The 72,089-nt window shown below is 40.0% G+C and overlaps 4 protein-coding genes and 1 long non-coding RNA gene across 5 annotated transcripts in view; 1 reads left to right on the forward strand and 4 right to left on the reverse strand.

Moving 5' to 3' along the window:
* Positions 1-13,603: 13,603 nt before the first annotated feature.
* On the reverse strand, positions 13,604-21,793 carry LOC133137538 (uncharacterized). Its single transcript, XM_061255868.1, has 8 exons — positions 21,705-21,793; positions 20,444-20,752; positions 19,846-20,145; positions 18,441-18,539; positions 17,932-17,962; positions 17,788-17,831; positions 16,507-16,547; positions 13,604-15,234 (listed from the first exon to the last, which is right to left on the reverse strand). The coding sequence occupies exons 1-8, from the start codon at positions 21,748-21,750 to the stop codon at positions 15,163-15,165; spliced, it is 942 nt and encodes a 313-aa protein (XP_061111852.1). The 5' UTR covers positions 21,751-21,793; the 3' UTR covers positions 13,604-15,162.
* A 6,451-nt stretch (positions 21,794-28,244) lies between these two features.
* On the reverse strand, positions 28,245-32,808 carry LOC133136281 (uncharacterized). Its single transcript, XR_009709502.1, has 4 exons — positions 32,716-32,808; positions 32,572-32,615; positions 31,343-31,383; positions 28,245-28,426 (listed from the first exon to the last, which is right to left on the reverse strand). It is a non-coding gene; the product is annotated as an uncharacterized LOC133136281 (long non-coding RNA).
* An 11,559-nt stretch (positions 32,809-44,367) lies between these two features.
* On the reverse strand, positions 44,368-52,602 carry LOC133137530 (uncharacterized). Its single transcript, XM_061255856.1, has 8 exons — positions 52,521-52,602; positions 51,430-51,732; positions 50,764-51,063; positions 48,344-48,442; positions 47,822-47,852; positions 47,689-47,732; positions 46,722-46,762; positions 44,368-45,547 (listed from the first exon to the last, which is right to left on the reverse strand). The coding sequence occupies exons 1-8, from the start codon at positions 52,597-52,599 to the stop codon at positions 45,476-45,478; spliced, it is 969 nt and encodes a 322-aa protein (XP_061111840.1). The 5' UTR covers positions 52,600-52,602; the 3' UTR covers positions 44,368-45,475.
* A 3,172-nt stretch (positions 52,603-55,774) lies between these two features.
* LOC133136237 (immunoglobulin kappa light chain-like) lies at positions 55,775-64,766 on the reverse strand. Its single transcript, XM_061253544.1, has 9 exons — positions 64,727-64,766; positions 62,855-62,920; positions 61,779-62,081; positions 60,280-60,579; positions 58,265-58,363; positions 57,999-58,029; positions 57,864-57,907; positions 57,311-57,351; positions 55,775-57,081 (listed from the first exon to the last, which is right to left on the reverse strand). Exons 1-9 carry the CDS (start codon positions 64,764-64,766, stop codon positions 57,031-57,033), a joined length of 975 nt encoding a protein of 324 aa, XP_061109528.1. The 3' UTR covers positions 55,775-57,030.
* A 3,504-nt stretch (positions 64,767-68,270) lies between these two features.
* Positions 68,271-72,089, forward strand: part of LOC133137656 (semaphorin-4A-like) — a 41,236-nt gene continuing 37,417 nt past the window's right edge. The window contains exon 1 of the mRNA XM_061255995.1: positions 68,271-68,533. The gene's annotated coding sequence lies outside the window, so the exon portion shown is untranslated. The remainder of the gene's footprint in view (positions 68,534-72,089) is intronic.

A 72,089-nucleotide genomic window follows, 5' to 3' on the forward strand; every position in this document is an offset into this window, starting at 1 on the left:
ATCTTATAAGCAAGGTCTTAAGGCTTTCCTGACCAAATTTGAAGTGGATCAGATGAACCTCCTTAAAAAAGGAGGTAAAAGTGTAAAACCTTTAACTTCCTGTTACCAGTAGGTGGCACTATGACTGTCAAAATCAACATGTAGATGTGTTCTGGGCAGGGCTGTTATCAAGCATGAGAAATTTCATGTTGATTGGACAATGCATGTTGAAGTTATAACAACTTCCTGTTTCATGGCGAATCGTCGAAATTCGCCGCCACCTGACGTGTACACGATATGGTGAAAACTCACGATTTTGATCATTTCTAATTTGCAAGGTCATACGATGACACTGACCAAATTTGAAGTCGGTGGCATGAATCGTCTAGGAGTTCGTTGAAATACGACCCCCGGATGTGACAATTTTGAAGCCAAAATCGCAAATTCAAGTCAAAATGGCCGAAGTCCTGTTGAGTTCTGGGTATGGGTCCAAGATGTGTTTTTTGTGCCACCAAGTTTCATGCACGTAGGTGAAACCATATGAAGGGGCTGAATTGTAGCCATTTTCTAGGGGGCGCTGTGGAGCCATTTAGCCACGCCCATTTTGGAGCACCATGAAAGACGTAAATTTTCGCCAGTACTGATGTGGGTGCAAAGTTTCATGAGTTTTCGGGGATGTGACGCAGGTGAAAAGTGCGATTCATTTTGAAAAAAAAGAAAGAAAAATAAAAACTCCTTCAGATACAATACGGTCCTTGCACGCCTTCATGCTCAGGCCCTAATAATTAAAGCATCTGCCTGCATCTGATTTTAGTAATGTTATTAGCCAACTACAACTGTAGCATTATTACTGTACATATTGCTTAACAGACTGAGATGTAACTAAGAGCAACAGCTGATTTCAGAGGCTTGCGTTCATAACACTGGCGGCCACGAGCGGAGTGAGCTGACAACATGGCTAAGGTATAGCGAAGGGTGGTCCAGACCAACCTTACGAAAGTACGACGTACAGAAGGTATACTTAGCTAAGAGTGTTTTGAGAAACACACTGAAATGTTATGGTAGCGCTTAAGGTACAACTTACAAACGACGTAGCGTTAAGAAGGCTTCGGGAAATGCTCCCCAGGTGCTTTCCGTCCTCTGGCACAGGATAGTGAAAATATATTGCTCCTTGATAATTCCAGACAGTAACGTCTCTCCCATCGTTTTATAACTTCGCCTCCAGTTTTTTTTTTTTTTTTCATTATTTCCATTGTAAAAAATCTCATATTTGTGTGTGCGCTTTTTGTTTACGATTGATTGCGATTTATCAAAATATACTCCTGGATACGAAAAGCTGCGTCTACTCCTGTTTCATAAATCTGGCACAAATTTATTGGGTTGTTTCCGATCACACATACATTTTCACACATTTCCGAGATCACAGTATCCGTTTTGGAAGAGTACTCGTAACGATTAACTTTTTTCCAAATACGAATGTTATATGAGTAATTGGATTCAATTCTGCCGACAGGGAAGACGTGACCCGTTGTAAAAACACAGCTATGTGCTTTAAACAAGCTACGGTATGAGCTGATTTTAGACATAAATGACCCAGGATTAAACATGTCTAAATTAACTAAGGACGTAGGATGCGGTCATGATTTTGTGGAAATTATTTTAGTTAGAGGTAAGGTAGTTTGTCAATTTAGCTTTTTTCTGGTGGTGATTCTTATTTAGTTATTCACTTTTATCTATGTTCTAGGATTGTGCTGTGACACGTGGGGGCGATTGCCACTGGCTTGATGTGTTTGTTGAAGGTGTTCGCGGTGATATTGTGGTGGATTTTTTAGATTGCTGTAATGTTAATGCAGGTAGCTAGCTAGTGAGTTAGCATTAACGGTCTGAGGATCTGGACGGGAGTATGGTCACTGGTCATACAAGTGTTTGTGATTCATGGTATGTTATTAGAGCGATTTTTATCTGCACTATTTTATTTATGTAACAAACTGTGATGGATGTGTTGCTTAAGTGTATAGTTCTTTAGGATAACGTGGGCGAGTATTTAAAGGGCGAGTGTAATGGCAACGCGATAGCCAAAAGTGTTGCTTGTAAAATTGTTCACGCACACACATCATTTTATATAGACAGTTTTGGTTTTTAATTTATGCTAAGAATAACCAGATAAAGATTTAATGGAGATTTTCCTGCATAATCTCCTGCAAATAGGGATGTGACAAATCAACAGTTTTTGTAACCATTACATTACATTACATTATTGGCATTTGGCAGACGCTCTTATCCAGAGCGACGTACAACAAAGTGCATATCCATAACCAGGGATAAGTTCGCTGAAAGACCCTAGAGGGAAGTACAATTTCAACTGCTACCTGTACAACAAAGATAAGGACGAGGGGCAATTTTTTTAAACAAGAAACAAACAAACAGAGCAAAAGTGACCAAAGTTAACTATCAAAACACTGCTTACCTAGCCAACTAAAAAATACCGATACACAAAGCAAGTCAGAGACAACAATTAAGGTTCACAGGGAGGTAGGGAGGGACTGGCTCAAGCCCTAATATACGCTGGCGTCGCTCTGAAGACGCCTATTTAAAGCACCTACAAATCGCTCACAAGCAGTATCAAATCAGCGCTAATCTCCTGACAAACTCAGCAATTTCAAACAAACGTTCAATCACTCATACTGGTTGCATACCTGTAGAGTGATTAACAATACAACAGACAGCAATACAACAAACAGACTGGCTCAAGCCCTAACCTCAGATTGTTCAAATGAGCAATAACGAAATTACACTTTACCGTATCTAGTGGACGGTCCGCAGCAATACCACACACCTGGTTACAATGATGCACTAATGACGAAGGACTACTACCGCAGGCTAATATACGCTGGCGTCGCTCTGAAGACGCCTATTTAAAGCACCTACAAATCGCTCACAAGCAGTATCAAATCAGTGCTAATCTCCTGACAAACTCAGCAATTTCAAACAAACGTTCAATCACTCATACTGGTTGCATACCTGTAGAGTGATTAACAATACAACAGACAGCAATACAACAAACAGACTGGCTCAAGCCCTAACCTCAGATTGTTCAAATGAGCAATAACGAAATTACACTTTACCGTATCTAGTGGACGGTCCGCAGCAATACCACACACCTGGTTACAATGATGCACTAATGACGAAGGACTACTACCGCGAGGCTAATATACGCTGGCGTCGCTCTGAAGACGCCTATTTAAAGCACCTACAAATCGCTCACAAGCAGTATCAAATCAGCGCTAATCTCCTGACAAACTCAGCAATTTCAAACAAACGTTCAATCACTCTACAGGTATGCAACCAGTATGAGTGATTAACAATACAACAGACAGCAATACAACAAACAGACTGGCTCAAGCCCTAACCTCAGATTGTTCAAATGAGCAATAACGAAATTACACTTTACCGTATCTAGTGGACGGTCCGCAGCAATACCACACACCTGGTTACAATGATGCACTAATGACGAAGGACTACTACCGCAGGCTAATATACGCTGGCGTCGCTCTGAAGACGCCTATTTAAAGCACCTACAAATCGCTCACAAGCAGTATCAAATCAGTGCTAATCTCCTGACATATAGTGCTGTAGCTTTCAATTCCATGCAGTTTTTGCATTCTTAACCCTCTGAAATGGCCCCCGATTGCTTGTGGACAGCGTATTGTAATATTTAGTGCAACATTTGTCCAATAATGTATTGCTTTGTTTATTTGTAGATACATTTGAATTCACGTGTCAATGAATAAACGCAGATCCTCTGTGAACCTTAAGAAAGGACTTAGCGTTACAATAAGCCATACAATAAGTCAACCAACAGCTACAGAAATTATTTGATAACTCTAATACTGCAGTATTAATTTCCCTGTGGTGTTTGCATTTTAAATCCTGAAATGGCCAGATTGCTTGCTCAAACTACTGAATCTTGCTGATTGCCAGTTAGAATAGTTTAGAACCACAATAATATGCAGGTTAACCGGTTAACCGTTGAGACCCCTAGTACAAAATGCTTGCCAGAGGGAAACAGACATTTGAATCATGGTTATGTTTTGTGTGTATTTATACACAACTCAAATAAAAAGGTTTTAAACATGGAATTATTAATAAGGGGTGCAATTTCTGTCTCTTTTTCTTAGAATGCGGACGACCCTGGTGGAAAATCCAGCTATGACCAGATTTAAATAATAAACTATTATATATAACAGTTATAAAACAGTTTAAAAATATACCTTGAGCTGGTGCTTGCAACCGTGCACTTTCATTTCCACGCACAATATGAACGGCTGAGAAAATGATTTGATACAGACATATTTATGGAACCAAATATCCTACCTGGTTATGATGCTATGACTGTTTCTGACTAACGTTGAAGTTTATTTCGTAATCCGTTCAGCCATTTTCGAGAACTGTGTTTTTGCCAGGACTATATCTAAGCAAATGCCGTCTTGAACTACTAGTCATCTAAATGCATTGCTGGGTAATTTCGATACTGAACCAATGTAAAACATGGCACGCTTCTTGTAGGGGGTTTCCTACCTTTTCCGACAAGGTATATTATATGCTATTCTGCCTCCAGAGTATAGCAGAATGAATATACAGACATGCGCAATTACAGGATTTGGACTTACTATACATGTAAACCTGTAACTCTACTGGTTAATGGGGCTAACGAGGCTCTAGTTAACCTAATTTTGAAAAAAAGTTACATTTTAAATGTTATGCAGATTGGTGAGCTTTATAAAAACATACTCTCACATACAGTCAGGTCCAGAATTATTGATGAAAATGAGCAGAAAAGGCTGTATAAAATAAACAACACAGATAATGAGCTATATTTTATGTCCAAACATATGGGAAAACTATATACTTTTATCGTAATACAATTATTCTAATTTTTCTTTTCTTTTTATTGAGTAATACTATTTTTTATGAAATATGTAGGTGTCAACATTATTGGCACTCTTAAAGATCCAAACAAAGTAAAATCTGCAGTAAACTTCTACTTATTTAAGTTAGGAAGGAATTTAAGAAATTTGTAATTTTGGTAGATTCCATTGAATCATTTTATTATTACATATTATTATGTAATAATAATATTATATTATTATTTGTTTTCTACAGTCTTTTTTGCTAATTTTCATCAAGGGGGTCAATAATTCTGGACCTGACTGGATGTGAATAAAACACAAAATGTAAAGAAAATTTACCTTCATGTGTATCAAAAAATCTGTTTTCATAGAAAAAACCTTAAAGGCTTTTCTGATCATTCATAAACCTGTTTTGGATAAATTTGTGGACACTTGAGAACATGTGGGAGAAGTTTTAGAGTACCTTTTGTGTACACTGTATGTACATGCTCTGATATAAATTTGCTCTGATGTAAATTCATTTTTTGTGTACAAACATTGCTTTTTTTTTTTTTTACTATGCTCTCTGGACATTCCCCGAATAAAGCCCTGATGGGAACTGGGCATTTTGGGTCGAACTCCCTCACACAACTCCTCTCACATTCTGCATTTTCTAACACATGGAAAGTAAATGATATTAGTCTTATGAGGTGTAAAATATAGCATTTTGCTCACTAAACTGAATAAGACTATATATATATACTGACCCAAACTCAGTATAAGTATGGGTCAGTATACTCTCCAACTGCATTACAAGTACTGGTCATTTTTGCAAGAGCCGATACAAGAGGTAGATAATAGCATTTCTATTGACAGGTACTTTTGTAGAAGTATACAACGCCAAAACGGACATCAATGATAATTGCTCCATAGAAATTCTAAGTAAACAGTGGACAGCGCTGTGAATGAAAGTAATGAATGCAAAAAACCCCTCTCTGGCCCATGCCTTAAGAGGGTAAATTGTCCTGCAATAGATGGTAAAATGGTCTCATTAAGAACAATTAGTATCTCACTATGGTTGGAACAAAACTCAGTATGATCCTCAGCACCAGGTTTGAGGGTTTTATACTTTATAAAGACGTATTTCTATGGCTAATGACATTTATAGCATGGAGATTTGTATTTTAAACAATTCAGGATAATTTGATGCTTATCATATCAAATGATCTTGTTGAGTAAATTCAGGCATACTCCATTTTAGGAACAACAGTTATGATTTGATGAGTTGATCTAGCATTGAATCATTTAAGATAACTGCAGACACCCACTCTGCTATAAAGGGCAGATGACAGGATCTCAGTCTCAGTCTGATCTCAAAGGGTATGCCCTTTTTAGGATCACAGGATTTTAAATGAACATTTTTATAACTTATAACCTAACCTACATTATTTTTGTTTTTTTTCAGGTTGTAGATAACTTGTTACTGATCATGTAAATATGGCCATTATGAAACCTTATTGTAAATGACAGCCTGTCAAATTTACCTGCGACTGCAAAGAAACCATCCTGAATAATATTCATTCATGTGTCACAGGTGAAGAAATTGCCTGAGTCCGAGATGGGATTTGAACCCCGTCCTCTTACTTATTTGTTGAACGAACGCGTTACCAGTCAGCTAAAGACGAACTCGCCACTAGCCTAGGGCAACAACGTTCTTTTGAATTTGAGGGTTACGTCATCGGGGAGTGTTGTCGCGATAACCTGCTACCAGCCCGCGCCGGCCAGCCGTGTGTAGGTGTAGAGCCATATGATGGTCACCACGGCTCGAATCTGCCCTTTGGCAAACCATGACATAAATAATGGAATCTATTTCCTTGTAGAATTGTCCCATAATCATGTTTGTTGTGTCATTACATCTCCAGCTCCATTTCACTATGGATAGGAAATCCTTTCTGCCATCATTCTACTTAATAGTTATCTCAAATACAATTAAATGTGAATTTTTTAATTTTTTAATTTTATTGTTTCAAATTGTTAAAATTAGGGATATGTTACGGCCCCCTGCTCTGTGCTACTTATTCTGGCGTTACTTCACAGGTGCCTTGTTGGCGGAGCACCAGGTCATTTGCGCAATTGGAAGCACCTGTGACCAGATGTTAAAATGTGCCTGACTCTTGTCTGAAGGAAGGAACTCTCTTCCCACGTACCTGTTGGTTCTTTTTGGGTTTGCATCAGACAACATTGCTTCAGCATACTTTTCTCACATCCACTCACTCACACTACTGATGCAACTGACTTTCACACTACACATTTTTGTTAACTGGTAATTTCAAATAAATTTGACCTTGTTTTTTAAATGCGTCAGTGTGCGTCTCCCTCTTTGTCACGGCCAATGAGCCAGGTCGTGCCAGATAATGAAGTACATAATTTAATATCTTCTAATCCTGACAAACTTTACATTCAAATTAATAATATCAAACAGGAAATAAAATAAAAGGCAGGCAGCTGGTTGGATGTTGGGTAAAAGTTTTTATGGCAACTGAAGGAGAACAATATTTACAACTTGTCTACTATCCATGCACACAGATACCGACAATTGCCAAAATATCCACTCACTGAGAACTTTATTAGGAACACCTGTACACCTACTTAGTCATGCGATTACCTAATCATGGCAGCAGTACAATGCATAAAATCATACAGATATGGGTCAGGAGCTCCAGTTCATGTTCATATCAACCAATAGTGATTTTGACTGGCATGATTGTTGGTGCCAGGTACGAGTATTTCTGTAACTGATCTCCTGAGATTTTCATCCACAACAGTCTCTTGAGTTTACTCAGAATGGTGCGAAAAACAAACAAACATTCAGTGATCGGCAGTTCTGCAGACGGAAATGGCTTGAGGATGAGTGAGGTAATGGAGAAGGGCCAGACTGGTCTAAGCTGACAGGAAGGTGACAGTAATGCAAATAACTGCACATAACATCAGTGAACAGATCTCTGAACACACAATGCGTCAAACCTCTAAGTGGATAGACTACAGCAGCAGAAGACCTAATACGTCTAATAAATACCTAATAAAGTGAGTGTATATTGTCAAATAGAAGATGCAAAATATGTAACTGAGGTGAAGGGTATAGCTTATTAAAGTACAGAACCGTCTAAACATATTTACACTTACACAATGAGGCAACATAAAAGTAATACAGTAGTATGTATGTGAAAATAGCAGTGTATAACAATATGTGGAAAGTTCTACATTAGATGTAGAACTGACATTTTATCACTACTGACATTAGATAAATTATTGCAATTTATTACATACACAAAAAAAGATTACAATGTTATATACAGTGCCATCTGTAATGTTTAGGACAAAGACATTTTTTTATTTGGCTCTGTTCTCCACAATTTTAGATTTGTAATCAAAAATGCATATTCTTAGCAAATATTGAAGGGCATGTTTACAGACTTTGGTTTCACCAGATTGAAATTACATTGTGTTTTATATATAGTAACAATAAACATATTTTTCTAGGCTTTTTCTTGCCTTTGGTTTGTATTATTGTCATTAAACATGAGGGCCAGAGTTGTTCCAATGAATGTCAAGGAAGCCATTATGAGACTGAAAAATTTAAATAAAAAGTCTGTAATGTCTGTTTTGTTATGCCAAACCTTAGGTGTAACAAAATCAACTGTTTGGAACAGCATTAAGGAGAGAGAACATGTAATGGGGCATAGGGCATGGCAAGCCAAGTAAGACAACTACAGCTGATAGCTGAAGAATTCTCATCATAATGAAGAAAAATCCCCAAACATGTGTCCAACCGATCAGAAACACCCTTCAGGAGGCAGGCGTGGATGTGTCAGAGACTACTGTCCACAGAAGACCACAGTCATGTCTCAGTGGGTCACAGACTTCAACCAGTCATGCATACAGAATATATGCAGTAAACATGACTGTACATCACATAAATATGTCCCAAACATTATGGTGCCCTGAAATGGGGGATTATGTATAAAAAGTGCTGTCATGTCTACATGGTGAAACCAGAATGCATAAAAATACCCTTTAATAAAATATGAGAACTTGCACTTTGAATCGTTTGTTTATGAATATAAAATTGTGGTGTACTGAGCTAAATTAATGTTTTTATCCCAAGCATTACGGAGGGCATTGCATATTACAATTCTTATGAACATATAAACACAACAACAGCAACAAAAATATCAACGAATAACTATATATTGTTGTTTGTAACAATATTAGCATGGTGGATATGCATAGGTATTAAAGGAGACTGGGCTTGGGACTGGGGCAGTTGGAATAGCCAGGGCAGGAGGGAAGGTGAAGGCTGGGTCTCCTGAAGTACTGGTATTGTTCCGATTTTGCCAAGGACTTCACAGACCTCTTCGGAAGTACATCTGCGCCTACCTGGGAGAAAATATAGACGCCTCCACATGCTGATCACCTGGAGATATCAAAGTAACATTAGTTATCAAATGTATGAAAGTAACCAAGAGACCTGTATTAATTATACTGTGTGCCTGGCATTACAGTCATTGTTGTACTAAACAAAGAAAAAACAGAACAAAAAGTATATGTATTTACTGTACATTCATATAATTTAAGGTAACATGGGTGTAAATATTGTATAATATAATAATTGTGGAAACTGCTCTATTATTTAAGTACTTAGCTGGGCAACTACATAACATTAACAACAACAACAACAATAATAATAATAATAATATATTAATGGAAAATAAAGGAACATATACCAAGATGTCTGAATGACAGTAAGTTAGGCCAATGTCAATAAACAATTGCCAGTGAAATACGAGCAACAATAATACATTTTATGTCTAAACCTTCACGAATCAAACGTGTATACAAATTGTCAATACTATTAATGACGGTGATATTTTAAAACCGTAATGTGATAGCATGTTAATGTAGCTGGCTACGACGTTGAGAAGCAGACATGCAGAGACATTATCCCGTTTACCTGTAATTTTCCCACATAAAAAAACGAACAATTGGAACATTCAAAATAGCAATACAACATCGGGAATACCTCAACAACATGAATATCATTCGAGGACCCGTTAATGCCAAAATAATTATCTAAATAAGACTTACCAAAAGGAGCCCATGGATAATTTTCCGTTGAAAATGAATGGGAAAAGTTAAGGAATCCGCGCTGTAAGGACGTCATTGGTTTTTCTCGGAACAGCGCCGCGATATCAACGTGCGGCCAAGAATATATCGCATCCGAAGTGATAAGAACTTCCGTTGAGAATGAATGGGAAAAGTTAAGGAAAGTTAAGCTTAACTATCCGCGGCTTCGCTTTAGTTTAGTGTACTAGCGAACTAGCTGAGCTAACCATGCTACACATGCATGGCCAGGAAATCAGAACACATGATATGACGTTTGATTGAAAAGCAGGCTACATATTCCTGATTGCTTATCATAGCTTACTCTTGCTTTTCTGATATCTTCATTTCTGAGGCTTTGATGTTTCACATTTTGTTTTAGCGCAAAGGCAGGATACCACAAGCACAGGTGTATAACTGGAATACGGACCCAGACAAAGGAAAGGGTAAGTGGAGCTATCTAATCTTGGATTACAGTATGTAAAATATTTAAAATATAACGAAAAAGACAGTGACATTCAACACAACTGAGGTCAGGGATTTTTTATGTTTACCTCATTAAAAAGTGAGTAATTTTTCAGATGTTTAAACATAATCGATGAGTACAGTTCAAGAAAACAACCATTTTTGTGTCGATGAGCTTCAAAGGACCAGAAAATAGCACCCCCGGCCTCCCCTACTTCACAACCCTGAGGGCCGGCTGCACAGACACAGATTAAGCCTATCCCAATTCTGAACAGAGAGCCTCCAGACTCTCCATTTAACTACAGCCAGCCTATTTAACTACAAACTGCGATGCCTGAACTCATAAGATCATTTATATGTGTCATTCGAAGCCATTTTGGCCAGGACTCCCTTGCAAAAGAGATGTAAATCTAAATGGGACTATTCCCTGGTAAAATGTAGGTTAAATAAAAAATGTAATTTAACCAACTGCGTTGATAAACTATGTTGATAAACGTATTAATGTGTCTCTATTGTCCCTTTCAATGCATTGCAAGCATGCTGCTCTACCACACAGAACACATATACAAGCCTACCTGCCATCCTGCAGAATCCTGTACAGCGTAAAAACAAGCTCCCAGACCATCTGATGGCAAAATATGCTTCTTGTATCCCAATTCACTCGCCCTTGGCTTTATAGCCTCGAGTTTGAAAGTGAAAGATCATTTAGAAGGGAGGGGCAATGACATCATGTCGCCACTTTGATGAGAAAACAAGGTAATTCTTGTAAACTTAAACTAAAACCAATAAACCTTATGACAAATTGGTCTACACCAAAAAGATTTTGTCTTTTTGATCATTTATGTGCAAGGGAAGGATGTAGGAATAGATCCCATGCATTTTGAAATATGGCAGGTGGTCTTTATTTATATTTTTTTAATATTAGAAATTGTACATGTCCTGGTGATTATAAACACCAGTACTTACCAAGATGTTAAAACAAAACAATGCACCCAACCCCCCTTACAAGCTTACAAGATTTGGTGTAGTTTTTGGATAGTTTGGATAGTTAAGTTCGGTCTTTTGCTCTGTTGTTTGTTTGTTAAAAATGTTTTTGTTTTATTAAAAATTAAAAATTGGCCCTGGTCCTTATCTTGAGAGAGAGAGAGCTGACCGCCCATTTCGTAGGAATGCAAACAAACCAGTTTATCAGGGAGGGTCAGCAGGTCATTCAGAAGGTATTCAGTGTTTGGATAGTTTTGCTCTGTTTGTTTGTTCAAAAAAAAAAAAAAAAAATGGCCCTTGTCCTTATCTTTGTTGTACAGGTAGCAGTTGAAATTGTACTTCCCTCTAGGGTCTTTCAGCGAACTTATCCCTGGTTATGGGTATGCACTTTGTTGTACGTCGCTCTGGATAAGAGCGTCTGCCAAATGCCAATAATGTAATGTAATGTAATGTAATGTAATGTATTCTAATCTCATGAATACAGTATTGTGTTCACCGTCATTCTGATTTGTACACATTCCCTATGAACACAGTTGACCTCTGAAGACTGAGAAGTATTATTTTTTTGTCTTAAATTTGAGTTTAAAGCTGTGATGCATACATATTGGCAAGGTTGAGTTCCATACATATGTATTTTAATACTTTTGTTTTTAGTCTATTCTGTTGCCATAAAGACGTTTCTCTTAAAGTGTTGGATTGTTTTTGAGAGTATTGAGAACACTGAAAACCAGAGTGCTTTAAGGGTCATAATATAGTTTTAGGTATTGGGGTGACATGGCTCAGGCAGTAAGAGCAGTCGTCTGGCAGTCGGAGGGTTGCCGGTTCGTGCCCGGGCTGTGTCGAAGTGTCCCTGAGCAAGACACCCAACTCCTAAATGCTCCTGACGAGCTGGTCGGTGCCTTGCATGGCAGCCAATCGCCGTCAGTGTGTGTATGAATGGGTGAATGAGAAACATCAATTGTACAGTGCTTTGGATAAAGGCGCTATATAAATTCCAACCATTTATCATATGTACATCAAAGGAAGAGATTGTCCTATTTTTGAAACTTATGCTGAAACATGTATCCCAAATAATAAGAATGTATTAACAACAATGATTTATATTAACAACGATTTATATTATGTTTTTTTGTACTAATGAATGATAAGTATGTAGCTAACATTACTGGACCAGAATATTATTGCAATAAAAACATATTATTCACCAGCCCTTGATTCTGACTCTTTTCCCGAGAACCGACCTGTTATAGAACTTATAGATATAACTTACGAATGACATAGCGTTAAGAAGGCTTCAGGAAACGCAGCCCTGATATGCTTACCTCATTAAAGTTAGTTATTTGTCAGATGTTTAAACATAATAGATGAGTACAGTTCAAGTACAGTACGCTTCTCATTGGCCTCCACTGGCTTCCTATTGCCGCACGCATCCGATTCAAGGCCCTAGTGTTGGCATTTCAGGCTGCTAAGGGGACTGCCCCACATTACATACAATCCCTGATCACTCCCTACTCCCCAGCTAGACCACTCCGGTCTGCCAGCTCTGGTCGCCTTACGATTCCCTCTCTACGGGCACCTGGCGGTCGAGCTGCACGTTCACGCCTGTTTTCCGTTCTGGTTCCTCAGTGGTGGAATGACTTGCCTACCACTGTCAGGACAGCAGAATCCCTCCCCCTATTTCGACGCAGACTCAAAACACACCTGTTCAAACTCTACCTTAGTCCCCCCTCCTGATTTACCCCGCCCCCCCCTTCTGATACCCCTATCCCTGTCTAACCCCCCCCAAAAAAAAAAAAAAAAATTGCACTTATGATGACGACTATATGTTTAGACAGCAGTCCAGGTGTATTTTTCTAGTTCTGGATGTGATGCTTTGACTTGTGGTAGAACCTATGCACTTGTAAGTCGCTTTGGATTAAAAGCGTCTGCCAAATGACTAAAATGTAAAAAAATGTAAAACCAAAAAACCTAATGACAAATTGAAAAACAAATCAGAACTACCCTGAAACGAGCAGTCTCACTTTTAAAACCAACTAAAACAATGTAAAAATAGGTCTACACCAAAAAGATTTTGTCTTTTTGATCATTTATGTGCAAGGGAAGGAAGTAGGAAAAGATCCCATGCATTTTGAAATATGGCAGGTGGTCTTTATTTATTTTTCATGTTAAAAATTGTACATGTCCTGGTGATCATAAACACCATTACTTACCAAGATATTAAAATAAAACAATGCACCCAAACCACCTTACAAGATTTCCATTTTCATTTTAAAATGTTATTTTTGAATGCAATTCACTTGTGATTATCTGCTTATATAAGTACACGTCACATAATTAAGTGTTTATAGACAGGTTTAAACAGTTTAAAGCATTTTTAATCATGAAATAACTGGTTTAAGCAGGAGGTTTTAATGTTGTGGCTCATCGGTGTATAAGGTAAAAATAAAGGATGCGCGTGCATCATCGGCTCCGTTCCGACCCACTCAGCAGAATAGCACAAGACAATGCAAATGCAATATTAACGTAAAAATGCAGATAGACGTTCGCTCTGTTGACTTTTGGTCTCCATTCAGTGAGTGCTAAAAAGAACAGACTGAGACCACAAGGACAGCTGATACTGCTGACAGAGTTCACTGATGATCCACGGACTTCAAACAGACAAGGCTGCCACGGCCCGTCTCAATCGTGTCTGAGTCAGCTCGCTTCTTCAGACAAATTAACACCTGGGTTTACAGTAACGTCGCTGTGCAACACACGTGAAGACATAACCCATATCACAACAGGAATATTACTTTGAAAACAATTTTTACATGTGTGAATACACTTGTAACATGACAGTTAAATGTATCTCAATATAGATGTACAATCATCCATAATTGAAACACGCACAGTTAACATGAAAACATCACAGAATAATCAGCATAATCCAGAAACAATTAAAGTGAGACAAAGGCATGGAATGATACTAACGACTGCCAGCGGCAGACTGCATTGGCACCTTAATACCGTTATACATACAGGCTAATTAAAACACACAAACACTACAACCATTTGCCGTACGTTTGTGTGTGCCTGTCTTTGCCTGATCCTGTTGGGCCCGGGTACACTATGGAGGACTATAAAAGCGATTTTCATTTCAGATTATTGATGTACTACAGAAAAAGACAAGAAACTCTGTCCAAAAAAAAGGAATCACGGTACGTTCGGCAGATAGTTCTGTGCGGGAGGCTGAGGCAAACATTGTGTTGTGTTAGACACTTATTTTCAGAATCTCTCGTGAAAAGCTTAGCGTAGATAGATGCCATACTACTATCCACTGCAGTCACCTTAATTTGTAAAAATAAATCATTTTAGAATTCAGAGTAATTGTTCTGCGGTCCTGGAGCTAAATCTTTAAAAGAGCTGCAGTACTTGTTAAAAACAGAGAGGGCGCTGCTACTCACTGAGAAAGTAGACAGGAGTATGATGTACAGACCTTACACATCAAGGGATACCAATAACCATTATTTGTCATTTCGCATTTGAATTAAGCTTGATTAAATATGGTAACAAGCCCAAAGCAATAGCATTATGAGGGGTTTCAAATCACAAGATCAGATGGCAGAATTCATTTGGAACTAGAAAAAAAAGAGGCTAGGTCTCTATTTTGCAACGCCAAACAAACTGGCCCGAACATTTTACTTATTCAGTGCAACACAGTAGGCCTGTGTGTCCGTCTAGCTAAACTTGCTTCTTCCAAACTGGCGTACTGCACCTCCTGTGGAAAACAAAATGTCCGGTTAGGATAGGCTTTTCAACATTTGAGAGGGGTGCGTGGGGGGTTAGAGCCAAAATGCACGACTTAGACAGAGATGTCAAAGTCCTATCAGGGCTTTATTCAGGGAATGTCCAGTGAGCGTAGTCGAAAAACAAGCAAAGTTCATACACGTGAAATACAGCCAAAACCAAAGTAAGGTCCCGAGGGAGAAGGCAGTCTCCAGTAACCAGGAAAGCGGTCAGCGGGGCAGTAGTGCAGACAGACGGTAGGCAGGCTTGGGGGTCGATGATGGCGCAAGAGTCAAGACCGAAGTCCGCTCCGCAGAGCAAAAGCACAAAGTTTATGGTACAGGCTGGCAATGGCCAACAAAAGAGGAGTCAATAACAATGGTCAATAAGTAGGCATGGATCTTAACAGGTAGACACCAGCTTATCAAAAAAGCTTAACCGTGCACTGACGAACAGGAGGCAATAATTTTGCCAAAGCATGACGTGGAACTGAGCTTATATGCAGGTGTAGACAGGTGCAGACAATTAGTTTGAGAGCAGCATGAGAATGGAAATCAGGTGTGGAGGATTGACAAGATAACGAGATAATTAGTAATCGTTACTAATAAACCTATCCTGCCTAGCGTTTGTGAATTAGTACATGACATGCACAAGAAACGTAAGGTAAACATGAACACATGGTTGCAATGTTACTATTACCCAATCCTGATCTAGCGTTAGTAGATTAGTAAATAGACAAGGGAAATAGGGGAATTAGGGAAGCGTGAGTGACAGAAAGGGAGAGCGAGAAAGCATGAAGGCAAGGTTTGCAGAAGGCAAGGTTTGCAGAAAGACACGAAAAAGTGTATGCTAAACAATGAACGGAACAACATAACATGAAACAACATAAATCGTGACATAAGTTTGCGAACTGCGACATGAATAAACTACATAACGTGACATGACAAGACTAACAATTAAATCGTAACAACTAAACATGAAACGTAACATGACATGAAAATGAAACGTAACAAGAAATACAACATAAAAACGTGGTCAGACTAGACTAATATAATACGTGACATGACAATAATATAACTCAGACAATAACTAAACATAAAACATGACGTGACAAGCATGACAATTTTATTTCCACACATGTAACTCTCTACTTTGACAAGTCCAGTTAAAATACTACCAAAGGGTTTTGGTGGAGTTAGAATATAGTCTGAGACCGTGCCGTAAATTTTGGCAGTAAAGGATGCCTATACTTGCGTATACATACCGACATAGTCTGATCAATCGGCGATCCCCTTCGTTGCTTCCCTATGAATTTCAATAGTTAAGGTAAGACGTTTTTAAAAAGTTTTATTTTCGACATATCAAGAGACCATGAGAGAGAGAGAAAAAACACATTAAACACAATGAAAAGTGTGTAGTTGCCACTTCAAAAAACTTAAAAATAAATAAATAAATAAAACATTTCACCCTATCCATTCCTTCACGGGTAGTCCGTTCAGTTCGTGTTTCTCGAAAACTGGCACATTCCAACGTGGCCGTCATTGACAATCTCCTACGGTTTATAATCCAATATAGAGCACACGTACGGTATTAAGCCCTATTCGGACGGGATTCGTTTCCAGGACAATGGGAACAAAGTCACACGACATCTGAATATAAACAGGATAAGAGATCTCAGTAATTGCTCTCCAAAATTACATAGGGAGTGCTTAATCGGTCCGGTCGGCGTTGTCGTCACCACGTTGCTTCCGCAACTTGTATGCGTACGTGCTTGCCCGGCAAAACAAACTAGCATGGCTTCAAGAGTAAAGAAAATTCGCAATTGCGACAGAGAGGTGACCTGGGTATTCTTCCGGTGTGGGGTGAACGCCGCAACCCACAACACTCGAAAAAATGTTTGGCAATTTGAAATGGTTTGCGACAAATAATTCTCACTCAAGGATGCCTTCGGTGATTCCACTAAATGTAAACAACATATCGGACGGAGGAATCTAATCAAAATAATACCTTCGCCGCCAGAATTATCTATTCGGACTAGTTTCAAGTGGGGACTGTTTTCCCAGGGCAAATTACTGTAGCTTAAAGAGGCCGCATTTCTTTACTGGCGCGGGCGCGCGCAGTCTGTAAAAGTCTGTAAAAACGGTGTCTTGGGATGGGACTAGAATTGTGTACTTTGTCTGGTAATGAAGTAGCCTACACGACTCTGTCTCCCGCTGTAAAACGAATTCCGTCCGAATAGGGCTTTGAAGTTAAAAGTACATTATCAGAGATGATACACCGAAAATTCGCACTGGACCACTATGCGATTCCCAGGCACCCCGTGTGATTTTTAATTGCAGAGGTTGGCTGTGATTTCATCCGGTCTGTAAATTTGTAAAGTAAAAATTCTACCGAAATTGAATTTGTCACGCGAGGTGCTGATGTAATAGGCTACTGGTCCAGTGCGATTATGGGATACGCATCCGTGAGTTTCGGAACATTTTTACAAACACGTCATTGAAATCTGATCATTTTATTGTAAATAACATTAAACAACCGCACTTACCAGAACGGTGTCTGGGCTCCAAGTTCGTGGTTCTTCTCTGTTCCCTGAAGTTGAGATAGAAAGCATATTACGCATTTTAACTTACTTGCATCGCTAGTTTTACGCGTTAAACACAAAAATAAAGGTCAAGAATCGAATACGAACCGTGAGTCTCCATCGCTTCTCACAGAACGACCTGAAAGATCAACAGAAAAGCGATAATAAGAGCCTATCTGGTTACATCCACATGCAATGCAATCAGAAATGAGCATCCTATGCTTTTTGAATTACACGACAAATATTATATTATGCAGTGGTAAAATGAATCTCAAGTGGCGTTAATATTTAATATAGTTTACTGTAGTTTATTGTTTAAACTTGGAAACAATCCTCTCAGAGCCAAATGGAACTCTCCGATCAATACCACCGCTTATCACCCAAGCATGAGATGAGATCAGATTTTATATTAGATTTGATTTTCATCAAAGGGTTACATTTTCGGCTCTTACGTCAAACCGCATTGCGTTCTAAACGCAGGCTCACAGATTAAAAGTGGCTAGTTCTGCACGTTTAGACGCAAAGATGTATGAGCATGGCTGTTTACAGCTGTGTAATGTAATTTAAAGAGGCAATTAACAGTAGGCTGAGTGTGGAATGCAGGTGTCCTTAGTTACCGCGATGTAAGGAGACAGAGATGCAGATCGCCACGATGACGGTGAGGGCCGCTCCAGCGAGAGCTCCGTAGAGGAGCACCGCGCATGCGTCAGGGTTCCCTGTAACGCAGACCTCAGAAAGTCAAATTTACCTGTGCCTCTGGGCTGGAAAGGGGCACTGCGTATTGGTCTTTTTAGGAAATGCATAAATGAATACATTTCACAACAATTTAGCCTTTATTTAAATAAATAGTATGTAACGTATAGCCTGTATTCATCAATATATTGTCAAGTGTTTCAATATCGCTTCTGTATATTGTGTCCCATAGGATCACCTTTGAGTCAGGTTTTATTGAGCTGGATCTTTCACTGCATGTTATCATGTTCATCCCAATTCCAGTATAACCAATATACGTTACAGTATGTGGTTGCCATTTACCAATAAAAGGGGAACTCTTTTTTGTGCTATAACGATATGTTTTTTATAGATACCATATCATATCATGCCTATATGAAAGATTAGGGTTTTCTTATCTTTATCTTATTTTATTTTAAAAAACTGCATTTAGGCAAAATTACCTTAAAAGCTAAAATGCAATTTCAAATTTGACAGTGAACTGAACTTAACTGAACTGTATTTTAAACCTATAGCAGATTAAATCTGTGGGCTGTCAAATAAAGGTATTATTATTATTATTATTGTTATTATTATTATTATTATTATTATCATTATATTATTATCATTATTATCATTATTATTATTATTATATACATATTTATGTAAAGTTTTTAATTAATTTCGACAAAAAAATATTTTATATTATTCTAAGTAGCGTAAAAGTTTTTATTTTCTTACGCTTTCCTATGAAAAGTTATAGCAATTAAGATAAGTGACTGACATAGATCATTCAAACCACACAAACTCTTAAAAATAACAATTTAATGCATGCTTATCTCCCTATATTATTGATATTATTATTATTATTATTATTATTATTATTATTATTATTATTATTATATTGTTATTATATCCTGTGATTTCTGACGAAATATTATTATTCAAAATCAGTTTTATATATTTTTCTCGAACACAGCATGCTGGGATAGCCCCAGTCCCCCCACAACCCTGAGCAGGAGCAAGCGATATTGAAAATGGATAGATGCTTGGGAATTTTGCCATGCTGTGTTTGAGCCAACTTTAAAACCACAATGTAATCAGTTGGATGAGTCCTACATGTGCTACATTGAGGTAATGCACAAATACAGGTACGGCGGTGACAAGTTCGGATCACTGTCCAATAAACGGGTCAATCAAACCAAATTAATAAAAACAGCAATTATACCCCGCGCGGTGAAGCAACAGCGAGGATTGTGGAAAAAAAACTGATTTACCTTCATTTTGCAACGATGTTTGTCAAATATTTACCTCCATTTTGGACGCTTTTTGAAAAGTTCTTCCCGGCATACTCCACAACGCACGTGCACACGACTCCTCTCTCCCACTCCTCCGCAGGAACCAGAACCCGGTTTTGGGTGGACTCTACCACCTCCCCGCCGTCTTTTGTCCAAAACGACTCGGTAAACCCGCTGTCCTCTTCCCCGTCTATGACCCAGAACACGCGAACTTCAGACGGGACGACTCCGGAGACCACACACAGGAGAGGGATACGGGGTTGGGCGCTACGCGGCCAGAGAATGTCGACCGGAGGGGGCTCGGTTCTCTTTGCTGTGGCGAAAAGTCGTCAAACAGAGAAGCACACGGTTACAGTATAACTGAACGGCCGGTGTACATATGATGTGCTCACCCACTTGTGTATATCGTATTAAGATATGTAACCCTAAGCGGTTTAGAAAAGCATTTATTAACACCCTTTCCAAATGTAAAACACGGATTCAGCAAGAAAATACAGAAGCCCCCATATCAGCAGCAAGCATTTAATTAATTCATTCATGTATTTACTGATTCATTAATTTCCCTTGATTTATTTATTTACTCCGAGAATCGTTAAGAATTATATTGTCACCTTGTGTCACTATTACAATTGACCCGTTGCCGACGAATAGCATCTTTTGAAATTCCACTGAGCAGTAGTAAGTCCCGGAGTCATTAACGTTTGCGTTTTTAATAACCTTAAACAATTCAGTCGTTTGTCCGTCATTGACGCAAGTATCGTTGGTATCATTTATCATGGTAATAAGCTTCTTGGTCCTGGGGTCTATTTTCGTCCAAACAAAGTTGTTGCAAAGTATACCAGATGTTTCCGTACGGCACAGTAACCTGACGGTACCACCATCCTCCACGTTCACCCACCCTGGATACTGGACAACCTGGCCTGGAAAGAAATGTGAAATTAATTAATCAAAACACGCCTTTGAAAAGAGCCGTTTCCAAACTTTTACGACGGTAGACCTCATATAGCTAATATATCCATTTAGAGGCAATACAGCGTAGTACAACTTTTTTAACTGGACGATAAGATATCTTTTTGTAATCTTGAAAAAAATGCATATACTTTGACGTAGATTTCACAATATGTTTAATGCTTTATGAGAGTGGAATGACAACTTATTGAATGTGTTCAGATATTTTACAGATATGCATTCACACACAGACACACACTCATTATTATTATTGTTATTATTGTTATATAATAATAATAATAATAATAATAATAATAATAATAATAATACATTTTACAATAGCCTGTATAGTTTCGCAGACGCAGATTAAGCCTAGTCCTAGACTAAATTCAATATTGAGTGGTGATTCTCCATACAAAACTCAATTTAATCTGTCTCCTTGAAACCGGCCCAGTAATTGTGGAGGTGGCATATTTTGAATGTGATCACGACAAGATGTTGTCTCAAAATGTTAACGGCTATTATGCACTTTAATGCATCCCTTTTGCCCAGCTCTTGCAGGGTATTGTTTGTAATTATTGATATGATTACACTAATAATTTATACGTTACTGTATTTTACAGTTACCAATAGATTGCTTTCACGGAGTAAATTAAAAACGGAATCATAGACTGTAATGTAAATGCCTTCAGTAACTTTCCACGTACTCAGTGAGTCTATGAAACTATTCACGCGGAACCTAAATGTAGGCCATTTAGCGAGGCTAGTTTTCATTTACAAAGTAATCTCATCGACCTATTGAGTTACAGTACAATAATCTATGCATTGCATTGGGACAAATGAACAGCTTCAACTGGAGTGATAATAAAGAATACATTTAATATAAAATATCGCCCGCGTTAAAAAAAATATCAAAAACCTTACCTTTCAAAGCATAAACGTAACAGAGCAGAAGTAACGTGACGCGCATTTTGAGAGTGTCTCTGAATTAGTTCCAGCCCATGTCCCCTGCCTGGAAACATTCCGTCAGAAAAAAACATTCTCTGAATATAGGCGCGAGCGTCTTGCCAGACCACAACAGCTAGACAGGAAATGAGGTGCCCGACTCTAGCCTAGATTCAATATGCGTAAACACAGGTAAAGATGTTGGTTATTTTTCCAGCCATTGTTGCAATCGCAGAATTTTAAGAATTTATTCATTTTTCATCAATTAGGTGCTTTTCATATTTCGAGGAATTGTTTACTCTCGTAAACTTGGACACGTATTCATTTCCTATGGAATTTGGTGCATAGCTGAGGGTCTCTTTGTTACCTCTTTTGAATGAACGAATCTACTCATTTGATATTCAAGGAATTTATTATTTATCGTGTTTGTGATGATCACAAGTCATCATATGTATTTTTCCTTTCTTAGGTTTCGAATAAAAATCATTTTTTTATTGCTACCGCAAATTTGACCGGGGTCATACAGGACCCGTATTGAATGTTACTTGATGTACACTTCTACTGCTGTAGCCTGTCCACTTAGAGTTATAATGCGTGTTCAGATATGCTATTATGCCTACCCCTGTTTTAATGTGTGGTTATAATTTTTTTTTTTTTAATGATCAAATAGGCCCTGGACCTTATCTTTGTTGTGCAGGTAGCAGTTGAAATTGTATTTCCCTCTAGGGTCTTTCAGCGGTTCCACAGCTTCACAGCAAACGAAATGGAGATATTGTTAGAGGAGGCGCTGAAAAAAAAGAAACATTATTTTCCAGTTTTAGGACTACGGTGTCCAACAAAACCATGGTTAAATATCGCTCCAGCACACAGAGAGAGTGGGAAATCGTCAGTTTATGAATATCATTTAAAAGGCAATTAGGCAACATGTTCAATCAAGTGCAACATGCATCCTTCGCAATTTACAATTTTATTATTTGCATGAAAACTGTGCCATTAATGTGGTATTTTAGCAATATTATTGAGATGTAACTAAGAGCAACAGCTGATTTCAGAGGCTTGCGGTCGTAACAGTGGTGGCCACTTGCGGAGTGAGCTGACAACATGGCAACAAAGTATAGCTAAGGGTGGTCCAGACTAACCTTACGAATGTACGACGTACAGAAGGTATACTTAGCGAAGAACGCTTCGGGAAACACACTGAAACGTTAAGGTAGAGCTTAAGGTACAACTTACGAACGACGTAGCGTTAAGAAGGCTTCGGGAAACGTACCCCTGGCCATTCTTATCTGACGTCTCTCATTAACAAGGCCTTTCTGTCTGCAGAAATGCTGCTCACTTTTGCACAATGCTTTGCAAACTCTTGAAACTAGTGTGCCTGATAATCCCAGGAACAGTTTCTGAGATACTCAAACCACCCTGTCTGCCACCAACTATCATTCCACGGTCAAAGTCACTTAGATCACTTTTTTTCCCATTCTGATGGTTGAAGTGAACATTAACTGAAGCTCCTGATCCATATCTACATGATTGTATGCATTGCACTGCTGCCACACAATCGACTGATTAGAAAATCACATGAATAAGTAGGTGTAATAAAGTGCTTGGTGAGTGTATGGCTGAGTGGCTCTTTACTATATCTCTGAGAAAAATGATTTTCGTGTAATTATACAGAAATTCATTGAATATCTTGTTTTGATCATTAAAAGTACTCTCCCCCAACTGTTACGAGATGTGAGTGTGCATGGCCTTGCAAACACCTCCTCAGCAGCTGTAACTGCACACAGGAGAATGGGACTGACCATCAACACCGAAAACACGGAGATAATCTGTCAGATGAGCGCCAGCCTTCCCCGCCAGCCAACAACCTTCACAGTTCAAGGCCTTCAAATACTGAGCTTATCAAAGCATAATAACTGACAACTGCACAATGGATGATGAGTGCCAAAACCGCCTCAAACAAGCCTCGGCGTCTTTTGGTCGTCTTAGGAGAAGAGTTTTCCTGAACAGCAACCGCAAAATTCCGTAGGAAATTAATACGGGTTCATTTTGACCCACGTCTTCTAAAACAAAAAAACAAAAAAACGGTATTTCATGATGTATATGCAAAAAGAAAAAAGAAAAAAGAAAAAAGAAAAAGAAGAGCTTATTTGAAAATTACAAATAAACTCGCCCGGGTCTATTTGGACCCATGTTGTGCATTCTACAGTTAAACACTGCGACTTAATTCTACGGGCTCGTGGTTACAAGACGCCTGACAGGAAGTGGTCTCGCAGATGCGCACAACCTTCGCAGATGGCTGGAACGCGCCACGCCCTGACATTTCGCTGAAGTCAAAGGTCCGGAAACTGCGGCCATATTTTCCACGCCAAGATAGGCCTAAAAGGCCCCTGAAAGTTCTATGCCACTTCCTGGTACGTCTCTGGATAAGAGCGTCTGCCTAAATGCCTGTAATGTAATGCAATGCCAGGCTGAGCAGTTCTGAAATTGACTAAGACTCTTCTCCGACATTACACAACTTTAACAAATGACCTTTATCGGATGTTGTGTTTAGACAACAATGCCTGCATGCACATTTTCTGTATAAGAACACATTGTCGGTCTTGGTCATTGTAGATAGACAGACAGCCAGCCAGACACACACACACACACACACGCACACAAACACACACACAACATTTACATGACATTTCTGTCATTTGGCAGACGCTTTTAATCCAAAGCGAAATACAAGTGCATTGGTTCTTCCACAAGTTAAAGCACACAATTTAATGATTTGATGATTTCATTATGGTTATGGTACTGTCCATCGCATCAGTTTCTGCCAGCTATCCTCTACACCACTCAGTTCTGCATGCCATAAGTACGATTCGAGGTGACGTCTAACCTGGAAATGTGTTTTACCGCCACCAGTCGTGATCTAGGCTATGTATCTACCTACCTACCTTGAGAGAGAGAGACACTAACAACAGAATAAACAAACAGATGAGCAAGCGATTCAAAAAAGGTGCTGAAACAACGATTAAATTAATTAGTATGAGACAGTACATTTAACATTTAATCGACCATCTGTAGTTCGATTCCCAGTGCAGCCATGATAACATCGGCTGCTGGGCCCTTGAACAAGGCCCTTAACCCCACATTGCTCCGAGGGGGATTGTCTCTAATCAGGCGGGGGTGGCCTGTAGCGTAGTGGTTAAGGTAAATGACTGGGACACGCAAAGTCGGTGGCTCTAATCCTGGTGTAGCCACAATATGATCCGCACAGCCGTTGGGCCCTTGAGCAAGGCCCTTAACCCTGCATTGCTCCAGGGTCTGACCGTTTAGTCTAATCAACTGTACATCGCTCTGGATAAGAGCATCTGCCAAATGCCAATAATATATATATATAATATATATATAATCAACTGTAAGTCGCTTTGGCTAAAGCGCGTCAGCTAAATAAGATAGAAAGAAAAGCTAAAACCGCAAATCAATATAATGTCATTGTGTTTAGCCCTGCTTCCACAACGTAAAACAACTTTGTCAGCTTTGAAGTACGTTGTCAGCTTTAGAGAAGTTCCTGTCTGACCCTCCTTCCTCCCACGATCATTCACGGCATGCGTGGGCCAAGAGGAGAGGAGGCGTCCATCCCTCTCTTCCAAAACGTGGTGCCTTTCTCTATATTAGTCAGCCATTCGTCAGTTTAACCAAAGCCACTTCACATCCGTTGCGGTGGAAATCCCCCTCTGGGGATTCTGGGCCTTGTGTTGCTTGGTGCTTCTTGATGCTGTGCAGGATCTGACATTCTTGGTTTACGGTTCATCTGGAATTTTCACATTTCCATCCCTGCCTTTGAGGAATATTCGTCCGTCGTTTGGTTTTTGAACGGTGTCCTTTGTTTTCAATCTTGGGAGAAATAAGTTCAATCAAACAGTTGGTACTTAAGTTATTAAATTATTAAATTATTAAATTATTAAATTATTTATTTATTTATTTATTTATTTATTTATTTATTTATTTATTTATTTATTTTATTTATTTAATTTATTTAATTTATTTACTTAGCAAAGTCTTATTTCTGAGTCTGCCAGTGATTTTCTTGCTTTTTCACTCTCCAAACCACTGTACTTGATGCATCCAGTCGTGTGTAGTCAGTCTTCTGGTCTTCACAGTGGTCTATGCCTCCGTACTCCAAATCCAATCGCCACACATAAGGCTGGACCCAAGACTAGACACACACTGCTCTTTTCTGTGTGAACAATCCATGCGAAAGGGAACACTTGGGAAAGAGTTAACACCTGTCAGTCATCCGTCATCTTACAGTGCCCTGAAAAAGTATTCACCCCTCTTATGGATTTCCTCTGTTGCATATTTGCCACACTGAATGGTTTCAGATCTTTAGACAAAATGTAATATTAGACATATTAGAACCTGAGTAAACAGAAGACACATTTTTAAGGTACTTAGTTTGTTTATTTAATGAAAGATGTAAAAAAAGAAAAGAAAAAAGTAATTGCCCCCTTAAACTGGTTGCAGCACATTTAGCAGCAAGAACTGCCACCATGCACCTATAATTTTATATCACACCTTCTAAGCCCTGTGGAGGGATTTGGTGGGGCGACATGGCTCAGGCAGTAAGAGCAGTCATCTGGCAATCGGAGGGTTGCCGGTTCGATCCCCCGCCTGGTCTTTCGAAGGGTCCCTGAGCAAGACACCTAATCCCCAAATGCTCCTGACGAGCTGGCGCCTTGCATGGCAGCCAATCGCCGTCAGTGTGTCAGTGTGTGTATGAATGGGTGAATGAGAAGCATCAATTGTACAGCGCTTTGGATAAAGGCGTTATATAAATGCCAACCATTTACCATTTTAGCCTACTCTTCTTATTTTCTTCAGTCAGAGAAATTGATTGGTTTTCGAGCACAAACTGCCCATTGCAGGTCCTGCCACAGCATTTCTATCGGGTTCGTGTCGGGCCACTCCAAAACTGTTGGAATTGCTGAGATGTGGAATTGCTGTTGTGTTCTGGATCATTGTCTTGCTGCAGCATGGAGTGAAGTGAGTCGACTGACATTTACGTTGTATGTGGAGACTATTGCGCATATCCCCACTAGAGGGAGCAATTGCCTATTTTTTGACTGTCAGCGTTGACTAAATAAAACCAGGTGGCTGAAATATCTGAAAACGACAGCAAATGTATGAATTATTTTGTATAATAGCCTTTAGTCATTTCGTCTTATGTCCCTTTCATAAAGAAAAAAAGCATCAGTGGTTGTTGTTTTTTTGTCGTTTTTTTTTTAAAGAAAAGTTCCAAACAGTTCTTGAACAGGAGATGATCATGTTCCTTGGTGATTTATCATAAGTCATTTCAGCAGCCAATGAAAAGGAAGCAGAATTTTGAATGAAAGAAAGAGCGCCGTACCTCGTGGTTTTAGGTGTCTAATCTGTCATAAATATGTGTCATATTCATACTTGGCTGCTAAACTCGCCTACTGATATCCATTATATTGTAACGCTAGAAAGATAGATGTTCGTTCTGTTGACTGCTGGTCTCCATTCAGTGAGTGCTAAAAAGAACAGACTGAGGCCACAGGGACAGCTGATACTGCTGACAGAGTTCACTGATGATCCACGGACTTCAAATAGACAAGGCTGCCAGGGCCTGTCTCAGTCGTGTCTGAGTCAGCTCGTTTCTTCAGACAAATTAAATAATTACAGTAACATCGCTGTGCAACAAACGTGAAGACATAACCCATATTACAACAGGAATATTACTTTGAATACAATTTTTACATGTATGAATACACTTGTAACATGACAGTTAAATCAATATAGATGTACAATCATCCATAATTGAAACACGCACAGTTAACATGAAAACATTACAGAATAATCAGCATAATCCAGAAACAATAAAAGTGAGACAAAAGCGTGGAATGATACTCACGACTGCCAGTGGCACAGACTGCATTGGCACCTTAATACCGTTATACATACAGGCTAATTAAAACACACAAACACTCCAACCATTTGCCGTATGTTTGTGTGTGCCTGTCTTTGCCTGATCCTGTTGGGCCCGGGTACACTATTGAGGACTATAAACGTGATTTTCATTCAGATTATTGATGTACTACTGAAAAAGACAAGAAACTCTGTGCCTGTCCAGATACAAAAAAAAAAAAAAAAGGAATCACGGTACGTTCACCAGATTAACTATCTGTGCGGGAGGCTGAGGCAAACATTGTTTTGTGTGTTATTGTTAGATGCCATAGTACTATCCACTGCAGTTCCCTTAACTTGTAAAAAGAAATCATTTTAGAATTCAAAGTAATTGTTCTGCAGTCTTTGGGCTAAATCTTTAAAAGAGTTGCAGTTCTTGTTAAAAACCCAGAGAGGGCGCTGCTACTCACTGAGAAAGTCGAGAGGAGTATAATGTACAGACCTTCCGCATCAAGGAATACCAAGAATCGTTATTTGTTATTTCACATTTTAATTAAGCTTGATTAAATATGGCAACAAGCCCTAAGCAATAGCATTGAGAGTTTTCAAAAAATCACAAGATCAGATCGCAGAATTCATTTGGAACTAGAAATAAAATAGGCTATGTCTCCATTTTGCAACGCCCGACAAACTGGCCCAAACATTTGACTTATTCAGTGCAACACAGTAGGCCTGTATGTCCGTCTTGCTAAACTTGCTTCTTCCAAACGGGCGTACTGCACCTCCTGTGGAAAACAAAATGTCCTGTTAGGATCTGCTTTTCAGCATTTTTGAGAGGGGTGCTGGACCCAAAATGCACGACTCAGACAGAGATGTAATAAAGTCCCATCAGGGCTTTATTCAGGGAATGCTCACTGAGCGTAGTCGAAAAACAAGCAAAAGTCATACACGTGAAATCCAGCCAAAACCAAAGTAAGGTACCGAGGAAGAAGGCAGTCTCGAAATCGGTAAACCATGCAAAAAGTCCAGTAAGTAGGAAAGCTGTCAGCAGGGCAGAAGTACAGGCGGACGGTAGGCAGTCTCGGGGGTTGATGACGGCGCAAGAGTCAAGACCGAAGTCCGCTCCGCAGGGCAAAAGCACAAAGACAGCAGGCAATGTTTGTGGTACAGGCAGGCAATGGTCAACAAAACAGGAGTCTATAACGATGATCACTAAACAGGCATGGATTTAACGGGTAGACAATAGCTTGCCAAACCGCTTAAACGTGCACTGACGAACAGGAGGCAACAATTTCACCAAGGCATGACGTGGAACTGAGCTTACAGTCAGGTCCATAAATATTGGGACATCGACACAATTCTCCTCTTTTTGGCTCTATACACCACCACAATGGATTTGAAATGAAACGAACAAGATGTGCTTTAACTTTCAGCTTTAATTTGAGGGTATTTACATCCAAATCAGGCGAACGGTGTAGGAATTACAACAGTTTGTATATGTGCCTCCCACTTTTTAAGGGACCAAAAGTAATGGGACAAACTAACATAAATCATAAATCAAACTTTCACTTTTTAATACTTGGTTGCAAATCCTTTGCAGTCAATTACAGCCTGAAGTCTGGAAAGCATAGACATCACCAGACGCTAGTTTTCATCCCTGGTGATGCTCTGCCAGACCTCTACTGCAACTGTCTTCGGTTCCTGCTTGTTCTTGGGGCATTTTCCCTTCAGTTTTGTCTTCAGCAAGTGGAATGCATGTTCAATCAGATTCAGGTCAGGTGATTGACTTGGCCATTGCACAACATTCCACTTCTTTGCCTTAAAAAACTTTTTGGTTGCTTTCGCAGTATGCTTCGGGTCATTGGCCATCTGCACTGTGAAGCGCCGTCCAATGAGTTCTGAAGCATTTGGCTGAATATGAGCAGATAATATTGCCCGAAACACTTCAGAATTCATCCTGCTGCTTTTGTCAGCAGTCACATCATCAATAAATACAAGGGAACCAGTTCCATTGGCAGCCATACATGCCCACGCCATGACAGTACCACCACCATGCTTCACTGATGAGGTGGTATGTTTTGGATCATGAGCAGTTCCTTTCCTTCTCCATACTCTTCTCTTCCCATCATTCTGGTACAAGTTGATCTTTGTCTCATCTGTCCATAGATGTTGTTTGGCAAACTCTAATCTGGTCTTCCTGTTTTTGAGGCTTTACATCTTGTGGTGAACCCTCTGTATTCACTCTGGTGAAGTCTTCTCTTGATTGTTGACTTTGGCACACATACACCTACCTCCTGGAGAGTGTTCTTGATCTGGCCAACTGTTGTGAATGGGTTTTTCTTCACCAGGGAAATAATTCTTCTGTCATCCACCACAGGTGTTTTCCGTGGTCTTCCGGGTCTTTTGGTGGAGTTCACCAATGCGTTCTTTCTTTTTAAGAATGTTCCAAACAGTTGATTTGGCCACACCTAATGTTTTTGCTATCTCTCTGATGGGTTTGTTTTGATTTTTCAGCCTAATGATGGCTTGCTTCACTGATAGTGACAGCTCTTTGGATCTCATATTGAGAGTTGACAGCAACAGATTCCAAATGCAAATAGCACACTTGACATGAACTCTAGACCTTTTATCTGCTCCTTGTCAATGAGATAATGAGGGAATAACACACACCTGGCCATGGAACAGCTGAGCAGCCAATTGTCCCATTACTTTTGGTCCCTTAAAAAGTGGGAGGCACATATAGAAACTGTTGTAATTCCTACACCGTTCACCAGATTTGGATGTAAATACACTCAAATTAAAGCTGAACGTCTGCAGTTAAAGCAAATCTTGTTTGTTTAATTTCAAATCCATTTTGGTCGGGTAGAGAGCCAAAAAGAGGAGAATTGTGTCCATGTCCCAATATTTATGGACCTGACTGTATATGCAGGTGTAGACAGATACAGACAATTAGCAGCATGAGAATGGAAATCAGGTGTGGAGGATTGACAAGTTAACAAGATAATTAGTAATCGTTAGTAATAAACCTATCCTGTCTAGCGTTAGTAAATTAGAACATGACATGCACAAGAAATGTAAGGTAAACATGAACACATGGTTGGAATGTTAGTATGACCCCATCCTGATCTAGCGTTAGTAGATTAGTAAGAAGACACGGGAAATTGAAACAATTAGGTAAGCATGAGTGACAGAAAGGGAAAGGCTTGCAGAAATGCAAGGCTTGCAGAAGGACACGAAAAAGTGTAGGCTAAACAATGAACAGAACAACATAATATGAAACAATATAAATCGTGACATAAGTTTGCGAACTGTGACATGAATAAAATACATAACGTGACATGACAAGATTAACAATTAAATCTAAACATGAAACGTAACATGACATGAAAATGAAACGTAACAAGAAATACAACATAAAAACATGGCCAGACTAGACTAACATAATACGCGACATGACAATAATATAACTAAGACAATGACTAAACATAAAACATGACGTAACAAGCATGAAACGTGACAATTTTATTTCCACACATGTAACTCTCTACTTGGACAAGTCCAGTTAAAAAACTACCAGAGTGCAAAGGCCTACGTATGATTACCGAAAGGGAGTGTCTGTGGTTTTGGTAGAGTTAGAATATAGCCTGAGACCGTGCCGTAAGTTTTGGCAGCAAAGGACGCCTATACTTGCGTATACATACCGACAGAGTCTGATCAATCGGCGATCCCCTTCGTTGCTTCCCTGTGAATTTCACATTAAACACAATGAAAACTGTGAAGTTGCCACTTCAAAAAAATCAGTCTTAAAAAAAAAACATTTCAGCCTATCCATTCCTTCACGGGTAGTCCGTTCAGTTCGTGTTTTTCGAAAACTGGCACATTCCAACGTGGCCGTCATTGACAATCTCGTACGGTGTATAATCCAATATGGAGCACACGTACGGTATTAAGCCCTATTCGGACGGGATTCGTTTCCAGGACAATGCGAATAAAGTCATTGTTATCACACGACATCTGAAATTTAAACAGGAAAAGAGACCTCTGTCATTGTTCTCCAAAATTACATAGGGAGTGCTTAATCGGTCTGGTTGTCGTCACCACGTTGCTTCCGCAACTTCTATGCGTACATGTTTGCCCGGCAAAAAAAACAAGCATGGCTTCAAGAATAAAGAAAATTCGCAATTACGGCAGAGTTCTTTCGGTGCGGGTTCATCGCCGCAACCCACAACATTCGAAAAAAATGTTACACAACCATACCGTTTGGCAATTTGAAGAGATTTGCGACAAATAAGCCTCAGTAAAGGATGCCTTCGGTGATTCCACTAAATGTAAAGAACATATCGGACGGAGGAACCTAATCAAAACAATACCTTCGCCGCCAGAATTGTCTATCCGGACTAGTTTCACGTGGGGACTGTTTTTCCATGGCAAATTACAGTAGCTTAAAGAGGCCGCATTTCTTTACTGGCGCGGGCGCGCGCAGTCTGTAAAAACGGTGTATTGGGACGAGACTAGAATTGTGTACCTTCTCTGGTAATGAAGTAGCCTACGTGACTCTGTCTCCCGCTGTAAAACGAATTCCGTCCGAATAGGGCTTTGAAGTTAAAAAGCACATTATCAGAGATGACTTTACACCGAAAATCGCACTGGATCACTATGCGATTCCCGGGCACCCCATGTGATTTTTAATTGCAGAGGTCGGCTGTGATTTCATCCGGTACGAATCTTCAATGTCTGTAAATTTGTAAAGTCTAATTCTACCGAAAAAAGCCACTCGGCAATTCAGTAATTTTGGGTCATTTGTCACACGAGGTGCTGATGTAATAGGCTACTGGTCCAGTGCGATTATGGGATACGCATCCGTGAGTTTCGGAACATTTTTACAAACACGTCATTGGAATTGTAAATAAAATTAAACAACCGCACTTACCAGAACGGTGTCTGGGCTCCAAGTTCGTGGTTCTTCTCTGTTCCCTGAAGTTGAGATAGAAAGCATATTACGCATTTTAACTTAATTGCATCGCTAGTTTTACGCGTTAAACACAAAAATAAAGGTCAAGAGTCGAATACGAACCGTGAGTCTCCATCGCTTCTCACAGAACGACCTGAAAGATCAACAGAAAAGCGATAATAAGAGCCTATCTGGTTACATCCACATGCAATGCAATCAGAAATGGGCATCCTATGCTTTTTGAATTACACGACAAATATTATATTATGCAGTGGTAAAATGAATCTCAAGTGGCGTTAATATTCAATATAGTTTAATGTAGTTTATTGTTTAAACTTGGAAACAATCCTCTCAGAGCCAAATGGAACCGTCCGATCAATACCACCGCTTATCACCCAAGCATGAGATGAGATCAGATTTTATATTAGGTTTGATTTTTTTTAGGGTTACATTTTCGGCGATTACGTCAAACCGCATTGCGTTCTAAACGCAGGCTCACATATTAAAAGTGGCTAGTTCTGCACGTTTAGACGCAAAAATGTATGAGCACGGCTGTTTACAGCTGTGTAATGTAATTTAAAGAGGCAATTAACAGTAGGCTGAGTGTGGAATCCAGGTGCCCTTAGTTACCGCGATGTAAGGAGACAAAGATGCAGATCGCCACGATGACGGTGAGGGCCGCTCCAGCGAGAGCTCCGTAGCGGAGCACCGCGCATGCGTCAGGGTTCCCTGTAATACAGACATCAGAAAGTCAAATTTACCTGTGCCTTTGGGCTGGAAAGGGGCACTGCGTATTGGTCTTTTTAGAAAATGCATTGATGCATACATTTTACAACAATTTAGCCTTTATTTAAATAAGTAGTATGAAAGGTATAGCCCTTATTTATCAATATACTGTCAAGCGCTTCAATATCGCTTCTGTATATTGTGTCCCATAGGATCACCTTTGAGTCAGGCTTTATTGAGCTGGATCTTTCACTGCATGTTATCATGTTGATCTCAATTCCAGTATAACCAATATACGTTACAGGATGTGGTTGCCATTTAACAATAAAAGGGGAACTCTTTTTTGTGCTCGAACGATATGGTTTTTATAGATCCACTGTAATGCAGTGGCCATATCATACCTATCTGAAAGAGTTATTTTTCATATTAATCATATTATATAAAAAACTACATTTAGGCAAAATAACTTGAAGCAAACACAGATAACAAACAAAAAACAGAAATGCAATTTTAAATTTGACCCTGAACTGAACTCAACACAATTGGGTTAATTAATAATCTACGACAATAATAGACTACAAATAATTAAAAGTTTGATCAACAGCACTTTCCTTTTAATAAATAATGTATTTTAGGCCTATATCTGATTAAATATGTGGGCTGTCAAATAAAACTATAATAATAATTATATTTGACATATTTGAATATTATTATTATTATTACTATTATTATTATTATTATTATTATTATTATTATTATTATTATTATTATTATTATTTAACCCCTTCCCCGGCGGAGACCGGTATATACGTTTTTACCGAATGTGTTTTTTTCAGTCAAGGACGAGTAAACACGTCTAAACACTTTTATTTTCAAAATAAAATTTCAACCACAAAAGTGCAATAATCAGCATAAAAAAATATTATATATTAAAAAATCGTCTGAAAATATTTTTCCTAAATAATTGGCGGGGAAGGGGTTAAAATATGGAGGATATTCGTTTATCAGCACAGTCAAACGCACTGAATACGGTCGGGACACTGACACAGGTCTTCTAAACACTCCTATACGTGACGCACAGATAATACAAAAATAAAAATGAGTGAAGCGATTTAGGTTGCGTTTTGTTTATTTTTTTGTTTATCCTCAATTTTTATTACACGCAAAGTTTTTTAATAATTTCGACAAAAAAATATTTGCTATTATTCAAAGTAGCATAAACTTTTTTTATCTAGAGAGAACATCTCTGCCACCTTCACCTATGCAAAGTTATAGCAATTAAGATAAGTGACTGACATAGATCACTCAAACCACAAACTCTTAAAAATATCAATTTAATGCATGCTTATCTCCCTATATTATTGTCAATGTCTATCGATATAAAAACAATAACAATAACAATAACAATAACAATAATAATAATATTTTAATGATGATGATGATGATTATTATTATCATTATTATTATTTTTATTTTTTTATTATTTTGTGTGAAATTAACAATAGTTATGAATCTGATAATAAAAATGTAATCTGATTTTAATGTTCTATCCTGTGATATCTGAAGAAATATTATTATTCAAAATCTGTTTTTAATATTTTTATCAAACACAGCATGAAAGGCCTGAATTGGTTTGGAACATGACAACACCAAGCGTTGTGTCTGTTTCAAAATAACCGTACAGAAATAATAGGCCAATAACAATCAGGAATGTTGTTTTAATATCGTTACAAGTGCATGACAGATATTTACAATTTCTATACTGCATACGTTTCATATGTGTAAACTGTGATATTTATTTACTTATTTATTTGTTGGTTTGCATTTACAAACATGTCCTGCAATGATATTGATATTGATTGATTTTTGCACACAAAAACACAAGCCTAGTGGTTAAGGTACATGACTGGGACACACAAAGTTGGTTCGATCCCCAATGTAGCCACAATAAGATCCGCACAACCTTTGGGCCCTTGAGCAAGGTCCTTAACTCTGCAGTGGTCCAGAAGAGAATTATCTCCTAATCAACTGTAAGTCACATTTGACATGTAATGTACTGTAATGGAATGTAAAAGCAGGCACATGCACGCACACTCCAAAATGGCAAACTCCATATTCTATTTTTCTCATTTTGCAGTACTGACCCGGGGAATCAATCTGGGTAGGGAGTGAAAGGGATTGTGTAGCCAATCAGAGACAGTTTCATGGGTTTACACATCTGTGTGATCTTTAATGACAGTTAGTCAAAGATACCATGCTCACAAACTGCAAACTGAAGGTATAGGTAGCTACTGGGAGAAAGAAGACGGTTGAAGTCTATAAGAAGTGTTGAGCAACAAACCTTTGAAGTGGGTAACACATCTAGATGTGACAGTTTAACTGAAGGCTCTTGTTCTCTAACTAATACCGAAGCACCGCTTCAAATATATACACTCACTGAACAGTTTGTTAGGCCTATTTTTTTAACTTATTGGTCTTCTGTTGCTGTAGCCTATCCATATAGAGGTTTGTTCAGAGATGCTCTTCTGCACACCACTGTTGTAATATGTGATTATTTCAATTACTGTCAGCTTTGACCAGTTTGGCCCTTCTCCTCTGACCTCTCCCATTAACAACACGTTTTTGCGCATATTTTTTGTTGTATGTGAAAATCCCAGGAGATCAGCATTTTCTGAGAGATTCAAACCACCTTTTCTGGCATCAACAATCACGTTTCCTTCAAAGATCACATTTCTTCCCCATTCTGACATTAATCTGAAAACCGCTGAACATCTTGACCATGTCAGCATGCTTTTATGCATTTAGTTGCTGGCACGTGATTGGCTGATTACATATTTGCATTAACAAGCTGGTGTACAGGTCTATCTAATAATCAATGAGTGAGATATATGTAGCATTTTAGCAGTGGGCGGCAAGGATGGTGCAGTGGGTAGCACTGCCGCCTCACAGCAAGGAGGTCCTGGGTTTGAATCCCCGTCGGCCGGGGCCTCTTTGTGCGGAGTTCGCATGTTCTCCCCGTGTCTGCGTGGGTTTCCTCCGGGTACTCCGGTTTCCTCCCACAGTCCAAAGACATGCAGGTTAGGCTGATTGGAGAGTCTAAATTGCCCATAGGTATGAGTGTGTGAGTGAATGGTGGACTGGTGACCTGTCCAGGGTGTATTGTGTATTCCTGCCCTACGCCCAATGTATGCTGGGATAGGCTCCAGCCCCCCTGCGACCCTGCTCAGGATAAGCGGGTTAAGATAATGGATGGATGGATGGATTTTAGCAGTGCATATATACAGTGGTGTGAAAAAGTGTTTGCCCCCTTCCTGATTTCTTATTTTTTTGCATGTTTGTCACACTTAAATGTTTCAGATCATCAAACAAATTTAAATATTAGTCAAAGACAACACAAGTAAACACAAAATGCAGTTTTTAAATGAAGGCTTTTATTATTAAGGGAGAAAAAAAATCCAAACCTACATGGCCCTGTGTGAAAAAGTGATTGCCCCCCCTGTTAAAACATAACTTAACTGTGGTTCATCAAACCTGAGTTCAATTTCTCTAGCCACACCCAGGCCTGATTACTGCCATACCTGTTCTCAATCAAGAAATCACTTAAATAGGACCTGCCTGACAAAGTGAAGTAGACCAAATGATCCTCAAAAGCTAGACATCATGCCGAGATCTAAAGAAATTCAGGAACAAATGAGAAAGAAAGTAATTGAGATCTATTAGTCTGGAAAAGGTTATAAAGCCATTTCTAAAGCTTTGGGACTCCAGCGAACGACAGTGAGAGCCATTATCCACAAATGGCGAAAACATGGAACAGTGGTGAACCTTCCCAGGAGTGGCCGGCTGACCAAAATTACCCCAAGAGCGCAGCGACGACTCATTCAAGAGGTCACAAAAGACCCCACAACAACATCCATAGAACTGCAGGCCTCACTTGCCTCAGTTAAGGTCAGTGTTCATGACTCCACCATAAGAAAGAGACTGGGCAAAAATGGCCTGCATGGCAGAGTTCCAAGACGAAAACCACTGCTGACCAAAAAGAACATTAAGGCTCGTCTCAATTTTGCCAGAAAACATCTTGATGATCCCCAAGACTTTTGGGAAAATACTCTGTGGTCTGACGAGACAAAAGTTGAATTTTTTGGAAGGTGTGTGTCCCATTACATCTGGCGTAAAAGTAACACCGCATTTCAGAAAAAGAACATCATACCAACAGTAAAATATGGTGGTGGTAGTGCGATGGTCTGGGGCTGTTTTGCTGCTTCAGGACCTGGAAGACTTGTTGTGATAAATGGAACCATGAATTCTGCTGTCTACCAAAAAATCCTGAAGGAGAATGTCCGGCCATCTGTTCGTGACCTCAAGCTGAAACGAACTTGGGTTCTGCAGCAGGACAACGATCCAAAACACACCAGCCAGTCCACCTCTGAATGGCTGAAGAAAAACTAAATGAAGACTTTGGAGTCAAAGTCCTGACCTGAATCCTATTGAGCTGCTGTGGCATGACCTTAAAGGCGGTCCATGCTCGAAAACCCTCCAATGTGGCTGAATTACAACAATTCTGCAAAGATGAGTGGGCCAAAATTCCTCCACAGCGCTGTAAGAGACTCATTGCAAGTTATCGCAAACGCTTGCTTGCAGTTGTTGCTGCTAAGGGTGGCCCAACCAGTTATTAGGTTTAGGGGGCAATCACTTTTTCTTCCTTAATAAAAACCTTCATTTAAAAACTGCATTTTGTGTTTACTTGTGTTGTCTTTGACTAATAGTTAAATTTGTTTGATGGTCTGAAACATTTAAGTGTGACAAACATGCAAAAAAATAAGAAATCAGGAAGGGGGCAAACACTTTTTCACACCACTGTATATATATGACCGAATGTCTTTCCGGCTACGGGAAACTCACCCCTGAGCAGGAGAGCAGTGTAAAACAACAAGAAGGTACCCTGTTCAAATCCCGTTCGGCCCCAGTCCCCGCACAACCTTGACCAGGAGCAAGCGATATTGAAAATGGATAGATGTTTGGGAAATTTGCCATGCTGTGTTTGAGCCAACTTTAAAACCACAATGTAATCAGTTGGATGAGTCCATGTGTTACAGTGAGGTAATGCACAAATACAGGTACGTCGGTGACAAGTTCAGATCACTCTCCAATAAACGGGTCAATCAAACCTAATTCATAAAAACAGGAATTATATCCCGCGCGGTGAAGCAACAGCGAAGATTGTGAGAAAAAAAACTGATTTACCTTCATTTTGCAGCGATGTTTGTCAAATATTTACCTTCATTTTGGACGCTTTTTGAAAAGTTCTCCCCGGCATACTCCACCACGCACGTGCACACGGCTCCTCTCTCCCACTCCTCCGCAGGAACCAGAACCCGGTTTTGGGCGGACTCTACCACCTCCCCGCCGTCTTTTGTCCAAAACGACTCGGTAAACCCGCTGTCCTCTTCCCCGTCTATGACCCAGAACACGCGGACTTCAGACGGGACGAATCCGGAGACCACACACAGGAGAGGGATGCGGGGTTGGGCGCTACGCGGCCAGAGAATGTCGATTGGAGGGGCCTCGGTTCTCTTTGCTGTGGCAAAAAGTCGTCAAACAGAGAAGCACACGGTTACAGTATAACTGAACGGCCGGTGTACAGATGATGTGCTCACCCACTTGTGTATATCGTATTAAGATATGTAACCCTAAGCGGTTTAGAAAAGCATTTATTAGCACCCTTTCCAAATGTAAAACACAGATTCAGCAAGAAAATACAGAAGCCCCCATGTCAGTAGCTAGCATTTAATTAATTCATTCATGTATTCATTAATGTATTTATTGATTCATTAATTTCCCTTGATTTATTTATTTACTCCGAGACTCGTTAAGAATTATATTGTCACCTTGTGTCACTATTACAATTGACCCTTTGCCGACGAAGGGCATCTTTTGCAATTCCACTGAGCAGTAGTAAGTCCCGGAGTCATTCACGTTTGCGTTTCTAATGACCTTAACCAATTCAGTCGCTTGTCCGTCATTGACGCAAGTATCGTTGGTATCATTTATCATGGTAATAAGCTTCTTGGTCCTGGGGTCTATTTTCGTCCAAACAAAGTTGTTGCAAAGTATAGTTTCCGTACGGCACAGTAACCTGACGGTACCACCATCCTCCACGTTCACCCACCCTGGATACTGGAAAACCTGGCCTGGAAAGAAATGTGAAATGAATTAATCAAAACACGCTTTTGAAAAGAGCCGTTTCCAAACTTTTACGATGGTAGGCCTCATATAGCCAATATATCCATTTAGAGGCAATACAGTGCAGTACAACTTTTTTAACTGGACGATAAGATATCTTTTTGTAATCTTGAAAAAAATGCATATAGTTTGTCGTAGATTTCACAATATCTTTAATATTTAATATTCATGAGAGTGGAATGACAACTTATTGAATGTGTTCAGATATTTTACAGATATGCAGGATATACATAATTATTATTATTGTTATTATTGTTATATAATAATAATACTAATAATAATAATAATAATAATAATAATAATAATAATAATAATAATAATCGTCATAATAATACATTTTACAATAGCCTGTATAGTTTCGCAGACGCAGATTAAGCCTAGTCCTAGACTAAATTCAATATTGAGTGGTGATTCTCCATACAAAACTCAATTTAACCTGTGCTCTTGAAACCGGCCCAGTAATTGTGGAGGTGGCATATTTTGAATGTGATCACGACAAGATGTTTTCTCAAAATGTTAACGGCTATTATGCACTTTAATGCATCCCATTTGCCCAGCTCTTGCACGGTATTGTTTGTGATTATTGATATGATTACAGTAAAAATGTATACGTTACTGTATTCAAAAAATTAAATAGGCTGCGCATTGCATATTGAGACAAATTTCAACTAGAGTGATAATAAAGAATACATTTAATATATTTTTTAAACTTACCTTTCAAAGCATAAACGTAACAGAGCAGAAGTAATGTGACGCGCATTTTGAGTGTCTCTGAATTAGTTCCAGCCCATGTCCCCTGCATGGAAACATTCAGTCAGAAAAAAACATTCTCTTAATATGGGCGCGAGCGTCTTGCCAGACCACAACAGCTAGACAGGAAATGGGGTGCCCGACTCTAGCCTAGATTCAATATGCGTAAACACAGGTAAAGATATTGGTTATTTTTCCAGCCACAGTTGCAATCCCAGAACTTTCAGAATGTATTCATTTTTATCAATTAGGTGCTTTTCATATTTCGAGGATTTGCCATTATGTCAGAAAGAGCTATTTACAACAGAATAAAATAAATAAGATATGTTCACATTCACATTGTGCTTATTATGCTATATTGCAAATAATTAGATGATCAAATAGGCCCTGGTCCTTGTCTTTGTTGTGCAGGTAGCAGTTGAAACTGTACTTCATTCCAGGGTCTTTCAGCGGTTCCACAGCTTCACAGCAAACGAAATGGAGATATTGTTAGAGGTGGCGCTGAAAAAAGAAACATTATTTTCCAGTTTTAGGACTACGGTGTCCAACAAAACCATGGTTAAATATCGCTCCAGCACACAGAGAGAGTGGGAAATCGTCAGTTTATGAATATCATTTCAAAGGCAATTAGGCAACATGTTCAATCAAGTGCAACATGCATCCTTCGCAATTTATAATTTTATTATTTGCATGAAAACTGTGCCATTAATGTGGTATTTTAGCAATATTATTGAGATGTAACTACTAGCAACAGCTGATTTCAGAGGCTTGCGGTCGTAACAGTGGTGGCCACTTGCGGAGTGAGCTGAGGCTACGGTATAGCTAAGGGTGGTCCAGACCAACCTTACGAAAGTACGACGTACAGAAGGTATACTTAGCGAAGAACGCTTCGGGAAACACACTGAAACGTGAAGGTAGAGCTTAAGGTACAACTTACGAACGACGTAGCGTTAAGAAGGCTTCGGGAAACGCACTCCTGTCCATTCTTATCTGACGTCTCTCATTAACAAGGCCTTTCTGTCTGCAGAAATGCTGCTCACTTTTGCACAATTCTTTGCAAACTCTTGAAACTAGTGTGCCTGATAATCCCAGGAAATCTGAGATACTCAAACCATCCTGTCTGCCACCAACAATCATTCCACGGTCAAAGTCACTTAAATCACATTTTTTTCCCCATTCTGATGGTTAAAGTGAACATTAACTGAAGCTCCTGGCCGATATCTACGTGATTGTATGCATGTAATCACATGAATAAGTAGGTGTAATAAAGTAAAAATGTTCCTAATAAAGTGCTCAGTGAGCGTATGGCTGAGTGGCTCTTTACTATATCTCTGAGAAAAATGATTTTCATGTAATTATACAGAAATTCATTGAATATCTTGTTTTGATCATTAAAAGTACAATTGTTACTAGATGTGAGTGTGCATGGCCATGCTTCAGAGAGAGAGAGAGAGAGAGAGAGAGAGAGAGAGAGAGAGAGAGAGAGAGAGAGAGTGTGTGTGTCTGTGTGGGTGTGTCTGTGTGTGTGTACGTGTGTGTCTTCAACCACCAAGTTCACCTCAGAGGTCATCATCGAGCAACACTATGCAGATGATTTTTCCCGAGCAGCCCACACAACAGAGGCCCTACAAAACACCTCCTCAGCAGCTGTAACTGCACACAGGAGAATGGGACTGACCATCAACACCGAAAACACGGAGATAATCTGTCAGATGAGCGCCAGCCTTCCCCGCCAGCCAACAACCTTCACAGTGCAAGGCCTTCAAATACTGAGCTTTTCAAAGCATAATAACTGACAACTGCATAAGTGCCGCCTCAAACAAGCCTCGGCGTCTTTTGGTCGTCTTAGGAGAAGGTTTTCCTGAACAGCAACCGCAAAATTAATTAATACGGGTTCATTTTGACCCATGTCGTGCGTTCTAGGGGTTGTCATACGAAAACACTTCTAAAACTAAAAACAAAAACAAAAAAAATGTATTTCATGATGTATATGCAAAAAGAAAAAAGAAAAAGAAGAGCTTATTTGAAAATTACAAATAAACTCGCCTGGGTCTATTTGGACCCATGTTGTGCATTCTAGAGTTAAACACTGCGACTTAATTCTACGGGCTCGGGGTACAAGACGCCTGACAGGAAGTGGTCTCGCGGATGCGCACAACCGTCGCAGATGGCTGGAACGCGCCACGCCCTGACATTTCGCTGAAGGTCCGGAAACTGCGGCCATATTTTCCACGCCAAGATTTCAAAACGGCACCTGGGAGGTAGGTCTAAAAGGCCCCTGAAAGGTCTATGACACTTCCTCGTACGTCTCTGGATAAGAGCGTCTGCCTAAATGCCTGTAATGTAATGCAATGCCAGGCTGAGCAGTTCTGAAATTGACAAAGACTCTTCTCCGACATTACACAACTTTAACAAATGACCTTTATCGGATGTTGTGTTTAGACAACAATGCCTGCATGCACATTTTCTGTATAAGAACACATTGTTGGTCTTGGTCATTGTAGATAGACAGACAGCCAGACACACACACACACACACACACACACACACACACGCACACAAACACACACACAACATTTACATGACATTTCTGTCATTTGGCAGACGCTTTTAATCCAAAGCGAAATACAAGTGCATAGGTTCTTCCGCAAGTTAAAGCGCACAATTTAATGATTTGATGATTTCGTTATGGTTTTGGTACTGTCCATCGCATCAATTGCTGCCAGCTATCCTCTACGCCACTCAGTTCTGCATGCCATAAGTACGGTTCGAGGTAACGTCTAACCTGCAAATGTGTTTTACCGCCACCAGTCGTGATTATTATTATTTTTTAGCAAAGTCTTATTTCTGAGTCTGCCAGTGATTTTCTTGCTTTTTCACGGCTCTCCAAACCGCTGTACTTGATGCATCCAGTCGTGTGGAGTCTTCATTTTACAGATGAGTTATTTCTCAGCCGTAGTCAGTCTTCTGGTCTTCACGGTGGTCTGTGCCTCCGTACTCCAAATCCAATCGCCACACATAAGGCTGGACCCAAGACTAGACATACACTGCTCTTTTCTGTGTGAACAATCCATGCGAAAGGGAACACTTGGGAAAGAGTTAACACCTGTCAGTCATCCGTCATCTTACAGTGCCCTGAAAAAGTATTCGCCCCTCTTACGGATTTCATCTGTTGCATATTTGCCACACTGAATGGTTTCAGATCTTTAGACAAAATGTAATATTAAACATATGAGAACCTGAGTAAACACAAGACATATTTTTAAGGTTATTAGTTTGTTTATTTAATGAGAGAGAAAAAAGGTATTGCCCCTTAAACTGGTTGCACCACATTTAGCAGCAAGATCACCACCATGCACGTATAATTTTATATCACACCTTCTAACCCCTGTGGTTGGATTTTAGCCAACTCTTCTTATTTTTTTCAGTCAGAGAAATTGATTGGTTTTCGAGCACAAACTTCCCATTGCAGGTCCTGCCACAGTATTTCTATTGGGTTCATGTCAGGCCACTCCAAAACTGTTGGAATTGCTGAGATGTGGAATTGCTGTTGTGTGTGGAGTGAAGTGAGTCGACTGACATTTACGTTGTATGTGGAGACTATTGCGCATATCCCCACTAGAGGGAGCAATTGCCTATTTTTTGACTGTCAGCGTTGACTAAATAAAACCGAGAGGTGGCTGAAATATCTGAAAACGACAGCAAATGTATGAATTATTTTGTATAATAGCCTTTAGTCATTTTGTCTTATGTCATTTTCATAAAGAAAAAAAAAGCATCAGCAGTTGTTTTTTTGTTTGATTTTTTTAAAGAAAAGTTCCAAACAGTTCTTGAACAGGAGATGATCGTGTTCCTTGGTGATTTATCATAAGTCATTTTAGCAGCCAATGGAAAGGAAGCAGAATTTTGAATGAAAGAAAGAGCGCCGTACCTCGTGGTTTTAGGTGTCTAATCTGTCATAGATATCTGTCATATTCATACCTGGCTGCTAAACTCGCCTACTGATATCCATTATATCGTAACGCTAGACAGATAGCTTGGTTTCCGTTCAGTGAGAGCTTGGTTTCCGTTCAGTGAGTGCTAAAAAGAACAGACTGAGGCCACGGGGACAGCTGATACTGCTGACAGAGTTCACTGATGATCCACGGCCTGTCTCGGTCGTGTCTGAGTCAGCTCGCTTCTTCAGACAAATTAAGACCTGGGTTTACAGTAACGTCGCTGTGCAACACACGTGAAGACATAACCCATATCACAACAGGAATATTACTTTGAATACATTTTTTACATGTATGAATACTCTTGTACTATGACAGCTAAATGCATCTCAATATAGATGTATAATCATCCATAATTGAAACACGCACAGTTAACATGAAAACATGACAGAATAATCAGCATAATCCAGAAACAATTAAAGTGAGACAAAAGCGTGGAATGATACTCACGACTGCCAGCAGCACAGACTGCATTGGCACCTTAATACCGTTATACATACAGGCTAATTAAAACACAAATACTACAACCATTTGCCAGACGTTTGTGTGTGCCTGTCTTTGCCTGATCCTGTTGGGCCCGGGTACACTATGGAGGACTATAAACGTGATTTTCATTCAGATTATTGATGTACTACAGAAACAGACAAGAAACTCTGTGCCTGTCCAGATACGAAAAAAAGAATCACTGTACGTTCGCCAGATAGTTCTGTGCGGGAGGCTGAGGCAAATATTGTGTTGTGTGTTAGAGACACTCAGAATCTCTCATGAAAAGCTTAGCGTAGTTGGATGCCATAGTACTATCCACTGCAGTCCCCTTAACTTGTAAAAAGAAATCATTTTAGAATTCAAAGTAATTGTTCTGCAGTCCTGGGGCTAAATCTTTAAAAGAGCTGCAGTACTTGTTAAAAACACAGAGAGGGAGCTGCTACTCACTGAGAAAGTAGACAGGAGTATAATGTACAGACCTTACGCATCAAGGAATACCAATAACCGCTATTTGTCATTTCGCATTTGAATTAAGCTTGATTAAATATGGTAACAAGCCCTAAGCAATAGCATTATGAGGGGTTTCAAATCAGAAGATCAGATGGCAGAATTTATTTGGAACTAGAAAAATAGGCTATGTCTCTATTTTGCAACGCCCGACAAACTGGCCGGAACATTTTACTCATTCAGTGCAACACAGTAGGCCTGTGTGTCCGTCGAGCTAAACTTGCTTCTTCCAAACTGGCGTACTGCACCTCCTGTGGAAAACAAAATGTCCTGTTAGGGTCCGCTTTTCAACATTTGAGAGGGGTGTGTGGGGGGTTGGACCCAAAATGCATGACTCAGACAGAGATGTCAAAGTCCTGCAGTAGTGCAGACAGACGGTACGCAGGCTTGGGGTCGATGACAGCGCAAGAATCAAGACCGAAGTCCACTCCATGGGGCAAAAGCACAAACACAGCAGGCAAAGTATGTGGTACAGGCTGGCAATGGCCAACAAAAGAGGAGTCAATAACAATGGTCAATAAACAGGCATGGATCTTAACGGGTAGACAATCGCTTGCCAAACCGCTTAAAAGTGCACTGACAAACAGGAGGCAACAATTTTGCCAAGGCATGACGTGTTACTGAGCGTATATGCAGGTGTAGACAGGAGCAGACAATTAGCTTGAGAGCAGCATGAGAATGGAAATCAGGTGTGGAGGACTGACAAGTTAACGAGATAATTAGTAATCGTTAGCAATAAATCTGCCTAGCGTTAGTAAATTAGTACATAACATGCACACGAAACGTAAGGTAAACATGAACACATGGTTGGAATGTTAGTATTACCCATCCTGATGTAGCGTTAGTAGATTAGTAAGAAGACAAGGGAAATTGAAACAATTAGGGAAGCGTGAGTGACAGAAAGGGAGAGAGAGAAAGCTTGAACGCAAGGTTTGCAGAAAGACACGAAAAAGTGTACGCTAAACAATGAACGGAACAACTTAACATGAAACATCATAAATCGTGACATAAATTTGCGAACTGCGACATGAATAAACTACATAACGTGACATGACAAGACTAACAATTAAATCGTAACAACTAAACATGAAACGTAACATGACATGAAAATGAAACGTAACAAGAAATACAACATAAAAACGTGGCCAGACTAGACTAACATAATACTTGACATGACAATAATGTAACTAAGACAATAACTAAACATAAAACATAACGTGACAAGCATAAAACGTGACAATTTTATTTCCACACATGCAAATCTCTACTTTGACAAGTCCAGTTTAAAAACTACTAGAGTATGACTAGAGTACTATGTATGATTACCGAAAGGGAGTGCCTGTGGTTTTGGTAGAGTTATAATATAGCCTGAGACCGTGCCGTACGTTTTGGCAGTAAAGGATGCCTATACTTGCGTATACATACCGAAATAGTCTGATCAATCGGCGATCCCCTTCGTTGCTTCCCTGTGAATTTCAATAGTTAACTTAAGACGTTTTTAAAAACAGTTTTCTTTTCGAAAATGACATATCAAGATACCATGAGAAAAAAACCACATTAAACACCATGAAAAGTGTGTAGTTGCCATTTCAGCCTATCCATTCCTTCACGGGTAGTCCGTTCAGTTCGTGTTTCTCGAAACATGGCGCATTCCAACGTGGCCGTCATTGACAATCTCGTACGGTGTATAATCCAATATGGAGCACACGTACTGTATTAAGCCCTATTCGGACAGGATTCGTTTCCAGGACAATGCGAATAAAGTCACTGTTATCACACGACATCTTAAATATAAACAGGATAAGAGATTTCTGTAATTGCTCTCCAAAATTACATAGGGAGTGCATAATCGGTCTGGTTGTCGTCACCACGTTGCTTCCGCGACTTGTATGCGTGCATGCTTGCCCGGCAAAACAAACAAGCATGGCTTCAAAAGTAAAGAAAACTCGCAATTACGGCAGAGAGGTGACCTGGGTATTCTTCCGGTGTGGGGTGAACGCCGCAACCCACAACATTCGAAAAAAAATGTTACACAACCATACCGTTTGGGAATTTGAAGAGACAAATAACCATCAGTAAAGAATGCCTTCGGTGATTCCACTAAATGTAAAGAACATATCGGACGGAGGAACTTCATCAAAACAATACCTTCGCCGCCAGAGTTGTCTATTCGGACTGGACTAGTTTCACGTGGGGACTGGCGTGGGGTAAAGTAAAAATTCCACCGAAGAAAACCACTCGGCAATTCAGTAACTTGGGGTCATGCTGGTATAATAGGCTACTGGACCAGTGCGATTATGTCATACGCATCCGTGAGTTTCGGAACAATTTACAAACATGTCATTGGAATCTGATCATTTTATTGTAAATAACATTAAACAACCGCACTTACCAGAACGGTGTCCGGGCTCCAAGTTCCTGGTTATTCTCTGTTCCCTGAAGTTGAGATAGAAAGCATATTACATATTGCATCGCTAGTTTTACGCGTTAAACACAAAAATGAAGGTCAAGAATCGAATACGAACCGTGAGTCTCCATTGCTTCTCACAGAACGACCTGAAAGATCGATAGAAAAGCAATAATAAGGAAGCGCCTATCTGGTTACATCCACATGCAATGCAATCAGAAATGGGCATCCTATGCTTTTTGAATTACACTACAAATATATACTATGCAATGGTAAAATGAATCTCATGTGGCGTTAATATTTAATATAGTTTAATATAGTTTATTGTTTAAACTTGGAAACAATCCTCTCAGAGCCAAATGGAACCCTCCGATCAATACCACCGCTTATCACCCAAGCATGAGATCAGATCAGATTTTATATTAGATTTGATTTGGATCAAAGGGTTACATTTTCGGTCTTAAAACCGCATTGCGTTCTAAATGCAGCCTCACATATTAGAAGCAACTAGTTCTGCACGTTTAGACGCAAAGCTCCCGCTTGAAAAAAAATGTATGAGCATGGCTGTTAACAGCCGTGTAATGTCATTTAAAGAGGCAATGAACAGTAGGCTGAGTGGAATCCAGGTGTCCTTAGTTACCGCGATGTAAGGAGACAGAGATGCAGATCGCCACGATGACGGTGAGGGCCGCTCCAGCCAGAGCTCCGTAGAGGAGCACCGCGCATGCGTCAGGGTTCCCTGTAACGCAGACCTCAGATAGTCAAATTTACCCGTGCCTTTGGGCTGGAAAGGGGCACTGCGTATTGGTCTTTTTAGAAAATGCCTTTATTTAAATAAATCAATATATTGTCAAGTGTTTCAATATCGCTTCCGTATATTGTGTCCCATAGGATCACCTTTGAGTCAGGCTTTATTGAGCTGGATCTTTCACAGCATGCTATCATGTTCATCTCAATTCCAGTATAACCAATATACGTTACAGTATGTGGTTGCCATTTACCAATTAAAGGGGAACTCTTTTTTGTGCTATAACGATATGGTTTTTATAGATCCTCTGTAAGCAGTGGCCATATCAAACCTATCTGAAAGATGAGGTTTTTCATGTAAATTTTATTCTATTTAAAAAAAACAGCATTTAGGCAAAATTACCTTAAAAACTAAAACGCAATTTAAAATTTGACGCTGAACTGAACTGAACTGTATTTTAAACCTATAGCAGATTAAATCTGTGGGCTGTCAAATAAAAGTATTATTATAATTATTATAATTATTATAATTATTATAATTATTATTGTTATTATTATTATTATTATTATTTAAATATTTATGTAAAGTTTTTTTTATTAATTCCGACTGAAAAATATTTGATATTATTCTAAGTGGCATAAAAGTTTTTCTTTTTTTACCCTTTCCTATGAAGAGTTATAGCAATTAAGATAAGTGACTGACATAGATCACTCAAACCACACTCTTAAAAATAACAATTTAATGCATGCTTATCTCCCTATATTATTGTCACTGTTAATAGATATTATTATTATTATTATTATTATTATTATTATGTGTGAAATTAACAATAAATATTAATCTGATAATAAAAATGTAATCAGATTTTAATGTCATATTCTGGGATTTCTGAAGAAATATTATTATCTAAAATCAGTTTTATATATTTTTATCAAACACAGCATGAAAGGCCTGAATTGGTTTGGAACATGAAAACACCAAGCATTGTGTTTCAAAATCAAAAATAGATGAACCTCACAGAAATAATAGGGCAATAACAACCAGGAATGTTGTTTTAATGTGCATGACAGATAGATATTTGCAAGGTATTTCTACTGTATAAGTTTCATATGTGTAAACTGTGTGTAAAATATTTATTTACTCATTTATTTGTGTCTTATATGCCCTGCAATGATATTGGAGTTTCATTTCATTCGTTTTTACAAACAAAAACACAAGCATGCACACACGTACACGCACACGCACACACACTCCAATTTGGCAAACTCCATATTCTTCTCATTTTTCTCATTTTGCAGTACTGACCCGGGGAATCAATCTGGGTAGGGAGTGAAAGGGATTGTGTAGCCAATCAGAGCCAGTTTCATGGGTTTACACATCTATGTGATCTTTCGTCAAAGTCTCTTTTAAATTTAAGGTGACAGTGCTATTCCTAAAGATAGCCAAACTCACAAACTACAAACTGAAGGTGTACTGGAAGAAAGAAGACGGTTGAAGACTTTAAGAAGCCCAGAAGTGTTGACCAACAAACCACTCAAGTGGGTAACAAATCTAGATGTGACAGTTTAACCGAAGGTTCTTGTTCTCTTATATAACTAATACCTAAGCATCCATCCATCCATCCATTATCCATCCATCCATCCATTATCCGAACCCGCTTATCCTGAACAGGGTCGCAGGAGCCTATCCCAGCATACATTGGGCGAAAGGCAGGAATACACCCTGGACAGGTCGCCAGTCCATCGCAGGGCGCGCACGCGCGCGCGCGCACACACACACACACACACACACACACACACACACACACACACACACACACACACACACACACTTTGGACAAATGAGCCTAACATGCATGTCTTTGGACTGAGGGAGGAACCCGGAGAAAACCCACGCAGACACGAGAAGAACATGCAAACTCCGCACAGAGAGGCCCCGACCGACGGGGATTCGAACCCAGGACCTCCTTGCTGTGAGGCGGCAGTGCTACCCACTGCACCATCCGTGCCGCCCAAATACGTAAGCAATGCTTCAAATATATACACTCACTGAACAGTTAATTAGATATTTATTAGACTTTTTGTTTTTATTTTACTTATTGGGCTTCTGCTGCTGTAGCCTACGTAAGCAAGCGATTTTGAAAATGGATAGATCAGTTGGATGAGTCCTACATGTGTTACAGTGAGGTAATGCACAAATACAGGTACGGCGGTGACAAGTTCAGATCACTGTCCAATTAACGGGTCAATCAAACCTAATTCATAAAGACAGGAATTATATGCCGCGCGGTGAAGCAACAAAATAATATTTACCTTGATTTTGGACGCTTTTTGAAAAGTTCTTCCCAGCATACTCCACCACGCACGTGCACACGACTGCTCTCTCCCACTCCTCCGCAGGAACCAGAACCCGGTTTTGGGCGGACTCTACCACCTCCCCGTCGTCTTTTGTCCAAAAGGACTCGGTAAACCCGCTATCCTCTTCCCCGTCTATGACCCAGAACACGCGAACTTCAGACGGGACGACTCCGGAGACCACACACAGGAGAGGGATGCGGGGTTGGGCGCTACGCGGCCAGAGAATGTCGACCGGAGGGGGCTCGGTTCTATTTGCTGTGGCGAAAAGTCATCAAACAGAGAAGCACACGGTTACAGTATAACTGAACGGCCGGTGTACAGATGATGTGTTCACCCACTTGTGTATATCGTATTAAGATATATAACCCTAAGCGGTTTAGAAAAGCATTTATTAACACCGTTTCCAAATGTAAAACACAGATTCAGCAAGAAAATACAGAAACCCCCATATCAGCAGCTAACATTTAATTAATTAATTAATGTATTAATTCATGTTTTTATTGATTCATTAATTCCCTTGATTTATTTATTTACTCCGAGACTCGTTAAGAGGAGGTGCCCTCGTAAATTATGTATCTCCGTGCAATGAAGATCATTAGCCAATGAATTATATTCTGTCACCTTGTGTCACTATTACAATTGACCCGTTGCCGACGTAGGGCATCGTTAGAGCTGCCAGTGAGCAGTAGTAAGTCCCGGAGTCATTAACGTTTACGTTTTTAATGACCATAAACCATTCAGTCCCTTGTCCGTCACTGACGCAAGTATCGGTGTTATTCATGGTAATAAGCTTCTTGGTCCTGGGGTCTATTTTCGTCCAAACAACGTTGTTGCGAAGTATGCCAATTATTTCCGTACGGCACAGTAACCTGACGGTACCACCATCCTCCACGTTCACCCACCCTGGATATTGGACAACCTGGCCTGGAAATAAATGTGAAATGAATTCATCAAAACACGCTTTTGAAAAGAGCCATTTCCAAACTTTTATGACGATAGGCCTCATATAGCCAATATATCCATTTAGAGGCAATACATCGCAGTACAACTTTTTTAACTGGACGATAAGATATCTTTTTGTAATCTTGAAAAATAAGAACGCATGTAGTTTGTCGTAGATTTTCACAATATTTGTAATGCTTTACGAGAGTGGAATGACAAGTTATTGAATATGTTCATATAATTTACAGATATGCAGGATATACATAATGTTAGGCCTATTATTATTATTGTTATTATTGTTATGTAATAATGATACTACTACTACTACTACTACTACTACTACTACTAATAATAATAATAATAATAATAATAATAATAATAATAATAATACATTTTACAATAGCCTGTGTAGTTTCGCAGACGCAGATTAAGCCTAGTCCTAGACAAAATTCAACTTTGAGTGGTGATTCTCCATACAAAACTCAATTTAGTCCAGACCAATACATTTTCCAGTAAGTGTGGAGGTGGCATATTTTGAATGTGGTCACGAGAAGATCACATTCAAAATGTTAACGGCTATTAAAGTGCACTTTAATGCATCCCATTTGCCCAGCTCTTGCAGGGTATTGTTTGTGGTTATTGATATGATTACACTAGTAATTTATACGTTACTGTATTCAAAAAATTAAATAGGCTGCGTATTGCATATTGAGACAAATTTCTAATAGAGTGATAATAAAGAATACATTTAATATTTTTTTTAAACTTACCTTTCAAAGCATAAACGTAACAGAGCAGAAGTAACGTGACGCGCATTTTGAGAGTGTCTCTGAATTTGTTCCAGCCCATGTCCCCTGCATGGAAACATTCCGTCAGAAAAAAACATTCTCTGAATATGGGCGCGAGCGTCTTGCCAGACCACAACAGCTAGACAGGAAATGGGGTGCCCGACTCTAGCCTAGATTCAATATGCGTAAACACAGGTAAAGATTATATTTAGAGCAAAGAAGGCAAGTCTTGGGGACCCCCGTGTATGCTGGTTTTTGTGCCAACCAGAGTTGCAATCCCAGAATTTTAAAAATGTATTCATTTTTATCAATTCGGTGCTTTTCATATTTCGAGGAATTGTTTACCCTCGTAAGCCATTATGCCAGAAAGAGCTATTTACAGTAGAATAAAAGATATATGTTCACATTCACATTGTGCCTATTATGCTGTATTGCAAATAATTACCCCGAGAACATGTGTCCAAGTGGACACGTATTCATTTCCAATAGAATTTGACACATTGCTAAGGGTCTCTTTGTTACCTCTTTTAAATTAATGAATCTACTCATTTGATATTCAAGGTATTCGTTATTTATCTTGTTTGTGACGATCACAAGTCATCATATTTATTTTTCCTTTCTTAGGCTGCGAATAAAAAACATTTTGGTATTGCAACCGCAAATTTGACAACAAGGGTCATACAGGACCCGTATTAAAGGTACAATAGGTAGGATTTTTGTGGTAAAACACTGTTAGAAGACCATTGTATCAAACATCCCTTCCTATCATTGAAAAAGGCTCACTGCCATGTTCTCTCACCCTCTGCCTGTGTTTATAGTCCTTAAATTCGGTTTTTCAAAGTGTTAATTTGTAGGGCCGTCAAATGTATCAAAACAGTTGAAAAAACTGTTCAAGCTCATTGGTTGAAAATTGATTCTGTCTGCCACAGCCAATGGCGTGGGGCTTATTCTGATACAGTGTTTCAGTGATTGCTTGTCTGGAGTACAATTTGGGCAGCTACAGGCTTCTTTTGTTTGTTTACCTGTTAAATCATCCGTAAAACCTTTATTTCTATTTCCGTTGCATCGTTTGTGGTAGACTATCATATCTTAGTTATATAGCCAGCTAGTTACGTAGCCAAATAACGTCCTTGCTCACAATATCGTTGGTTTGCTAAAGTGAAAACTATTAATAGTGTTGTGTAGCACACCAAAGTAAAGATCTAATAAAGTTACCTGCTCGGTGAACATTTTATTACTAGAACACTACGAAAAGACGGCAGGCTCTATTGCGTTTGTCACTGTCGGTTTTCCAAAACAGTGCAGGAGAACACTGAACTGTATAATAACGATTTTATGCCTTATATTCACAGACTGTGGGGAGCATGAACATCTGCTGAGGTAATCTGTTGTTGCAATTCCGCTCTTCACCGTTAAGAGTCCGAAATTACCTTTGCCCTATTGTCCCTTTAATTTTGAGTGTTATTTGATGTACACTCAGTGAGCACTTGTATTTATGTATTTACTAAACTTATTATTTAGACTTTTACTGCTGTAGCCTATCCACTTAGAGTTATGATGCGTTGTCTGTTCAGATATGCTCTTCTGCATACCACTGTTGTCATGTAACCTTTCTGTCAGCTTTGACCAGTCTGGCCATTCTCCTCTGACGTCTCTCATTAACAAGGCGTTTCTGTCTGCAGAACAGCTGCTCACTGTATTTTTTTGTTTTTTGCACCATTTTAGAGACTTTTGAGACTAGTGTGTGAAAATCCCAGGAGATCAGCAGTTTCTGAGATACTCAAACCACCTTGTCTGCCACTAACAATCATTCCATGGCCAATTACATCACATTGAGTTAAACATTAACTGAAGCTCCTGACCCATATCTACATGATTGTATGCATTGCACTGCTGCCACACAATCGGCTGATTAGAGAGAGAAAGAGAGAGAGTGTGTGTGTGTCTGTGTGTGTCTATGTGTGTGTGTGTGTGTGTGTGTGTGTGTGTGGGTGTGTGTGTCTTCAACCACCAAGTTCACCTCAGAGGATATCATCGAGCAACAAAATACCTCCTCAGCAGCTGTAACTGCACACAGGAGAATGGGACTGACCATCAACACCGAAAACACGGAGATAATCTGTCAGATGAGCGCCAGCCTTCCCTGCCACCCAACAACCTTCACAGTAGAAGGCCTTCAAATACTGAGCTTTTCAAAGCATAATAACTGACAACTGCAAAAGTGCCGCCTCAAACAAGCCTCGGCGTCTTTTGGTCGTCTTAGGAGAAGAGTTTTCCTGAACAGCAACCGCAAAATTCCGTAGGAAATTAATACGGGTTCATTTTGACCCATGTCGTGCGTTCTAGGGGTTGTCATACGAAAACACTTCTAAAAGTAAAAACAAAAACAAAAAAAATGGTAGAAAGAAAAAAGAAAAAGAAGAGCTTTGAAAATTACAAATAAACTCGCCCGGGTCTATTTGGACCCGTGTTGTGCATTCTAGATTTAAACACTGCGACTTAATTCTACGGGCTCGTGGTTACAAGACGCCTGACAGGAAGTGGTCTCGCGGATGCGCCCAACCGTCGCAGATGGCTGGAACGCGCCACGCCCTGACATTTCGCTGAAGTCAAAGGTCCGGAAACTGCGCCCATATTTTCCACGCCAAGATTTCAAAACGGCACCTGGGAGGTAGGCCTAAAAGGCCCCTGAAAGGTCAATGCCACTTCCTCGTACGTCTCTGGATGAGAGCGTCTGCCTAAATGCCTGTAATGTAATGCAATGCCAGGCTGAGCAGTTCTGAAATTGACAAAGACTCTTCTCTGACATTACACAACTTTAACAAATTACCTTTATCGGATGTTGTGTTTAGACAACAATGCCTGCATGCACATTTTCTGTATAAGAACACATTGTCGGTCTTGGTCATTGTAGATAGACAGACAGACAGACAGACACACACACACACACACACAACATTTACATGACATTTTTGTCATTTGGCATACGCTTTTAATCCAAAGCGACATACAAGTGCATAGGTTCTTCCACAAGTTAAAGCGCACAATTTAATGATTTGATGATTTCGTTATGGTTATGGTACTGTCCATCGCATCAGTTGCTGCCAGCTATCCTCTACGCCACTCAGTTCTGCATGCCATAAGTACGTTGCAAATGTGCTGCAAATGTGTTTTACCGCCGCCAGTCGTGATTATTATTATTTTTTTTAGCAAAGTCTTATTCTTAGTCTGCCAGTGATTTTTTTTCTTTTTCACAGCTCTCCAAACCGCTGTACTTGATGCATCCAGTTGTGTGTAGTCAGTCTTCTGGTCTTCACGGTGGTCTGTGCCTCCGTACTCCAAATCCAATCGCCACGCATAAGGCTGGACCCAAGACTAGACACACACTGCTCTTTTCTGTGTGAACAATCCATGCGAAAGGGAACACTTGGGAAAGAGTTAACCTGTCAGTCATCCGTCATCTTACAGTGCCCTGAAAAAAGTATTCGCCCCTCTTACGGATTTCCTCTGTTGCATATTTGCCAAACTGAATGGTTTCAGATCTTTAGACAAAATGTAATATTAAACATATGAGAACCTGAGTAAACACAAGACACATTTTTAAGGTTTTTAGTTTGTTTATTTAATGAAAGTAATTGCCCCCTTAAACTGGTTGCAGCACATTTAGCAGCAAGAACTGCCACCATGCACCTATAATTTTATATCACACCTTCTAAGCCCTGTGGTTGGATTTTAGCCAACTCTTATTTTTTTCAGTCAGAAAAATTGATTGGTTTTCGAGCACAAACTGCCCATTGCAGGTCCTGCCACAGCATTTCTATTGGGTTCGTGTCAGGCCACTCCAAAACTTGGAATTGCTGAGATGTGGAATTGCTGTTGTGTTCTGGATCATTGTCTTGCTGCAATGTCGTGAAGCGAGTCGACTGACATTCACGTTGAATGTGGAGACTATTGTGCATACTCCCACTAGAGGGAGCAATTGCCTATTTTTTTTACTGTCAGTGTTAACTAAATAAAACCGAGAGGTGGCTGAAATATCTGAATACGATAGCAAATATTTTAATTATTTTTTAAATGAAGCTTTTGAATGAATGCCATACCTCGTGGTTTCAAGTGTGTTATCTGACCTCGATATGTGTCATATTCATACCTGGCTGCTGAACTAGCCTAGTGATATATATTATACAGTAATGAACACCTGTCGGTAACATTTCAGGCAAACTGTATCACAGAACACGATTACAAAAATTGCACAAATTGTAGAAACCACATTCATACACGCAGTTACATATTATTTTGTTGCATTTTAAGTAAGTATTAAATATGGCGCCATTAGCAACAACATTAGAGTGTAAAACATGAGGGGTTTTAAAATCACGAGGTGAGATTGTAAGACCGCACAATTCGGATGGCAGCGAGGAGGCTATCGGCATTTTGCAACCATGAGCATCTGACCCCAACAATTAATTTTTCAGTGCAAAACAGTAGGCCTTTACATTCGTCTTGCTAAACTTGCTTCTTCCAAACTGGCGTACTGCACCTCCTGTAGAAATGATAATAATAAAAACGTAATGTTAGAATCGGATAGTAAATATTCGATCAGGAGAAAGATACCTCGTAGGACGTTAAGGTAGGCATTCCCAATTTTTCTTCAAATTCAGTGACCCTCAACTTTGTCAAGTCCAGTTCTCAAACCAGCAGACTGCATATGAGTGCGGTTAGCAATGAGACCGTATCGTTAAGCTTTGGCAGTAATGTAACGATATACATACCGAAATAGTCGGGTCAATCGCCGACCCCCTTTCTTGTCTCCCTGTGAATTTAAATATTGAAGTTCAGTTGTTCATCGTTCTTTTCGAAAATTAGATGTCAAGAGACGCATTAGCTACACGAGAGAGAGAAACAGTTCGTGGACAGAAGTCTAAAAATGAAAAGATGCTTCCTTCCAGTACATCGTATTTTTTTCTTGAAGGTGAAGGGCTAGACGGCATTTTGCCTGCTCTCTTCAGCTTCAGACGCGCTAATATACAAGACTTTACGACCGTCAGTTCGCGATTCTGCACATTCTAACGTGATATTATTTATACAGTTGCGTACCATTCACAGAAAATAACGTCACTGAGTGTTGACCGATCAGCTCCAATTGTGCAGAGTTCAATAAGGAACACACCTTGGGCTACTCTAGTCGAATTAAAAGCACTCCACCAGAGCCGTTTTACATTGAGTCTAGACTTTTGGAACGTTGTGCAAAAACAGCATGGTATATATTGTATATATTGCAATAATTGTATTATAGCCTAAACAGCATACATCAACTGCACTCACCAGAACGGTGTCTGTGTTCCAAGTCTGTAGTTCTTCTCTGTTCCCTGAAGTCGGGAAAGGGTAAAATGCGCAATTACATTTTTATCTGCGTGGCTAGTTCCACACAAAAATCAAGGTCAAGAACTGAATACGAACCGTTCGCCTCCATCGCCTCTCACAGAGCGCCCTGAAAGATCAATAGAAAACCCCAGTTAAGGAATATACAGTGGAAATCACAACTGTTTTTGCCTTTTCATTTACAAGACACATTGGCCAATTAAGCACTTGCTAAATTAAAAACGTAAAGTGTCTCTTGAAAAAGAGCCAAACGTAAACCGTATGATAAAATGTGTGTGTCAACCTAGCAACGGTTTACAGCAGTTATGGCAATTAAGTAGGTAAATCCAGGTGTCTTTAGTTACCGCGATGTAAGAAGACACAGAACCAGATCGCCACGATGACGGTGAGGGCCGCTACAGCGATAATTCCGTAGAGGAGCACCGCGCATCCGTCAGGGCTCCCTGTAACACAGACTTCAAAAGTTCACCTGTGCCTCACCTGTGCGAGCTGTCTTTTAACCCACAAAACAGTGATTGTGTTAAATGTCTGTGACGTTCACACGTCATGAATTATTTGAAAAGCACTGGTGAACAAAAGATAGGCCTGCTTGATGACGTTTTAAAATCATCCCGTCACTCAAGCACGTTGCTATAATAGACTAGTCTATAGTGAAAAGTGACCAGGCATAGTGAAAAGAGACACGTAACTCTTGCTCAAATGCATCTATGCAAAATCCCCATGCTTCAACATGCCCCGTGTTAGTTCGTGCCATTGCGTCCCTATATTTAAATAAATAGCCCCATATTTAAATATGAGTAGCAGTGATTCGTATGTAGTCTTACGTGTCCATATATTGCGAAGAACTGTAGAATCTCTCCCCACCTTCAAGCGCAAGCTGAAGACGCACCTCTTCAAGCAGCACCTCTCCCCATCCCTCCCTACCTCCCTGTGAACCTTAATTGTTGTCTCTGTGACTTGCTTTGTGTATCGGTATTTTTAGTTGGCTAGGTAAGCAGTGTTTGGATAGTTAACTTTGGTCACTTTTGCTCTGTTTGTTTGTTTGTTCTCAAAAAAAATAAAAAAATAAAAATAAAATAAAAAAAAGGCCCTCGTCCTTATCTTTGTTGTACAGGTAGCAGTTGAAATTGTACTTCCCTCTAGGGTCTTTCAGCGAACTTATCCCTGGTTATGGGTATGCACTTTGTTGTACGTCGCTCTGGATAAGAGCGTCTGCCAAATGCCAATAATGTAATGTAATGCGAAGTGTCACAATAACTTCCTGACCTTGATAATATTCTTATTTTCTACAAATATATTGCGGTGTAATATTTTTCCAAAGGACTTTGTCCAGTTCAACTGAGATCCAAGGGAGTCCGACTCCGATATTAACTTAACGTTACTTGGAACGTGAATACTACGTTTGTTTGTTTTTAATTGTGGATTGTGGATTCTTGGAGAGGTGTCTGTTCTAATACAAAAATGCAAATACAAGTATTAATACACATCGTTCATTGAATATGAACACCTTAAACAAATTAGTTAAATGGTTCCATTCATATGAATCGACATGGGGGGCGTTTAGACTGTATGCTAATCTGCAAAAAAATTATAATGAGACACTGTTTTTCATGTTGTCCAGTATTGATATTTATTGTTTTGAACTGACATTCTCAATTATTGTTAAGACTCCACAAGGGTTAAACGGACAATACAGATAATACTGACATTTCATCACATTATAGAGCATGTTAGAGCATGTTTTGTTTCCTCAAATATATATTTGCATTTATACAAAAAAAAAACGTATGTCTCGATTTAACCTGGAGAGAGTGGCGCTGCCACTTTACTGTGAAATGTTTCAGCAATTGGGAAGTGGCCAGTATGGGTCACACAAACCACCGGCTCCAGCGCGCGCTTCTCTCTTTGGAGTGTGTGGAGTTATGCGTATTACTTACTGATTGTGAAAAATTACCTGTCTATTCTCTAATCCCGAATCAATACATATTATTATATTTGATTTAATGTTAGTCATCCATTTTATCTGTCCTTAATATATAAAATATATGTATATTAATTTTAAGTATTTACATATACGATATTGACTGTGTAATGGAAGAAAAATTTGTACAGTTTGGCTGACTATAAAAAAGGCCATAAGTGTTCACCAAGAGACCTTCGAAGTGGTGAACAAATCTAGACATGACATAGTTCAAGAAGGTCCGTGTTCTTTTGTATAACTAATCACTAAATCATGATCAAATACCTATAAGCAGGTGTGATGACAGGTTCAGATCTCTGCCCTATTTAACAAAAACAGGAGTGATACCCTGCGCAGCACATGAAGCAACAGCGCCGATGTTAGGAAAATCTGATTTACCTTCATTTTGGACGCTTTTTGAAAAGTTCTTCCCAGCATACTCCACTACGCACGTGCAGACGACTCCTCTCTCCCATTCCTCCGCAGGAACCAGAACCCGGTTTTGGGCGGACTCTACCACCTCCCCGCCGTCTTTTGTCCAAAACGACTCGGTAAACCCGCTGTCCTCTTCCCCGTCTATGACCCAGAACACGCGGACTTCAGACGGGACGACTCCGGAGACCACACACAGGAGAGGGATGCGGGGTTGGGCGCTACGCGGCCAGAGAATGTCGACTGGAGGGGGCTCGGTTCTATTTGCTGTGGCGAAAAGTCGTCAAACAGAGAAGCACACGGTTACAGTATAACTGAACGGCCGGTGTACAGATCATGTGCTCAACCAGGTTATTACAATTTATACAATCACTTTGGCGCTAATCTCACAAGTTTGTGCTAAATCTTCAAAACCTTAGACAACACTCAAAACGGTTAGCACTTATACAGAGCCTGTCCGCCTGTTCAAAACCTTGCATTGTGCATTCATCTTTAAAGAAATCTTGCACTTCCACACTCATTGGTTCAAGTAACTAATTTATCGTGAAATACATTAGGAATGTGCATGATACCTATAGCTTCACTGACGTTTGTACAATCCTTTAATTGCTATAAAAAATACTTGATAAATAAAGGGAATAGTGGAAACAATAGAAGAGAGTGGAATCATTGAACAACATCAAATTAGAACATAAGGTTTGTTTTACAGTTTTTTTTTTGTTTTTGTTTAAGTTTACTTTTTCGGAACTTTTCACGCAGCACAACAGCACCAACACTGAATTATTTTTTCATTGCTTTTACAAAAAATGGACTCAATGGACATATCTTACAGTTACAGTTAACATATTACAGTTTTTACAATCACTTCGATCCTAATCTCACAAGTTTGTGCCCAATTTCAAAACCTTGGACACAATACTCCAAATGGTAAGCATTTGTACCCCATCGTTTCATGTCATGTTTCACGTTTAGTTATTGTGTTAGTTATTTTATTGTCATGTCACGTATTATGTATGTCTCGTCTCGCCACGTTTTTATGTTTTATTTCTTGTTACGTTTCTTGTTTAGTTCTTGTTACGATGTATTTTCTAGTCTTGTCATGTCACGTTATATAGTTTATTCATGTCACAGTTCGCAAACACATCTAGCCCCTTGCACCGCCTTCGACCCCGAGCCTGCCTACCGTCCGTCTGTACTACTGCCCCGCTGACAGCTTTCCTGGTTACAGGACTTATTGTATGGTGTACCGATTACGAGGCTGCCTTCTCCCTCGGTACTGTACTTTGGTTTTGGCTGGATTACACGTATGGACCTTGCTTGTTTTCAACGACGCCCATTGGACATTCCCTTAATAAAGCCCTGACGGGACTTTATCACATTTGAGTCGTGCATATTGGGGTTCAACCCCCACGCACCCGTCTCAGCTGTTTTATTTTGTCACCAGGCAAGGAAGATTATTTCGTCACCTTGTGTCACGATTACATTTGACCCGCTGCCGAAGTATGTCATCGAGCCAAGCACCACCGAACAGTAGTATGTTCCCGAGTCATTCAGAGTTGCGTTCTCAACGGTGAACGTGCACGTGGATCCAGATCCATCATCGGCGCCATTCTTAGGGAAGATGAGCATCTTGGTCCTGGAGTCAGTTTTCGCCCAAACAACGGTGTAGCAACGTGTACCTTCAGCGTCCAAAACGCACTGTAAGATGATGGTTCCACCATCCTCCACTGTCAGCAACCCTGGAGTCTGGATAACCCTTGTATTCTGGGCTGAAATAAATAAATACGTTTAAAACACTTCCAGGATAGATGTCATATCCTTACCCATCCTCATTTTGGACTGAAGTATATAGCTTATTCTTGTAATCTTTGAAAACATGAATGATCATTTGTGCTGAATTATCGCAAAATGCTGTTATTTAAAAGCAATGACTGTGTCGCATATTTAGAGCTATACAGAATGTATGTTATATCATTACAGGATATTACTATAATCAATGTTTAAAATACTGTCTATTTCTACTGAATAATATCCTATACTTTTATTTATTTATTATTAAGCATTAAAAATGATCTACCTAGATGCCGGGTTTTGCAAGGCTGTATTTTGCAATTATGTATACTCAATGTTTAAGTTAATAAGTGGCCTACGCCGAATATCCTGCATTTATAGTTCACTAAACTTAGTAAAATGTTTAGTGTTAAATCTACTCCTAAAAAGTACATAATTATCGTACTAATTTAATCATATGTGCTTTGATAGTTTAAAATACAGGACATTGTGCAGTGAGGAAATGGAATTACAACATTAGATTGCTTTTAAGCATTTAAGCAAAAACTGAATCATGTAGTCTATAATTTGAAATAGTCTTTCATGGCGTTTTTCAACGCAACACATAACCGCAGACTATTTAACTACTTTACATTTGCAAAATAATCTGTACAGTGCCGATTAGAAAATGAAGTAGGCGTTGCTTTGTATGGGAAAAAACTAAATCATGTTTTTTAAATATATGAAATAATATTTGAGAAAAAAAACTTACCTTTCAAAGCATAAATGAAACAGAGCAGGAGTAACGTGACGCGCATTTTCAGAGTGTTTCTTTCTTCTAGACCATGGCCACCGCAATAAACAATTCCGTCAGAAAAAAAAAAAAAAAAACATTCTGTGCATCCAGGCCATAGTGAGTGTCTTGCCAGACCACAGCGACAATACAGGAAACAGAGAGCACCTATGTGATTCAGTGTGCGTAAACAAAGGCTATATTTTGAGAAAACAAGTGTGAATCTGGAGCTCAGCTACACGCCTAAAAGTGAATAGGCTATGCATCCAAGTCAGTAGTTTAAATCGATACATGGCTGCACAGTTGTGTGTGGAAAATTGAGGATTAGGCTTAGTTAAAATAAAAATATTGCTAACTTAGCTAACTGTCTTTGCTTCCTTGAGCTATGGTGGCCCATGTGTTCGGTCTACACCGATGTTGTTTATAGTTTTGATACAGAAGAAAACTGGGAGGATGTTCGGTGATCTGAGGAAAAATACAGTAATCATCATTATTACTCAACGAGGTGGAACTGTGGCAGGACCCGAACAAGCAGCTCATGCTCGAAGACCTACCAATTTGTCCGACTTAAAACAGTTCTGCAAAGAAGAGTGGGCTAAAATTCATCCACAGCGATGCGAAAGACTGATCGAGGCAGAAGAAGCGTTTGGCTGCAAATGGACAAACCAGTTATTAAGTTTAAGGTGGCAATTAGCCTACTTTTTCACATGGGTGATTGGGGTATTTGATACCTTGTTTAATTACATACACTCACCGAGCACTTTATTAGGTATTTATTAGACTTGTTTTTTAGACTTCTACTGCTGTAGCCTATCCACTTGGAGTTCTGATGCGTTGTGTGTTCAGAGATGTTCTTCTGCATACCACTGTCGTAATGTATGGTTATTTGCGTTACTGTCACCTTCCTGTCAGCTTTGACCAGTCAGGCCATTCCCCTCTGACGTTAACATTAACAAGGCGTAGCTGTCTGCAGAACTGCCTTTTTTCTATCATTTTCTATCATTCTTCTATCTATCAACTCTAGAGACTAGTGTGCGTGAAAATCCCAGGAGATCAGCAGTTTCTGAGATACTCAAACCACCCTGTCTGCTACCAACAATCATTCCACGGTCAAAGTCACTTAGATCACATTTTTCCCCATTCTGATGGTTGATGTGAACATTAACCGAAGCTCCTGATCCGTATCTACATGATTTCATGCATTGCACTGCTGCCACACAATTGGCTGATTATATAATAGCATGAATAAGTGGGTGTAATAAAGTAAAAATGTTCCTAACAAAGTGCTCGGTGAATCATTTAAAAATGGCTTTTGTGTTTGCTCAGGTTCGCCTTGTCTAGTATTACTTTTTGTTACAGAGATCTGAAAACCATTTAGCGTAACAAATATGCAATTGGGAAATCAGGAATCAAATACTTTTTCATGGCACTGCAGAATTAGGTAGCTAATTGTATTAGGCTAATATGCACTTAGTAGCAACATGTTCCGGGAAACACATGTAAAATGAACAAATGTCTCGAAGAGATACTTCCAGTGTGAGATTGCGCCGGGAACAGTACAGAATTCAGTCACAGCACATCGGTTTACACATTTCTACTTTACCGTCGAGATGCGGGACTATTAGGCTATTGTACACTGTAAAATATTCAGTGTTACATCAACTCTCATAGAGTACATAATGCTCTGGTCCATTATATACCCTGTTACAGTTGAATTAACGTTTTCTGTGCATCTGGGCCAATCATTTATTAAAAGCCACTTGGCCAACTGGAAATAATGCGATGGGCCGCATCTTGCTGTGTCTTGAGACCGCTGGTGAGCAAACAGAGGACCTGACGACAGTAGCCTACCTTCAGTGTGCGAGGGTTGGGTTGGGATAGGCAACTTCATTCGGTGGGCTGCGCTGTGTTCACGCCCACGTAGTGTTGCAAAACACTTTTATAGTTAAGATTTCCAGGAAATAGCTGATGTGCACACACGCCGTTACTGAAACACGACGCACCTGACATTTCGCTGTGTCAAAAGGTCCGGAAATCGCTGGGGTCTCATTTTCCACACCAATATTTCAAAACCACCACCGGGGTTAAAAGGGCGGTGAAAAGCTTTATGCCAACCTAAGCAGCGCAGACAATGAGCGAAAGCGTCTTCTCTGGGGCACTTTAACGAATCGTCAAATTAAATATAGCCTACTGTTCAGATAAATAGATGTACCTTTTCTGTATGAATTTATATTGTACTTCTTGATTACGATATAATAATGGGAAACACACACTCTTTGTGTATCAGGATGTTTAGTTTAGTTTGGCTAGGTAAGTGGTTTGTTCATACATTTGCGTGTTGCGGTATTACGATTCAAAATATATATATAATAATAATAATAATAATAATAATAATAATAATAATAATAATAATAATAAAAATTCCGATGATCAAATAGGCCCTGGTCCTTATCTATCTATCTTGAAATTGTACTTCTCTCTAGGGTCTTTCAGCGCACTTATCCCTGGTTATGGGTATGCACTCTGGATAAGAGCGTCTGCCAAATGCCATTAATGTAATGTAATGTACATACACACACGCACACAAACACACACACGACACACGGGCATTTAAAGTTCCATATTTTCATTATAACATGATGTGATTTCAGAAAAAAAAAAGTATAATGCAAACATTGATTAGAACATCCACAAAAAAATAGGAACCAATTCGATTTTCAGCTATTAATCAAATTCTGTGTGCGGTGCTGCCTGAGCAAATGGCTTTTTAAAAATCGCTCCCTCTAGCGGTCCGATTTCGGCTATGGGCTGCACCAGGGAAACGACCGATGATGCATTCACAAGCATTCACAGATACAGCCCAAGTGATGTGTTCCGTGTGGCATACATTCTGGGAGCTCGTGTTAGCTTTCTGTGACAGAATATGGCACGCCGTGCTACAGAACAGTCATTTTGGTGAAACCGTGAAACCGCACTGACGATAGGATTCACCATGGGTGGGCAACTCCAGTCTTGGAGGGCCGGTGTGTATGCAGGTTTTTGTTTCCACTAATAACTCTGTCTAAATTAGCTAATGGCCGTATACACCAACACTAGTTCACTGAGATTAGATCAAAGTGAAAACATATCATACAGAGACACAAGGACAGTCTTTGACTGTCATTAATGCCTTCATCAAGAAATGTAGCTAAAATGTCAGATGGCATAAATGTTAGAGCCAATTAAGTAATTAAGGCCAGCGGTTGGCATGGAAACCGGAAACAGATACGGCCCTCGTTGCCCACCTCTCGGCTAAACCTGTCTGTATACCAAAGGCATGTTTCCAGGTCACATCTAAGCTGCAAATCTGCTTTCCTCCCTTCAGCGGTTTTACCGCCGCCTTTCTCCGCCGTGTTCGTGACCTACCTAGCGCTGTCGCGCAGAAGAGGCGAGGGAATTTCCCAACAGTCACATTAAACCACATACAGCCTAGCCTACCTCATGTAACTCATAAAGGTTATTTCTAATGGCGGCTAGGTTACAAAGTGACAGGATGGGGGGGGAAAACAAGCGGGTTGGAATTAGCCTATGAGGAATAAACAGCAAATAGTGCTTGGCAGCTGAGATTCGACTTGCCGGAAAAAAAGGCCGAGGGACGCGCCGCACAAGATAACGTCAGTGAATAGTAGGCCAACTAAGTTGTCACTGCATTTCGCTGTAGGCATACTGGCCTACGTCAGTTATGTTGGCGTCGTTACGATTGCAATGTCGCTTCCTTTCCAAAAGAATAACATTGGACCTGGGACCAGAGACAGTGGTATAGGTGAGTGATCGAAATTGCTTTGCTTTGCATCGCCTGGTGAGTTTCGGTCAACTGTTGCCCCGATGCTTGTCCTGTAGGAGGTCTAGGCTACCGCCCATCTGGCTGCTTAATGTAGTGGGCGTTGTGGCAAATTGGTTTAGACTAATGACCGACAAATTAGCTAGTGGAAGCCCTGTACAAACCCGGCTCCATCGCACTCGCTGATCGCCTTCGCCGACTGGCCGCTTTTAAGCCACAGGGAGACAGAAAGGATTACGCTGTCGTTTTGTCAAGGAATATGGAACAAAGGAGATGAACCGAACTCAATTTCTCTCCGGCAAGAGTTGGGCCAGTGCGCGAACAGGTAGAGTGCAGTTGCTGTGTAAATCCGGGCGCAGTGGCTGGACCACAGTCGCGTGTCTAGTAGCGTCTGTTCTGTAAATATGTTTACAATCTCTGCAGTGTGTGTAGTATGGTACATGCCGTAGCAACACAAAAATAAATGGTTGCCTAGCAAGTCACTTTTTTTTGCATGGGAAATTTTAATTTGTATTGAAAATCTATTTGCACTGAATTCACAATTTCACAGGGTAATTGCTTTGGTTTCACAAGTTCAAGTCCAATTTATAGCTTGACAGTTGTGTCTGTTAGTGGTCAAGTGAGTTGCCTAATTGTCAATGATGTCATTGTATATATGTTTTTTTTATTGTTGATGAAGACATTTTTACTGCGCGTCCCTCGCTTGCTTCGCGATTGGCTGATTTCAATGGGGGCGGGGGTGTAGAAAATCTAGGCAGAAGCATTTATTTCAAGGCCTCTTGAGCGCTGGTCCTTAAAATGGCTGCTTTCATTGCAATCTGACAGTTAATAGTTAATAGTTGCAAGTGATTGACAGATTGACTGCCGTTTGACCTTTTCAGTTCAATCTCTTCAGAGCTATTTCAGCTATTTCTATACAATTTCATATACTGTGCCGTTCAACAGTATGCGAATAGTCAGATGACGTGGGTTATTTTTTACTAGTATATACTTAATAGATTTGCATTTGAGATCTAAAGATGAATGATGCTGTTGTTCCTTTTGGTACAAGCTTTGGTCAAGCTTTATTTTGGACTATGCCGTTATATGAAAACAGCCAAATGAACTATCTGTTATATAACTTTTTATTTTTTGTATTATACACTCAAGGAGCACTTTGTTAGGTAGACCTGTTCACCAGCTTGTTAATGCACGTATTTAATCAGCCAATCATGTGGCAGCAACTAACGGAATGCTGCGCAATACCAAAAACATTCGCATTGCTAATGAGAGAGGTCAGAGGAGAAGGACCAGACTGGTCAAATTTGACAGGAAGGTGACAGTAACGCAAATAACCAAGCATTAGTATGCAGAAGAGCATCTCTGAACACACAACGCCTCAAACCTCTTAAGTGGCTAGGCTATAACAGCAGTAGACCAATAAGTCAAAAAAATAGGTCTAATAAATACGTTCGTTCGTTCCCATTATAGGCATAATACGCCACTAGATGGCAGACCCGATTTAATTTAGCCCAATTTGTTTTGTATAAATTGGGCACGGGGACTAGGGAAGCGCTCCAATACAATACTGATAACTCCGTGTGCCTTTGTTGGTGAAGTAGAGCTACAAGATCGAAAGAAGGGGTCTGGGGAGTCTTGTGAGCGAAGTGGTCCATGTTCTGTGCTCCAGTGTGACTAATATCCACGGATTTATTAAAAGCTTGACTCGAGTCAAAAAGGGAACAAATTGAGCCTGAATCGGGGGACAACGTTCACGCGGGGGCGCGAGACGTCAACTCGGGGGGGAAATGGAAGAATTCAGACAGTTTAAAATCGGGCGATGCGCATTTTGTGGAGAGGTGAGGAATTGGATAACCACTACCGATTTAATTTATCTAAAAATGAAATATCATAGGCTCCCTAAGATTACCTGCTGTTTCATCCGAATGAAAGGCAACTAACGTGTGTTAAATGTATACACAGCGGTGATGTTGGTATTTTGTTGTTGACGTTCATGCAGGTTGTCAGGTTATTGATTTGCTATTGTGTATATAAGACAAGTGATCTATTGCTGTAATGTTATGTTTAACGTTGCTGAAAAAAATGCACACGTTTCGGATTGAATGTTTGTAAATGATCGGAGTTGGAGTGCAACTTCAGAAAAACACGTGCCATACCTAGCTTGCCGTAACATTGGAATGTTTAGGGATATAATGTGGTCGCTGCTTTCAATCAATCTTGGGGAGAGCAATGCTTTTGTTAGGCAATCCCTTTGCTTTTCGCTGAAATTTTCAGCGAGCAATGTCCATAATTGCCATAATTTGACAAGAACCATGTGTCGTATGCAATTGCGCCAAATGGCGATTGAAAAGGAACCAAATGAGGCTTTGCTATTCATTAGAAGAATATAAACGACGAACGTTTTTAGCAAGCCGTTGGCATTTGTGTTTTCTCCGCCGCAAGGATTGGGAGAGTTCCGTTGATGTCGACCATTTCTCGCTGCGTTTGGACGGAGCACGACAGGAATTGTTACGGAGTCTGACTAAAATGGTGTAGGACAGTGACAGGAAAAAGTAATGTCAACATTTTAGTTAATATTTATCCATTTTCCATGCCTTGGGTCTACATTTACTGGGCACATAACCACTCGAAGCTTTTAGCTTGTCATAGTTTGTTGCTCCGTTCATGTTTGCTTAAAATATTTTTTTACGCAATATCGGCCGCGTATGATTCCCATATGCTGCTTCTCGGGGGAAAATATATAAAGAACGTAGGCGTAACGGACAGTTTCTTTACGAATTTAATAAATATTTGAGCCGAGCAGGGGGCATCCATGTCCGCCATAAAACGGAGGCAGATGTGTGCATGTGTCGTAACTGACACCCGTCCTTTGATGTGGATCAGCGGACTGTGTTTCGCATTCAGGTGGAGAGGGTTTTTTTGGCGGACATGGATCAAAAAGGGTAGCTAGTTTTGCACAACTGGGTCCGCCCACGAGGAGGGAGTGGTACACGTCTGTTGAAATTGAACACCGCTCCGAGGCCCTGTAGTTTTGTCTGGTCTTGCAGATATGTTTTTGAGAACACGTAGGCTACAGCGGCGGCACAGACACGCATCCCCTGTTCACTTTACCGTTTACGTGTGTTTAACGCTCGCTGTCTTTCGTAACGTCAAAACGAGCTCTCCCTCGACCCCGGAGTGACGATGCCACGAACCAGGCTAATTGCATTCGCACACTTGTGTGATATTTTCTAATTAGAGCGAGGTGCTTCAGGTCGAGAAAACAAATTGGATTGTTCGCAGAAAACGCACATACACGGGAGCAGACGCACGAACACACAGAGGTAATATAACTCCTGGTAGGTCTGGGAGCTGTCAGGGCCAGCCAGATTTGCTGTCGTCATGGCAACGGTACAGGGGCCTCGAGTCGGGATCAAACCTTCGCTTGAGTTATCCCCCGAGAATCGCCCTTCTCCAGTATCCTCGTCACACGCTCACAGCCTAGAAAGTGGATGGCAAATGTTGTCTTTTTGTTTTATGTTTGATGTTGTGCTGTCCCGTTGTGTAGTTGTGTATGAGTTGTTGCACCTCTCGGCTCCTAGAGTGTTGCTTACTTTGTATGTTCTCGAACAAGGCCAGTGTGTTCTTTTCACTTTTGATTCCCTATTGTTGTATTTAAATCCATGTTTGCATTTTCAATTCTTAGCGGTAATACGGATTTGCACTCCCTTTTCCGCGTTTAGCTGCACAATTTGTAAAATACTTTGTTCGTTGAGTAGAAAAGCCCTGTTTTTACAAATGTGCACTGTCTGGACTAATGGCAGTGGAGTGCGAAATGGCCAAGTATTTGACGGCGAAGTGAGCATTTCACCTCCTGTCTGTTCGGTCCACCCACCCACACACCACTAGCCTGTCTCACCTCTGTGAGAGGTCTGTTTTTAAACGAAGCAAAAATGTTACAAACATATGGACGAGCGGAGTTCGGTTGGCTACACCGTGAGCTGCGCGGACCTGTTGCATGTTGGGTAGTCCCGGATACACGCTTTCCCCTGCGTTTTTTGAACGATAGGGTTTACCTCTCTGGGAAAGAGAATCTTAAGAGTGTAACCTAAACCACATGTCATTGCATTAATTCAGTGGACGGTTTTCTCATGGCAATTGACAATAGAGGAGAATCATTCATGTTATAACCCGATTTATATGAGAAATAGTACCAGACCTTTACTGGACCGGTGACTGGAGATGCAACATCACTAAAGCTCGGGTGCAAGATAACTGCTAACCTTTAGCTGAAACAGCCTGAATTTTAAACGCCTACAGAAGACATCCATAGCAAGTCTTCTGAAGAGAAACATAAAACCAATGAAATATAAGAAAAAACCATAAAAATGCCACAACATGAATTAAAACATTACATTACATTACTGGCATTTGGCAGACGCTCTTATCCAGAGCAACGTACAGTTGATTAGACTAAGCAGGAGACAATCCTCCCCTGGAGCAATGCAGGGTTAAGGGCCTTGCTCAAGGGCCCAACGGCTGTGCGGATCTTATTGTGACTAGACCGGGATTGAACCACCGACCTTGCGGGTCCCAGTCATTTACCTAAACCACTACGCTACAGGCCTCCCTGTATCGCCTGTACAATTCAGCCAGAGTGGGCAGAGATAGGAGGGGAAGTTACTGAGGTCCAGAAGAGGTTTCTGTGGTGGAAAAGGGGCTTTAGATGCCGTTTGAGGAAATGTCCCCACAAGTGTCCTTGTTTGGGTCCACACCAGGTTAAATATTCCCATTACTCTCCTGCCAGACGTGTTCAGTGAGTGATTATGGAACATTACTCTCCTGCCAGACGTGTTCAGTGTGTGATTATGGAGCATTACTCTCCTGCCAGACGTGTTCAGTGTGTGATTATGGAGCATTACTCTCCTGCCAGACATGTTCAGTGTGTGATTATGGAGCATTACTCTCCTGCCAGACGTGTTCAGTGTGTGATTATGGAGCATTACTCTCCTGTCAGGCGTGTTCAGTGTGTGATTATGGAGCATTACTCTCCTGTCAGGCGTGTTCAGTGTGTGATTATGGAGCATTACTCTCCTGTCAGGCGTGTTCAGTGTGTGATTATGGAGCATTACTCTCCTGCCAGACGTGTTCAGTGTGTGATTATGGAGCATTACTCTCCTGCCAGACGTGTTCAGTGTGTGATTATGGAGCATTACTCTCTCTGAGTTGTGCATGTGAGCGTGGGGGTTGGTTTTGTTACTGGGTGCTTACCGTTGGTACAGTGTGGCATCTCCAGGGTGACGGCGAGCGGTTGCACGCACCACAGAACGTAGCGTTTTCAGCAAGGCCCTTAGACCCCCCCCCCCCCTCCCCCGACAGCCGTCATCTCCACAGTGGCGGGGAGTCTGTGGTCGT

This window comes from Conger conger, chromosome 9, assembly GCF_963514075.1.
Source record: "Conger conger chromosome 9, fConCon1.1, whole genome shotgun sequence".
NCBI lineage: Eukaryota > Metazoa > Chordata > Actinopteri > Anguilliformes > Congridae > Conger > Conger conger.

Excerpts from the sequence above, each read along its gene's own strand:
- LOC133137538 (XM_061255868.1), bottom strand. The coding sequence starts at position 21,750 with ATGCGCGTCACGTTACTTCTGCTCTGTTACGTTTATGCTTTGAAAG. Across the intron at positions 17,832-17,931 it reads AGAAGCGATGGAGACTCACG|GGAACAGAGAAGAACCACGA; the intron begins GTTCGTATTCGA and ends TCTCAACTTCAG. Across the intron at positions 15,235-16,506 it reads CGATTGATCAGACTATGTCG|GAGGTGCAGTACGCCAGTTT; the intron begins GTATGTATACGC and ends TGTTTTCCACAG.
- LOC133137530 (XM_061255856.1), bottom strand. The coding sequence starts at position 52,599 with ATGGGCTGGAACAAATTCAGAGACACTCTCAAAATGCGCGTCACGTTA. Across the intron at positions 51,064-51,429 it reads AATTGTAATAGTGACACAAG|CAAATAGAACCGAGCCCCCT; the intron begins GTGACAGAATAT and ends TTTTCGCCACAG. Across the intron at positions 48,443-50,763 it reads AAAAAGCGTCCAAAATCAAG|GGAACCCTGACGCATGCGCG; the intron begins GTAAATATTATT and ends TCTGCGTTACAG.
- LOC133136237 (XM_061253544.1), bottom strand. The coding sequence starts at position 64,766 with ATGAAGTTGCCTATCCCAACCCAACCCTCGCACACTGAAG. Across the intron at positions 60,580-61,778 it reads AAATGTAATCGTGACACAAG|CAAATAGAACCGAGCCCCCT; the intron begins GTGACGAAATAA and ends TTTTCGCCACAG. Across the intron at positions 58,030-58,264 it reads CTGTGTCTTCTTACATCGCG|GGCGCTCTGTGAGAGGCGAT; the intron begins GTAACTAAAGAC and ends TTGATCTTTCAG.